The 72,089-nt window shown below is 45.4% G+C and overlaps 1 protein-coding gene across 2 annotated transcripts; it reads right to left on the reverse strand.

Annotated features, from left to right (window-relative positions):
- Positions 1-15,552: 15,552 nt before the first annotated feature.
- Positions 15,553-36,987, reverse strand: LOC119164725 (uncharacterized). Of its 2 annotated transcripts, none has more exons than XM_075884705.1 (6): positions 36,689-36,987; positions 32,623-32,765; positions 31,121-31,241; positions 29,591-29,760; positions 27,439-27,604; positions 15,553-26,720 (listed from the first exon to the last, which is right to left on the reverse strand). In XM_075884705.1, exons 1-6 carry the CDS (start codon positions 36,970-36,972, stop codon positions 26,486-26,488), a joined length of 1,119 nt encoding a protein of 372 aa, XP_075740820.1. In that variant the 5' UTR covers positions 36,973-36,987; the 3' UTR covers positions 15,553-26,485. The 2 variants fall into 2 exon arrangements, with proteins under 2 accessions (XP_075740820.1, XP_075740819.1); XM_075884704.1 differs by having other exon boundaries at positions 27,439-27,607.
- Positions 36,988-72,089: the final 35,102 nt, after the last annotated feature.

Here is a 72,089-nt window from a genome sequence, read left to right on the forward strand (position 1 = left end):
CGTCGTTGATTCCTTTCATTATGTTTTTTATCTTGCCTGCCTCATCCAGAGTCGGGTTGACGAGCTGGCAGAAAAAGAGCACATCTTCGATGTAGCTCGTGAAAGTCTCATCTGTTTTCTGTACTCTGCCACGCAAGTGCTGTTCAGCACGAAGGCGGCAGACAGCAGGACGTCCAAAGACTTCCGAGAGGGTTTTTGCCAATTCCGACCAGGTACTGAAATCACTTTGATGATTCCTGTACCATAGTTTCACCACGTCGGTCAGGTAAAAATTGACATTTGTGACTTATCGGCTGCGTTCCACTTATTGTACGCGCTCACCAGTTCATACTTGGCAATCCAGTTGTCCACATCTTGGTCCTCTGTGCCACCAAATATGGGGGGGGGGGTCACGCTGCCGGAGAGCGCCAGCGCAGAAGACAGGTATGGGTGGGAGACCTGGAGTGGCGGCCTGAGGCGGTCCCGGATCAGTCATCGCAGAAGGTGGTTGGAGTGTGTGGCTACAAAGTTCCAGGGTGATGACCAGATGTACCCAGCACCTCCACCACTTGAAACGGGGTGTTGAACCAGCAGGAATTGACTCGGCGAACGAAAGCTTTATTGAGCGCAAGGGCTAACTGAACGCAAGCCTGCGATTACAGCAAGAGTTCTTCCTTTTCTATATTCGAGCTCCATGCCCACTGCCCTCGTTACATTTTCATCAATCAACGACGTTTTGAAAAAAAAATTTATTGTTTAATCACGCACAGGAGAAGTCTCACCAGGCACTACCTTGGATGTAAACAATGGCTGCCACTGGGAATGAGAGACAGCAGAAGTCGGCTTTTAACACTTCTACTTCTACTAACGTTTCCTAATGGAACATGCCAATTGCTACTAATGGCGAATGAGAGACAGGAGCATTCGGCTTTTAGTAAACGCGCACGCCGCGAATTTTTCGTTGTTCAGCAAAGCACAGGAGAAATCTCCCACCGGCACCACCTTGCAGGTCCAAATGTAACACTCGTTACACACTACGACTACGACTACGAGGGACGAACGGGTGCCGCTTTAAGGAGCTTCGCCCCTAAAAAGAAAATGATATGCACGTGGAAGTTTCGTTTTGCGGCGTCTACTCGCTAGACTACGCATTGGAAGACTCGGTTTTGCTGCGCCTACTCGCTAGGCTGTGTTCTTGCGCTACCATCACATCTCGTAAGCTGCATTGCCGGGTGCCTATTGCAAATGTCACTTATATACTCTGCCAGCTGTTTGCACTCCAAGTCAAGTAGTCTTTCCAAAGGTCATTCGGAGTTGTTTTTCTTTCTTTTTCCTTGCGTAACTGAATGCGCAAGGACGAGCTTTTATTTTTATTCACTGCTTGAACTCTTCCCAGTGCTCTGCAATTTTAACTTCATCATCCCTTTTTCTTTCATTAATGCAGTTTATTACCTGATCTAAAAATATTCATCAGTGATCAAAGTGGAATTCATCTTCCACAGCTACCATGAAAAAGTTCCACCTTTTGTTATCTCTCCCATATCACGTTTAACTAAACAATGATCGCTGAAGCGTATTGGGTAGACGGCATATGTCTTACTCTGGGCTATTATTTCAAGCGACACGTAAATGCGATCAAGGCGTGCATGGCTATTCCGTTGAAATCTGTGAAACGCGCTTCCTGCGTTCCCTCCATACAGCTGCCCACGTCATCTAACTCGAATTCAGTAATTATGTCTGCTAGCATCCTACTACGTTTATCGTACATGGCGCGTCCGTTTGATCAATATCGCCCGTTGAGGACGCATTTAAAATCCTCAAGTAATACAGATTTCCTTCCCAAAGTGAAATGCTGTTTTAGATTTGAAAAAAAAGTGAACGTTCTTCGCAAATGGTTAGTGCATAAATACACACAGTACGGAAGGGCGAGAGAAGGTATCTTGCACTACCAGACCCGGTAACTTCTTAATGAACAAGACACAGCCTGCAGACGTGCCTATTGCTTGACTTAGAATAGCGTAGTAACGCGCTGTATACCTCAGCACCATGCCTCGGGTCTCTTCCTCACTGTAGTATCGTGCGGCGGACACGCCGCACGACACTACACTTGCCGTCTACGTTTGTTTCTTGTACGGCTAGTATACATCCACATCACAATCCACGAGCAGCCTGTATACGTGGCTCTGTTTCCGCTTGGCGGAAAGACCTCGAACATTTAACGTTGCCACTCTAAGTTTCGGTGCAAAAGCCATGTCTACACAGTGAAGAAGTTAGCCCGGGGCATGATGCTTACCTTCTTACGTCTTACGTCTAGCATAGAGCTAGACATTCTCGGAGCCTCTAGGTGGACCCATGCCACTGGAGCGCAATGGTGGCCAGTGTTTGTCCGATATAGGGTTGGGACGCAGAATTGTGCTACTGCGTCAAAACGAAGTCGCCTTCGAACATCACCTCTGCCAGATGGGAGGCGGCAATCCGCAGCTCGTCCTTGGCAGATCAGCTCTGGGCTGTCCACCAAGCCCGCGAGGCGGCTGAGGAGCTTGGCATCTCAGTCCCCACGTGGGAGCTGCCCGCAACACAGTTATCTGTGTTTTGGAGGACCAAATAAAAGTTTATCCAATCCAATCCAATCGCAGGTGGCCCCTTTTCATGCTTTTCACTGGACACCTCGCGCCATCCTGCAGACTGTTCATGCGGTCTTTTGCTTGGCGCCCCACCACTGGTACTCTCGGTCGACACTGGAAGTTGTTCGGTTAACTCCACCGGCTCGGGCTCCTTCGATGGGGTGCTTGTGTAGCCTTCCTCAGTTTGGCTGGCTGGCTTATAGTAACCTCCCCAGATGCTATGTCTGCTTGTACTGTTGGATCATCACCACCAGTCGGTGTGGCTGTACCTGTTGAAGCATCTAGGTTCACCACGTCACCTGCCCCTTTCTCCACGTTTTCAGCCTCGGTCGCGTCCATCACCAACTCTGCTGTGTCTTCACCTTCAGCTGATCTGATAGCCAATGCGTACGTACGTATGCACTCATCTTCGCTGTGGCCGAACCGCCGACAACGCGAGCATCGGGGTACTTTACACTCTCTTCTAACATGGCCGGTACCTTGGCAGCGCAAACGCTGCATTGGCCGACCAGGTGCAACCACAAGTGCCAGTTCACAAGCCACCCTGATTTGATGCGGGAGATCTTCAACCTTCACGCCACTCATGAGCTTAAGAAGCACAGACCATGTGGTTGACCCCTTGTCGCTGACTCCTCGAATGCGCCAAAGCTCCCGGGTGACTTGTACGACCTTCCCAAAAGCCGCCAACGCCGTTCGCACGTCTTCATTGTTGGCGCCATAAAGCAGCCAATGAAGGCACAGCTGCACCTGCTGATCCTGAGGTTCTACGATGATGCAGCGCCGCCCCTTGACTTTCAGCTCCTTCACGTCCAGCAAGCGTTCCGTAGCGTCGATGTTGTTCATGGTGACGGCCCAGACATAATTTATCTGTTAGGCCCTGTTAAGTTTGGCTTGGAAATTCATCTGGGTAGACGCCATGTTGCGTAAGCCGGTCCACTAGAGAGGCTCTCAATCCCTTCGGCACCCAGTCTGCCAGACGCTGTCGAAGATTTGAGTAATTACCCAGACCATGTGACAAGCGAAGGCGAGTTCCTGACTTTCAACTACGGACCCTTTTGTCGTCTCTTCGAGCAGAAGCGGTGACTGATGCCCTCGGCGACTCATCGGGCGACGTGGAAGCTGGTGTCACTGGCGCCAGAGCTGACGGGGGAGCGGCGCTCTTTTAATCCTCAATCAAGTAGCCGACCGGCCGACTGCCTATGCCCGCCAGGCATTGTCCCTGCTCGCCGGAGGATGAGACGTCGTGTCACCACGACATCGTAAACAGTTCCAGAGAGGACAACAAAGACAGCATCTTCCTTGGAAGAGACCGTGGCGGCCGCCGCAAATCGCCCCGCTAATTAACCGAACAAATCAGCGGACCCTTTGATGTATGCTGTCAGGATCGTGGGAACTCTCGACTAGCGGCACACACACGACGAGGAAGAGCCCTGCTGGCGCCACCTTGCAGTGCAATGTTCACGACTCAATATTGGACGTTCACGTGGACCGTGCATGCTCGTCCCCCTCACCTGTTGTGTGTGTGTGATTGGTGTTCCACTCAGAGAGGAGGAGCCCGACAGGGCCTAAAACGACGCCGCAGAGTGCTGGACGTCGCTCTGAACTATGTAACAGTTAAACCACCACGCTCTTGGTTTCTGGAACCACTAACCTTTCTTTTCTGTAAATATGTGTAAATAGTGCCATAAACATGTTTTGTTTTTCGTATCCTCTTCTTGTCCGCGTTCAGTTCCCTCCTGTGACCATTACAACTGGTGGCAGCGGTGGAATGCCATCAGCGACCTTCTTCCTCCAAACTTGACAACTGGTTGGCAGCGGTGAGATGAACTTCACGACATGGTGCTGTGCTGTGGTGAGTGCTTGATCTTTGCTATAACTTTCCAGGCTTCATTTCTTGAGAGTGCGTTGATTAGAAGCTGGATTGTGTGTGAGTTAGGGAGATCACCTATTTGTGTGTTAGAGGGATCCCCTACATTTGTGTGAGATGCAGGACCAAAGTACAACGGCAATCATGGAGGTGAAGACACTGCTAAAATATGGTCTTTTGTACATTTGTGAAGACCTTGGTATTAAGATTAAGGAAGGAATGGGCTGGTAAGAATTTTTATAGCTAATTTTGAAAAGCGCCAGTGAGGAATATATTGGGTACGCGTTAAAAGCTTTAAAAAGGTTGGAGGAACGAAATCAGGAGCGAGAGAGAGAACGGAAAAGAGAAGAACGGGAACGAGAGGAAGGGAAACGAGAGGAACACGAAAGAGAGGCACGGGAACGAGAACGAGAGGAACGGAAAAAAAACGAGAAAGAGAACGGAAAAGGGAGGAACGGGAGTGAGAGGAACGGAAACGAGAGGAACACGAAAGAGAGGCACGGGAACGAAAACGAGAGGAACGCGAAAGAGAGGCACGGGAAAGGGATAGAAAAGAGCGTGATCGAGCACGCGCCTTGGTGCTCGAACAATTGGAACAGAAAAGCGAGGCAATGAGGTGGAAGTTTCAGCCATTCGCAAGTGTAGCGGACGAGAAGTGCGAGGTGCAGCCCAGAGCTTTAGAGAAGGCTAGCACGTGTGAACATAGCAGCAGCTTCGAAGGCGAATCGAGTTTGAGTGCTGCGAATGATGCAGCGCTGAATAGAGAGGACGACGAAGACCAGAGCGAATGCGACGAGGTGCTGTGCCAGTTAACTGTTAGCGAAACAGCTAGAATAGCTGTAGACAATCTGGCACAGACCTCAACTGTGTTTGTCGCAACGATGGAACTTGCAAACAGTGGGAAGTACGCAAGGACACCGAAGAAAGCTCAGAAGCAGCGAAATTAGGTAGCGGGGATATCAGTGCAGTCGCAGACAGCTCTCAGCAATGCGGGCTAGAGTGTTTGAAGGAAAGCAGCTGCACTGTTCCTGAGAGCGTCAAGCTGTCCGCCAGTCTAGAGTGTGAAATAGGTGATTTTTTCGAAAATCATTCAGACGGCGCGGCGTCGACAGCTGACGGGTGCAGTGAGAGTGTTAGCAACCTTGAGCTGCGAGCGGTAGGTTCAGAGTCGAGTCGCAAGAAGCGGCACAAACGCAAGAGACGTGCGAAAACCGCGAGAGAGAAAAGAAGTACTACGCGGGTAAAAGAAGACGCAAAACCTTTTAGCGTAACAAGCACGACTAGGAGCTCCGAATCGGCGTTAAAGCCGTTTTGCATGCGTACAGGCCGCCGGACGAAAAGAAAAAGAACAGCAGGTTCTTCGCGAATAGAATCGCCTGGAAAGTGCCAGTCTTTCCGTTCTATCCACAGAACGTTTCAGGGCACACGTGAGTACAGCGTTAGCACAGGTGAATCGGCCGGACAAGGCGACAGAGCTAAGAAATCAAAGTGCCGAAGTACTAAGGCAGGTGGTGCAAAAGCACCCTTGAATTGTAATTCCACCGATGAAGCAACCCGTGGTCAATTTCTTAACGGTGCGGGAAAAGTCGTTCGCAAACGTCCCCGTCGAATAGTGAAGCGTACGCGCGCGAAAAAGGGAATGCAAAAAGGAGGAAGCAAGCATCGGGGAGACAGAAAAGAGAGTAGCTCATCGGCCAGTTCGACGAAAAAGCCTTTGTGGCATGAAGTAAGGCACTAGTGGCGAAAGGGTAGGCCACAGCGCGCCTCCGCGCGACGGAATGCATGCCGGAGATTTAAAGCTTGACGGGGACGGGAAAGTCAAAGGGATCCAAGGAAAAAGGCCACAATAGATAAGCACCGCACGGGAGCTAGCCCAAAGAGGGCATGGCTACTCTGTCCCACGCATTGCTCGTGTCCCCTTCGCCAGATTGACGAAAATCGGCCAAAATCGCAAATGTGGCATTACGCTGCAGTTCAGCTTGTAAGACGTGCACGTTGTGGTACCGGGCGTTCTCGAAATCTGCCAAGGCCTCGAACCCCGCGTGTACGACTGATGAGTGAGGGACAGCTGTAAGCTGGAGAGAGTGACACAGGAATTTACTTAGAAGCATGTTTGTTTGCTTATTTTTGGTTTTAAAGTAATATTCCTTTGTCATCTCCCCGGCTAGTTCGTGTAGCAGCAGGTTTTCCCTTCTAGATTTCGTAAAAGCATTGTGAGTGTTTTTAGTTTAGTTGTTATGTGGAAGCAGTGGCCCGCATCAGTCTGGCGACTGCGTGAAATTAGTTTTCTTCGAGATAAAAGTATGCAGGTTAGGAATGAAGATTTGGTACGCCCGCTAAATTTGAATGAGTGGTGGCTATAGGTTATCGCGATATGACCTATGATTAGGGGTGTGTTAGTATGCTAGCATTCTTTGAATGAGAGTATGATGTCATGCTAGGGCGCACGGCAAAGTCCTGTGCGTTCTTTAAAGACAGGGGCTGACATGAGGCTACATTCAGTTAACAAGCGTGCTAGTATGCGTGGATAATTTCATTTTGTTGTTTTTGTAATTGCTTAGGGATCATATGATCAGTTGAGCTGAGAGCAATGCGTTCACCAAACTTCGAGACTAGAGATACATTTCTAGGATTCATAAAACGCAGTTTGATCTGATGTGTGAGAGAGATTTGTAGGCGTCAGAGTGACATAAAAGTAGGTACTCTCGACTAAGCCTTTGAAGTGTGTAACGAGAGAATAAAGAATGCGCCCAGATAACTTGTGTATAGGGTCTGGCAGCATTCGTGTTAAACTTTTGTATTTGGTTGTTTCATGAAATTAGTCATGAAGTTAAATGTAAGTTACAGCTTAGTAGTGTGGGTAGTAGGAGAAAGCTAGTTTTCAAGAATGGGCTTACAGTTATATGGGGCCAAAAATTATGTGCCTTTGTGTGCTTTTCTCACACCGCAATTTTTTCCATCTTTGGAAAGCATCTCCACATCCATGATTGTTGTAACTTTGGCGGCACCAAATTGTCTCAAAATTTTAGCGTACAGGTTTTCCTTTTTGTGTTGAGAAGCCTGGAGGGTTTTAAGCGGGTCCAATGTGCTCCACTGCAGCATGGTATTGTGTTGTGTGGTTAGCCTTGCTGTTGTTGATCATTGCGAGCTGGTTTGGGAGTTGGTTTCGAGTTCGCAGCTGGAGGGAGAAAGCCCGGCCATCGTCCTCGTCACCAACCATTCTCTTCGTACCCAGTGGTTGGGAGCGCTGGCCAGCCGAGATTTTCCGGGCGGCGGAGGAGCTGTTAAGTTTGGCCTGGAAATTCATCTGGGCAGACGCCATGGTGCCTAAGCCGGTCCACTGGAGAGGCTCTCAATCCCTTCGGCACCCAGTCTGCCAGACGGTGTCGAAGTTTTGAGTAATTACCCAGACCATGTGACAAGCGAAGGCGAGTTCCTGACTTTCAACTACGGACCCTTTTGTCGTCTCTTCGAGCAGAAGCGGTGACTGATGCCCTCGGCGACTCATCGGGCGACGGGGAAACTGGCGTGACCGGCGCCAGAGCTGACGGGGGAGCGGCGCTCTTTTAATTCTCAATCAAGTAGCCGACCGGCCGACTGATATGCCCGCCAGGCATTGTCCCTGCTCGCCGGAGGATGAGACATTGTGTCGCCTCGACATCGTAAACAGTTCCAGAGAGGACAACAAAGACAGCATCTTCCTTGGAAGAGACCGTGGCGGCCGCCGCAAATCACCCCGCTAATTAAGCGAACAAATCGGCGGGCCCTTTGATGTATGCTGTCAAGATCGTGGGAACTCTCGACTAGCGGCACACACACGACGAGGAAGAGCCCTGCTGGCGCCACCTTGCAGTGCAGTGTTCACGACTCAATATTGGACGTTCACGTGGACCGTGCATGCTCGTCCCCCTCACCTGTTGTGTGTGTGTGATAGGTGTTCCACTCGGAGAGGAGGAGCCCGACAGGGCTTAAAACGACGCCGCAGAGTGCTGGACGTCGTTCTGAACTATGTAACAGTTCAACCACCACGCTCATGGTTTGTGAAACCCCTAACCTTTTTTTTCTGTAAATATGTGTAAATAGTGCCATTAACCTGTTTGTTTTTCGTATCCTCTTCTTGTCAGCGTTCGTTTCTTCCACCCGGTTACACCACGCTACCATAAGAGACCGGGTAGTCCCCCATCCTTTACAACTGGTGGCAGCGGTGGGATGCCATCAGCAACTTCCTCCTTCCGACCTTTAACAGCCCCCAGTGCCAACACATGCGGCAGCAGTCCTGTAGGGCCGAGTGCGTCTCGTAAATCTACTCGATACGGTCTGCCACGCACATCACCGAGTAAAAAAACTCCCAAGCATTTCCCCGAGGGCGAACATGGTTAAGTGCGAATGCACGGGCTGATGCTATGAGGGGTATTTATTAATTCGCACTATTATATTTATTAATGACACTATGGTGTCTTTATGGTGTAATGGTTCCTGGGAATCGCAATTTGATCACACGCGGGAGTTTACGTTAACTCACTGGCGAATGCCAACGGATTTTAACTTTACTCCCCCTCATAGCATCACCCCGTGCATTCGCACTTAACCATGTTCACCCTCGGGGAAATGCTTGGGAGTTATATTACTGATGATGATGATTAAAGTGTAATTAATGAATTTAGGTGTTGTTTGTCATGAAGCATTTGTACACAGATACATTATATACGAAGTATTATTTATTTACACTTTACGACGCGTCCGGACGAGCGAAGTCCAGGGCTCGCACCCTCTCCAGCGCGGCACGTTCACTGGCTGGAACGGCTTCGGGAACGTCCACTCGCCGTTGACGATTGCGAGCGGCGTCTTGACGCCGGCCTTCATCGCCCTTCTCCGCCTGACGCTTGCGTTGTCGTTCCGCTTCTTGGGCCGCGTTCGCGGCTCGATGCTGACGCCTCATCTCGGCCTCGCGAGCGCGCAGTTCACCATCCGCTGCACGCTTCGCCCGCTTGTCCTCGGCCTCGCGAGCGCGAAGTTCGGCATCCTCTGCACGCTTCGCCCGCTTGTCCTCGGCCTCGCGAGCGCGCAGTTCGGCATCCGCTGCACGCTTCGCCCGCTTAAGTTCGGTCTCCCGAGCCCTTCGCAGCGCCGCCTTGTCTTCCAACGTCGGCGAAACCACCGCGGTACCGTCACCTCCAACGACGGATGCAGTGCTGGCATTCGGTTGTACTGCATTCGTTGTTGATGATAGCGTTGCCTCCGGGACATCCATCGCACGACCCGCTCTCGACGGGAGACTGAGAAAGAAGGCGGGCGCGCGCGAGAGAGGGGTGCGCGCGCAGCTACAGCGAGCGAGGACAGCTGAGGAGCGAGCGAAGGGGGAGGAGACGCGCCCAGCGGCGTTTAAGATATAAGTGCCAACCACTGGCACGCGTACGCTCGCATCTACGCGTCAAAAGCGTCAAATGCGCCTCTCGGCGTCGACGTCGGAGGGGCATACGCGAGCAGGCGCGAAAAATCAAGCCGAGCTTGATATTTCGCCTCGCGTACGCTACGTCACCACGCGTACAGCAGCGCCAACCAACCAGAGGCCGCGATGAATCCGATTGCTGTGCCTAATGGCCGCCGCTTCGAAGGCACAGCCGAGTGCTGAAAGCAAGCATGAAAACTACTCCAAACGTTCCTGAATGACCGCTTCGCAATCTAGAACGACAACGAAACGACGAACGACTGCGAGTGCTACCAGCGTGACGCGGTTTCGTGCCGAGTTCGAGCGACGCCGACAAATCCAGCGAATGCCGGCCGGCTATGCTAGCGCCGCTCCCGTGTGCGATCTTCGGCCGAGAGAAAGGAGCATGTCGGTGTTCTTGCGCTTTGATCTGTGACTTTCTGTGCTAAAAACGAGTGTAAACAGACTTCGGAGGTTCGAAGGTTTGAGCGTGAGCCCTCGCTTACCGCGGAGGCAATTCAGATTGGTGTCATCTGCATCCAACGCAGGCCTCTACCATCTAGTTCGTATGAACCAACACATGCGAGGAACATCGGCTGAGAAAAATGTACAGTAGTTTCCGTCGCAACATAGACACCGTATACGACGCCCAAAACATTGCGTAGTGCATGCGGAGGAGTGTTTATCTACACTGTGTTTGTTTTCAACATCGGTATTCATCATCGCTGAAAGTAAACCTCGCACTAGCCAGCACATTTTGGTGATGTGAAATCGTACGTACTTATATAAGTGTATTCGCAAATTGTATGACGCTGAAACATTCGTTGGCTTCGGTGCAAATCGTTTTCGTGTGTTGTCAAGCTATTAACAAGCGTGCTCTGGTTGGTATCAGTGTGATGTGATTTCGTGACGGGTACCAGCGACGCTGACACATTCAGCTGTCAGCAGTCTCATGTCCATTCATACCCAAGATAGAAACTAGAGCGTGCATTGCTGTGGTGATCGAAAAAGAAACTTGCATGATTAAGTGCTGCTGGCATTGCCTGCTATTTCACTTCTCGCTTGTTCTGCTTCTCGGCCATGCTCAGTTGCACATACATTGTTTGGAGGCATTCTAACATACACATTCTTAATTTATAGTTCATTCTGATACTCATAGCTGTAGGCATACGATGGTGCTTCTCCGTTGTTTTACAGTTTACTATAATATAGCACGCATTTTGTTTACAGCTAGACAGATAACTGAAAACCTTGTGAGAAGCGCCTGATTTGAAATTAGCTGCACGATGACACAATAGTAGGAAGAGAAGGTCACCATATGTATGCACAGAAAGAATGAAGGTGCACTAGTACTGTACTGCACTTTGTATAGAAGAAATGCAAAAAGTACCTCATGTGACTTATGAGATCTTTCAGAACTGTGCATGTATTTATCTGTTCCTCTAGACTGTAATGAGCTGAAGATATATTTAGATGGTTTCAAACATTGAATCTTTGTATGTGTTTCCAAGGACTGCTTCATTTCTTTTCAGTTTTTTAGTATACACATTAACTTGGACTAAATATGTATGCACTTAAGCACATTCAGTTAGGCTATGGTAAGAACCTTGCCAAAACTTCTGTATGGTGCTCTGGTGCAATCCTATGACCGGTATCTGTCCGATCAAAAATTTTGGGCATGCTTTATTGCATTCTAGGGTATTTTGACTATTTATGACATGTGAAAGCTACAGTGCTTGGCTGCCATCTCAAAACCAATTTCTGTCTCATCAAGAAGTGTCAGATGCACTTTGTAGATGTTAAAAGATATTGAAACTAGCTGCAAAGTGCAGAAACCTCCAACAGAGCACTGATCTGCAATGACAGTCCAGCCTAGAAGTCATTTGTAGTGCTCTCCAACACGTTCAAATAAAGTTGTTGAACACTGGAATGATCTACTTGGCTTTGTTCGTGATACCAGTGTGTCTGACTTTTTGGAGGCACTTGTATCATATTAATGTTCTGTTTCTCTCATTTCTTATTGGGGTGCACTCAGGGGGTAGTGATATTTGTTTACATTGGCACACTTACTGTGATATCACTGTTTAAATGCTTTCATTTTGTATATATGTACACCACTTCTGCAGTAGCCTCACATTGGGCTGCCGTATTTGAAAATAAATAAATATACAATCTGAAAGTGTTCCACGCTGTGCTTGGTTCCAATCTGATCACTAATATGTTGCATCATGAAGTGTCAGGTGTGTTTTATTACATTGGAGAACATTTTGACTGCCTTCCATACAGGGTTCAGTTCCAGTATTATGACCGATATCTGTGACTTCATGAAGAGTTGAGTGCAGTTTGTCGTTTAACTGAATACTTTAACTATAGACAACATCCAGAAGTATTCCATACAGGGTTCAGTTGCAGTCCTATGACCGATATGTGTCTTATCATGAGGTTTCAGGTACAGTTAATTGCATTAAAGCATATTTTTACCACAAAAAATGCCAAAAGGCATTATATGTAATGCTTGGTTTCATTCCTATGACCAGTATCTGTTGTATCATTAAGAGCGAGGTGCGGTTTATTGCATTAGAGAATATTTCTGATACACTTATCATTCGAAAGCCCTCTGCACAGTGTACAATTAGTCTCATGACCTAAATCCGTCACATCATGAAGAGTAGGTGTGGGTTGTTGCATTGGAAAACATTTTGGTTGCAGACAACATTCGAAAGCCTTCTATACAGGGTTCAGTTCCAATATTATGACTGATATCTGTGACTTCATGAACAGTTGGGTGCGGCTTGTCACTTTAGAGAATACTTTGACTAAAGACAACGTCCAGAAGTCTTTTATACAGGGTTCAGTTCCAATATTATGACCTATATCTGTGACTTCATAAACAGGTGGGTGTCGTTTGTCGTTATAGAGAATACTTTGACTAAAGACAACGTCCAGAGGTCTTGCATTAAGGTTTCAGTTCTAATATTATGACCGATATCTGCGACTTAATAAACAGTTCGGTGTCATTTGTCGTTTTAGAGAATACTTTGATTATAGACAACGTCCAGAGGTCTTGCATTAATGTTTCAGTTCTAATATTATGACCGATATCTGCGACTTAATGAACAGTTCGGTGTCATTTGTCGTTTTAGAGAACACTTTGACTGAAGACAACGTCCAGAAGTCTTCTATACAGGGGTCAGTTGCAATATTATGACCGATATCTGTCACATCATGAAGTGTCAGGCACAGTTAGTTGCATTAGAGCACATTTCGACTATGGAAAATGCCCGAAGGCATTCTACGCAGTATTTGGTTCCTATTTTATGGCCAATATCAGTTGTATCAATAAGAAGCAGGTGTGCTTTGTTGCATTAGAAGGTATTTCGAACACGCACATCAGCCGAAAGCCTGCTACTCTGGCCTCAATTGTAGTCTTATGACTGACTTAATTCTGTCAGATCATGAAGTTGCAGGCGTGATTATTAAGTTGACTGATATAAAATATGTTGGTAAATATACTGAAGGTACCAGCATATGCAAGATATTGTTAGTAACTTTGGTAGTGCAGGTATAGAAACCCGGTGGTTTGTAAACCTGATCAGGAGGGCAGCCACGCCTCATTCACCACAGAGAGGAGGAGGGGCGGGGAGAGCTCAATGTCAACTCCATATATAACATAATAGGGAGGGGGTGCTAAGTCAGCCCTGGGGAGGGGCACTGGGACAAACTTTTGCCCCCCCCCCCCCCCCCCTCCTTCTTCCTTAAGGAGAACCCTGCACACGCCTATGATAGACGTACAGTATGATAGACGCGAATGTTCATTCGCGGGAGCGGCGCACGCACCGATGTTGATTCCTGGTGCATACCGCTGTAGTTACTTTGGGCACTGAAATGTCAATTACTTCTAAAATAGTCTAAACAGTGGTGTTTGAAGCCCTATCAACTTGTTAACGTGTTCTCATATCCTCTAAAACATACATTCCCGCTCCAGTTGAGAACGTGCCGTTCTGTGCTGAACTTGGACAGTTCTAAGCCAAAAGATCAAGCAACATTGTGCATCGGCCTTGGACGCGTGCGCGTCAACGCAGTCGACGCGTGCCAGTAGTTGCGCGCCCTTTTCCTCCACAGGCGCGACTAGACGCTTTTGACGCGTAGGCGCGTGCATACGCGTGCCAGTGGTTGGCACTTTATTCGGTAGAGGGTCGCGCTGCGGCCCGCCAAGTCCTCTTTCTTTTAAATATAGAGAGAAGACTGCGGACGCCGCCGACGGCGGTGGATGGTTTGGGGTCGCTTATAAAGTGTATTCACGCTTAAAACACAGTGTTTTGCGCGACGCATCCCTTGGGCAGTGGTCGCAAAATAATCTCCTATCCTGCGTCTTGACCTTCAGTCATCCTGAAATAAGCTGGTAGTAAGAGTTTCCAACTGGGACCAGCTTGCATCTGGTTCCCAAGGGGCTTGTTCCACAACTAAGTTCTAGTTCTTCCGACTAGAACTAGCTAGAAGCAGTTCAAATTTTTAACTGTGAAGCAGTTCAAGCTCGGCTTAAAAGGTCTGTCTAGACCAATTCATTATCAACCGGCACGCACTCACTTCTTACGCTTCAGCTGCACTTACAGACCACGTGCGCCAACATGTGCGATGATAGCAACAGGACGAGAGTATGGTAGATAGACACAAAAAAAAATAAATGAACAATAGAAAGAAAAAAGAAAGCACAAGGGAAGAGAATACATAATGAAGTAGCTGGATTGGAACCCATGAACCGAAGGCGTGCGTCTTATTTGCACGGCTATTCAGGTACGCTGACAGAACAAGTATAGCTTTGTATAGTAATGTTTAATAAAAGCATACGGAAAAGAAGTCGTGGTGAGGAGGAGAGGGACAAGAAGGAAAGAGAGTAAAGTGTACAGCATGTAAATAATGATAGAGAGCAATTAAAATAGAAGCAGTAGGAGAAAAAGGAGAATCAAAGAGAGGTAAAGAAGAAATAGAGGAAAAAGACCAAGGAAGCAAAGTAGAAGTAAAGAGAGAGAAATGCACTGAAAGGAAACAATAAAAAAGACAGAAAGAGAATGGGAGAGAAAGCAATAAAGAAAAGAAAAAAAGTAGAAAAAACAAGCTGAAGAAATATAGTGAAGAAAAAGAAACAGCAAACTAAAAAGAACAAAGAAGGCCACCCAACTCCCCACTGCCTCCAGAGTTGGCAACCCTCACGCGAAGCTGCCAATGAGCTGCGCTGTCTTTTTGGCATTGTGCATCCTGTGTATGCTAAGGAATGTTTTTTTTTTCACCTGAGCAGAATAAGTGTCATGCTAGTATCATTCGAAGGTATTTTTAGATGGGTTATAATATTGTCAATTTTCTGGTTGTAACCAGCAATCTTTTTTTGGAGAGGTGAGGAGGTATTTGACACCCTCTTCATGTATAGTCGTGCGTGACATAAATTCGAAACGATTGTGCATGACATAAACTCCAATTTTTGAGGGTGTTTTGAATCCTAGCTTTGTTCACACAAATCAATATGCATATACTCATTCTCCTCTACATCCAGAATGCATGCATTACTTTTTTAGCTGAAACACAGCTAGCTACGTTTTAATAAATGCTGAGGCATTTATCCCAAGCTCAATAACCAGAATCTGCACATGAGACGAGTCTAAAAATCTCAATACCTTTATTTCAACTGCAACAGTGTATGTACTTACAGAGTTTCAACGCGGTTAAACTCACTCTACAATTACACTGGTAACCGCATATGAGGAATGTGTTCAAGTCTTTTACAACCTAAAAAGTGGGCACAAAGAAATAAAGAGGACAAAAAAAAAGTCTACATATTTCCTTAGGTCACTCGTCACTCACACAGACAACAGAGTATGCAAGTCTTTGAGTGCACAAGTGCACTGGGCCGACCCTGGCCATCCGAGAGCTGCACATGCGCAACAAGCACAGCAACAAGTTCTTCGTCAAGACGCAGAGCAGACAGAGACATATCGCGGTTTTACAAAAATAGAAAAATACTCCGTCTCCCGCACCTTCTAAGGCACCTGCGTTGTCTTTTGCATAATCAGTATTTGAGACACACGCGATCGCATATACACAGCAGGCGTAGCTCAGTTGGCTGCTAGTGGCTGAAGCTGTCTTTCAACCTTTTTTTTTTTTGTCTTCATCGTGGTATTAGGAACACAAAACTGGATAATCAACTTCAACTTCCCCTTTCGTATCATTCCTTCTTTAGCAATTTTCTTGCTGAATCATGATAAAAGCACCTAGTTAATAATGATTACTGAATTTTAAACAACCCCTTTTAAATGACTAAGCAGGAATGAACAAGGTATACCAATTCGCCTCAAGAGTGAACAAAGTTTATATCTGTACTCAAATAGTAATAAATTGCCTCATTTGGTGCTTAGGTGTTATAATACCCACTAGATTTTAAATGTATCTATAGAAAAAGCATGGAAAAAAGGAGAACGAAATGGTACACGAGTGATTATTTTACAGTGAATAACTTTTTTCATACTACAAAAGTGTTTGTGAGAACTGTGCCGTGTTGACAATACGGGACCTATGCTATCGAAACATTGAAGTACATTCTTCTGCAGTTCCGCGAGAAGAAACGTTATGTCCAAGCTCAATTAACAATGTAGTCACAAAGCCTAATTACTTGAACCTAGCAATTTCTAGGAATACAAGTATGTGCAACCAATTCCACATATGCAGAAACTGTTGCACCCACACAAGCTCGTTTGCAGGCTGAATGACACTTTACCAATGACCCACATACCATTTCTGAGCTGCATAGCTTGCCCCGAGACATAAAAGCCCATTAATAAAAATATGTGTATTAACAAAGTTAGCTCTCTAATGCAGCCAGTGCAGTAATCAACCACTGCCAGCAACTGTGCCACGCCAAGTATTGTAATAGAACGTAAATAAGTACACTATAGCAACCTTGTACAATAGACACCACATGTACGAGACCCGCACCTCTTCTATGCAGCTGCACCAGCATTAGGTGGCAATTTGGAAATGAATGTTGAACACTAAAACTCTCATAATATTGGACACTTCTCGCAGCTTTAACTGTTTTTCTTCCTTTCTGAAGGCTAAGAAGCACACACTTAATCACAAGAGCCGGTTCTGTCTCAAAACATGAAAACATTCAGCATGGATATTCATTTTCCTCATTTGTGATCAATGAACAGGTAATGTCAGCCATGTTTGCATTGAGAGAATCTAAACATCTGCACTTTATTATGAAAGAGCTACGGCAGCTAACCGAGCTTCCTTCACATATTATGTATTGTGTACCAATGTGCTATAAAGAAATCAGTGGCTATCCCTCTACCTCATGAACATCTGCTGATAAATGATCTTCCTTGAAGCAAGTCGTACACTGTTTCTCTGCTCCTTGCTACCCTAAATTAGACATTGACTACCTGTTGGAAAATAACGTTTCTGGTCCCTTGAAGTTTAACAAGAGTCGCCTGCACAAGTGCAGCATGTAGGGTGAACTCCAGAGTGCTGCCATAATGGTGTACAGTATCAAACAGAACAACTTCGCATCACAGGTAGGCCACCATGTCGGCTTGCCTGCAGGGCGAATACACTCAAAAACCCGGATATAACGAAATATAGGCTATAACAAAATGAATCAAAAATAGTTTTGCAATAGATAGAGTGTTAGCAATAAGCCTTTTTTTCAAATTTTCAGATATAACGAACTTATTTTTGTGTAAGGTACAACATTGTTATAATGAGGTTTGAGTGCACTGCATATGGTTTTAAGGAAATTTGAAAGCTCAGCCGAATGAGAACCAAGCACATATCTTCAGGCAATCATGGCCAATTAAACAATGCTTAATTTTTAAAAATCAAACAGCTCACTAAAACAAATAGGCAGGCTTGCTGAGTTCTTGCCTTCAAAAATGTTTCACAAGAGCAGTTGTATTAGAAGAATTACTGATATCTTTATAGGATCAGATAGCACAGCTCTGCAGTAACACAGCATCGAAACATTGCAGAACAACACAATTTCAAGACCATAACTGTTGCTCCAATCACAGCAATGCAAGAAATGCTATAGTTATTACATCATGAAATTTACGAATATTCGGCAGTCACACTGAGGTGCAAAGCAAGCATACCACAACCTCTTTGAACACAAAATGTGGTCTAATATGCATAACTAAAGCACGCGATGCAATAACAAATAAAAATGTCAAAGAAAACTAGCTATGTTATTGTTTTTTGCCATAAAAGTGTAGTATTGTCACTGCGCATTCACAGATAGTGGCTGCATGAGTAACAAAATCCTGGGCACAAATGCACCTTCATAGCAAAAGCACCAGCATTCCTAACCTAAAACATTCTACAGAAGCAGCACTTTTACAAATCACTGCGACCTCAACGAAATAAAATAAAAAGGGGGGAAGTGTCCACGTTGCCAAAACCAATGCCAGTGCATAAATGCCGCAAGCATGAGGTGCGATTCTGTCAAGGTCTTGCAGCATTCGGCTGCATTACATGTGCAAGTTCACGGGCCTGCTTCGCGATATGACATTATACGCTATGTACAAACAGCCATGAGTAGTGGACAGATGACGCCACAGACTTGCAATCTATCACCACAGAGAACAGTTTTGTGTGAAGTACTTCTGGACACCCACTAAACAGTATAGCGGGCTAATTGAGAAGGCAGTGAAAGAAAAAGAAAACACGGAGCGACCACTGAGTTGAAGTGAAAGAGCATCACTCCTTCCGGCATTTCCCATCGTCAGAACCGTGACACAATGCCACCACTCTTCCTAGGCTAATGCAGCGCTACATTGGCAAAGGAAGTGTGGTATGATGGTGGATAGCATAACAGCTGCGCACCTTACCCACAATATTTACAAGCAAGCACCGAGAACAACCATATCACAAACGCACAGCTATTGTAGAAAGTCACTAAAGTGTTCAAAAGGCTGCCGCATTAATTAAGTCATAACGCACCGCATATGAAAAAAAAATGGAGGCAGACATTAGTTCCGTAACCTTGAGACACAGTGCGTGGTGCCGAACCCACATGAACGCAATCCCAAGGTGCTAACGAGATGAGTGTACTTCTAAATTATGGGCTACACTTTCAAAATAAATTGTGTTTCACATGCAATGCTAAATGTGATACCATGAGCTTGCAAAATCCTGAAGCAGGAATAAGAAAGAAAAAGCACTCTTTTGCAGTTGTCTACCAATGTAACCCGGTATTATGTGTCACCCTGAAAAAAAAAAAACATAACCAATAGGCAGTACAAGCTCAAAATACTCTGACTTCTCTTCATGTTTCTAAAACGTACTTTCAAAAGCAGCTTATGTACAGGTGCAGAGAAAACGTGAGAACGTTCCCGCGTGAATCACTGCTGTTGCAGAACAGACAACGTGTTTGAGCATTTGGAACAGTCTGCGTTGGACAATGTGAGCCCTATTACGTTCAGCTACGAGGAGCTGCAGTGCCAGAGTTGAAAGCGTCCTTGCATTTTTCAAACAAATTGTACATCCTCCACTCTCAACAGGGTGTCGTTCAGTGTCATCTAAAAGCTTCTGCATTGTGTATTGTGACTAATACCAAGCTTGCAAGTTTTCAGCAATAATGGCTGCGTAATGCTTCAAATGAGTCAGTGTGATCAGTGCAAAATGAGTACTTTGCTAATCAGGCATGCAAGTTCATTTCACTGGCAAAAGTACACTGTAGTACTAATTGCAGGAAGCATTAGCGGTTATCAGTAAAAATATTTACGCATTTCAAAGTTACAGTATCTAATTTTTTTTAATCAACAAGTACAAATGAAAATGAAGAAAGCTTTTATAATGAAATTTTTACTTTTGAGCACATATCTTTGCCTCGCTTTTGCATTGATGTCTCACAAGTCGACTGCTTTGCATAATGTTCCATCTAAGAAAAATTTGTTTATTGCTGTAGGAACGAACAAGCCTTGCATTAGGTCTGCTTGTTTCTTAGAAAAACTTCTGATCCCTTGTACTGATCTTCTTCTACTGCATTAGTTAGAGTGAAATCAATTATAAACTCTCTAAGTGGAAAAAAAATACATCTACATCGCTAGTAACCATTAAGAATGCCCAATGAGAATGCCCATTTCATATGCAATCTGAATCACCAAGAAGGGCATTCAATTACAAATGTTAGAGCGTGATGCAGTAGTGATGACATCCAGGAACGTCTGTTGATTTATTACTCTATGGTGCCGGTGTTTCATGTCACTAACTTATAACATTGTTGCATAAATCAAGATCATTCGCAAGCTTAATTCCTAGGACGCGTACGTGAATTGTATGTAGCACTTCAATAGTCATTTGTGATGAAACACAGAGAGCGAAAGTTGGGCGATACAAAGCAAACTTATGATCAATTGGTGCAACGCTGCCACAGAAACATGAAAAAGTAATCAGTACAAGTGCGATATACAAACAACACAGCTGCAGCCTTCTAAACCAATAGCCACAGCTTACTCAGGACAGCTTCGATGTTTGTGATTTTACAGAATTGCATAGCACTAGAGATAATTCCTACAGCGCACCAAATATAACGGGCTAATTCAAACGGCTAGTGTATGTTTTTCGTGTCCTGAATGTGCCCTGAATTTCCACGTATTCCTGGCAAACAGTGATGCAAATCCTATTGCATAATAGAAAATAGTGGCTGCTAAATTTAGTTATTGCTATACAGATTTGTAGTGGAAACCTTACTTTGCATATCAGCCGTCCCAAGTATATGTGAGCAATCCTGTTTAAAAAACATACTGGCATTGAAATTTTTTTCAAGACCAGTTTTTAATACTCGAGTACGGTCACATGTGAGCGTTTAGGTGCATCACTACCGATGGGTAAACCATATAGTGGCATGTCGCACCAGAGGCCTGATTTCTTTGAAATTTTTTAAGCATAATTCTATTCATTCTCCATTGCTAAGTAATTGTTTCTAAGTAAGTAAAAAACAGTGATTTTGGCTAGTTATTCGAAGTGCACTATTAAAGAATTTTTAAAACTGTTCAAAATATTTTAAAACATTTAAAAATCTGGTTAAAGTTCATTTTTAAAAGGGACGCAAAGCCACCCATGTGCGTCTTTTGCCTTCCCTTCCTAACTGCATCACCTTTCCTTCAGCACCTAAATGCTTATGCTACAAACTCTTAAGAAAGGCGCTAGGTAGTTGATCTCCAGGTGTTAAAGGGTGGAGTCACGACTCAGTGAATCCATTAGCAGGGTGCCGTAGCTTTGACTGTGACACAGAGATGATTGGCATTTAAAAAATTGTGACGTGATCCTCTGGAGAGCTCACATATTAGGAAAGTTTCAGTGTGCATTGGAAACTAAAGACAGATTGTGATCAGTTGTACAGGACATTTAGATTTTGCATGCAAATTACATATGAACTGGCAGCGATACATTTCATTTCAAAGAATACAGGTAAGAAATTGAAAAGCTGAGCTTTTTATCATTGATAGAAGATTTCTCAGTTTCTTCCTGCATTCCAGGTCAACAATTGGAAGGTAACCACTTCAGCTGCAAATCAGAAAGAAACTAGAACCAGCCAACATTCTACCAGTGATCGTGAGTATTTTTTATATCAGCTCAACCCAAACGTTATGGCGTTTATTCAGGCTGAAATTCTCAGTAGTGATCTTTCCCACATGCTGATTTATCTTTATACCAGTTAACCCTGATGGTTAAAATGCTTATTCACACTAAAGTGATGTGTTTTGTACAATTGTACAATGATGAAATGTTGAAATGACCTTGCTGGTCACATTTTAGTGTCAGCTGCCCAGCTTAGGGTGTCTGGTGCGACATAAAGGCAGTGTCTATGAATGTTATGTACAAAGTTAATATTACCAGAAAAGGCGCACGTAGCATCGAATTACAGTTTCTGTTGCAGCAACGTCTATTCTTTTGTCTAAACTGTGAGCAATAAGTCAGAACTTGTTTGTGTCGCGGACCGGCAGCCCATCGTGAACATATTGAGGACGGAAGACACTGAGGGGTAAAGAAAAAGAATAAGAACTATCAGACAAGGAATGTTAAACCGATAAGCAGGAGGCCTCAAACATTTGCCTCAAGAATTGTTGTCCAGTAGAAGTGAAAATGTAGGCTGACAAACGATGAAGAAAGTATCAGTCCTAGTGAGAAAAAGCAAATCCTACGGAAAAAAGTATGCATATCTTCTTGCAGAATGCTACAAAGTGCTCAAATGCAACTTAGCTCATGTGAAGATTCAAGATCATGTCGCTCTCACAGCAAAATGTTAGTTAATGTGCATCGGAAGCCTTTACAACAAGTACAAATCTCAGGATGATGTAATCTGTAATTGCGAGGCTGACTAAGGCTACTTTGCAGAACTAACACAGATGTTGCAGCCAGTAAGTCATCGTCCTCCAGCAAAAGTAGCAGCAGATTGTAAGGCGAGTAATTGGTTCGAGTAGATCTATACTCTGTGTGGTAAAAAAAAAACAATGTGCAAGGTCAGAAAGATGAGTATTTGCAAAACAGTGCTCTTGAAAGTGATATATAACCTTTGAAATTTGCCTGTCTGTTCAGGCCAAATTATTGCTGCAGTTATAGTAGAAAGCAGAAACATTACACTTTCTGCAGAAACAGCGACAATATTTCTTAAAATTCCTCACAATTTAGTAAGAAAAGAAAGGAAAGAACAAGGACCAAAAAAGCAACTTTATCAGTCTCCAAGCAATCACTGCATTTTTTTGTGAAAGCCTCACTGAAGAGGTCCAGTTTGGCAGATTAAAGAATAGTGCTTTTATGAAAGTATACATATTAAGACGGAACAAATGCTCGTTCCTCATGCTCACATTCAAATTTCATTGTATTCTGTACCTTGTTGCTTTGTGTGTTTCCATCTTCTGTATTCTAAGCTAAGTGCTGGAGTAAATGTATATGAATGCTTAACCGGTGTGTCGATTTGATATCGCAGCTGCTTGCAAATCAGACAAAAAAATGAATGATTTTCAAGACTGAATAACTGAAAGTACCACATTCGTATTTAGCATGACACAGTGCCCTCTAGAATGACGAACCAGGCAGCTTGTGATTGTTGAAAGTTTCACGTTCAGCAACTTTAAACATTCCTGCTTGCACTGTTGAACTACTACACGAGTGGCAACTGTGCACACAACGCTGTGCAGAGCATGCTGATGTGCATTGCTCAATATGGTAATGCGTCATTAATGTAACTTTCGTGAGCATGAGTTTAACTTTTAAAGGCTCGTTTAGAATTTTCTAAATGTGTTCTGAAATATTATTGGAATAAGAAAGTCCCAAGAAGGTGTGAAATGACACTAAAGTATGGCGACTATCTATGCAGCATTGAAAACTTGCATATTTTTTTTTTTTTGACAATCCCTGCAATAAACTCTAATTGGGACTAAAAGGATGTATTGAAGTAAAAATAAGGTTTATAAATATAAAACTTCCTCCAGCGGTTTGCATTATCAATTTCTTTGATTTCTTTGTGAATTCCTTGACGCTTCATCATGACTATGGGGTAGATTTTTTTATGAAGTTACGTGATTTTTTCCCAACATTGAGGGCTTTTGTAAAATTGATTAACCATGGTGAATGGTTTCATCTGTCATGTATGTTTACTTTTTTATATCACTGAAGCAAAAGCATGCTCTATAAAATTTGTGCATATTGAATAAATTGTAGAAATTAGTATATTACAGCTGAACAATATTTTTTTAGCTGTTATAGATTACAATGTGCCAACCTTCATGCATAAGTTGAACTATGAAAACAGCCATGGACATTTTGATTATTGATCTGTTATTAGTGGCGTGTAGTCAATTGCCAACAGCATTGCTCTGCAAATCTTTTTTTCGACAAGCTCACAATTTCAGTAGTGTGCTGCAATTCATTATGCAACAAATTTTAAAAAGACAAAGTTAAAATATGCAGAAAACCACACAGCAAAGCTACAAATAGATGGAATAATGATCATTCCTAAGTATTCTTTTAAAGCAGTAATAAAACTTAAATATTGGAATTGGTGTGGAATAAAAATTCATTATATTGATATTAAACCTTGACAACCTTTTTTCACTGATATGGATTTTTTAAAAATGTAAGATAAAACTCTTTCATCATAAAATGACTAAACCAACTGGTGATCACCAAACAAGAATTTCTGCAAGAATGCAACTGCGCAAAAACATTTCCAGCTGAGAGATGCCTGTTTGGTAATTCCTTAGACCCACCAATTTCTCAGAATTATAAACACTTGTATTAATTGAAAGGATTATTGCGGTGGTTGTATATGCAGTCTAGAAACATTGCAGCAAATCACTAAATTAACAATTTTTTTTCATTAGCACCTACCTTGAATCTTGGCTTAAGTAGTGAATAAATCGTACTTAGGAGAGTGACAAATCTGCTGTTGTGACTAACAGACTTGAGTTTGTTCAACTTTATGCATTCGGCCACAATGAATTCTGTTTAATGGCACATAAAATCAGTAGCTCAGCCTTGAAGCTGCTGCTAGACAGTAACTTTTCAGTTTGAAAAGGAAGTAACATTTAAAATTTTGCTTTTGCCACACACTGCACAATTAAGATTTACCAGCACTGACTGCAGCAGACCTAATTGCAAAGCCAAATGTGCACCATCTGAAAAGTATCGACTGCATAGAGCATTCAAGCGGTGAGTGGCTGATTTGGCTCTATTGGTAGCTTCTTGTGAAGATAATATTCCTGTCAAGCATGAAAATGGTGGAAGAAAGAGACACATGAAATGTCAACTGTTCAAGGAAAAAGACGCTAGTATTTTCCTGCTGGTTATTGCTGATACGGGGAACTTGGGCTGACTTGAGCCAGCATACAATTTTTTTTAGTAAATAATATCTGACCAAATAATATTCCTAGTTACTTCTTACAAAGGTAAATAGCTGTGGTTATGTTGACTTTATGAATGGTTAGGTGTTTTGACAGTAGAGAATGGAGTAGAACACAATCCAAGCATACCATAACGCTGAATGCAGCTGTGTGGTCAACTTAAAAACTGGTAATAACTTCCCAGTCATTCCGGCTAAGTCCGCAAGCCAAATGTGCGCTTGTTCAATAAGCGATGCTACAGCTGTTAGAACACCCGTAAGTTGAAGTTTTGATGCCCGTGCTGTTTTCTAATGTAAAATTTCAATGAGTTGTGACAGGGGTAGTTGATTTGCCTTCGCAAATGTTCATTCGCACTTGCCTGCCCAATCACTGTAATGTTGCAAAAGCAGTCTTTGCACACTGCTGTTGGCTGTGCACATTTTGGGTAAGAGAAAATCATGTGATGGAGAAAGACGCCTCCGCACAAGTCTAAAACAAACAAATCTTGGGCTGCATCTTGAGTCAATATACACATGTCAAAAAACGAGAATTGTAATAAAATATCAGAAATATTAAAAGGCATTTTTCTACATTTCAGCAGTTCTGACATCTACCTATTCTTGTTGACATGTCAGAACTCTCTGACTGTTATTCATTTTTATATGTGGCTAATACAAATGGTGTGTTAAGTATGCTATTATGGTCTTTGCATGCTCAATTATTATTGTGCTCTACATTTTTCACAGCCGAAACATATTTCAGTGTTTTTCGGTTGTCTCACTAGAAATTTATGTCACACTGTATAATAGGTATAATCATGTAGTATTCCATGTACGTTTTTTTTTCAAAAGATTATTGTGGATGTGCACCATATGTGATACAAGCATGATTAGCTTGAGCATGATGACCATATAACCAGTCACTTTTTTGAGCAGCTCAGTAACAAGCACATCGCCACCAGCATATTGAGAATTTTTTTAGGTTAGCTGTGATTTTATGCCCTCATAATTTCTTCCTCTACCATAACAAACAGCACCTAAAACAAGTTACGACAGAGGACATGCCTCCATCGGGCCAACTAAGCAATTTCTTATGCTTTAGAGCCAAATATGCAGCCTTTTTACGAGTCTTAAATCCTGCGATGGATAACATGCTCAACGTTTAGGATGCCAATATGTTCCTTACGTCAACATGTCCTTGCTAAGAGCCGAAAACAGTTCAGAATAATGTCAAGTTTTTGCAGTTGCCTATACACATCTGAATCACCCGGCTGAATGCAAAATCAGCCACAATACATACAACAATGAAAGATTTCATGACAGCAGTAGCAAGGCAAGATTTTGAAGCACATTCAACAAGTGAATTCCTGACAGGCCACTCTGGCGAACTTTCTGAGAGAGCTCCATGCAACGGCTTTTTAGCTGCCGTAGTTCCATCATTAACGACTCTCATCCATGGTCGGCTTGGTCCAGCCAGCAATGTCCAAAGTACTACGGTGCCGAAAGCATTATCATCTGGAACTTAATCATTTCCGGCTTCCCGCTGGAATGCCGTGCTTAAATTTGCGTGCACTGCTTCAAAAATACAATGAAAAAAAAGTGTTTTGCTTCTCAATATTTCCACTGAACAGCGTTTGAGACAGGCCCTCCAATCACCAGCATGGCAGGTGCCGTCTCCTGAACTCCATCTTCTCGAGATACGAGGCATGAAATCAGTGCTGCACAGCAAAGCAGGCTGAAACCAACGCCAGGAGGAGCATTATCGCTTGCGTCGACGTCAGGGTTGTCCCGGTCGAGCAGAGACTTGAGCCGTAGTAGTAGTTGTCGCAGTGGTGCCCGACAAACTCTAGCGCCTGCTGCAGGATGCTCTCAACTAGGGCATTGCGGTCTGTGCTGCACTTCACCTGGACGGCCGTGCGCACACAATGGGCAAACTCCCCAAAAGCGCTGCACAGTGACAGAAAAAAGAACACGTAAGGAAGCAAAAGAGAAACTTGGGTCTTCATGTGCAGTATGTATCTCTCGTGTACTCATTGATGGTGCACCACTGTTGTTGGCTCCAAAAATGAAGCAGTTTGAATTCTTTATTGCCTCTGTTACATTGCCAGGCATGCTGGCACCGAAAAATTTTTAGAAACGCTGCATAATATTGCTCAACATGTACAGGTGGAATAGTTGGTTAATGAGTGTAACATGGAAAAAGAATGAAACTAACTCAAAAATGCACACACAAGCCCTTAACTTCAGTGGAGTTGATGCCTAGCACTTTAGACAACGCAAAATGTGGCACACAGCTGCCCATTGTCTTTGTTATGAGATACAAAATGTTTTGTGTGGCCTATAAGCATTTCGTTATACTTAGTGTTAAAACATTATGTTAGATCATAACCTACTAAACAATAGTATGGTGAAAAAAGCCAACAAAGCAGATTCTTGTACATTCACTACTAATTCTTTTGCAACCAAGATTCATACAGCACCGCATTCTGTAAATATTATTTATTTCTGTCAAACGGAAATATAAGCTAATAGATCTGTTAAAAGAAGAGAGGAGTTTATTTTTTGTTTGGCATGCCTCAGCACTTACTAAATTGAAAGTGCATGTCTTCGCACATCTTCAAATATGTGCAATAGAACAGAAAATAGGGCAACTAGGAACACTGACCAGCAAAGCCTAGTCTTGTGCTCTTCGTCGGAGAGCTGTAGGCCCGTTGACTTGCGATTGGATGACTGCTTCCGGTAGCCAAGGCCGGCTGTAGCCTTCTGGTGTTTGTCCGTGCATCGTTGCAGGTCTCTGCTCACAAGACTAGTGCAGGTGGCCTGGTTGATTGCTGCTAAGGAAAAGGTCAGTATGGTGGTGCATTAGCCACTGCTATGTTGCTTTGTTTTGCGCACTCGCATCTCTCAAAACCATTATGCGGTGGACATAGTGAAGACCTAACACGATATATGTTGCAATTAAAACATTGAAAGTAATGTAGCCTATCAAACACAGGTTGAAAGCATAGATGCCTTCGATGTTCCAAAAAAAAGGGGACTTAGAAGTACTACCTGCACTAAGTGGGGTCCTATTGCAAGTGAGATTTCTGCTCAGGATCGGAACAGGCATTTTATGGTGACTGAGGATGAAAGCCCACTGCGATCAAGAAACCTAATCCAGCTTGGCCTCCATCCCAATTCAATGCGCCCTGTGTGACTAAACAGGACAAAAGTTCCAATAAGAGATGAAAGCGAAAGTGATCAAAAATTGGTAGACAGTCACGTTGCCAGATGCATGTTTCAACAAATGTATTTGCCTTCTTCAAGGCCACAGCTGTCTACCAATTAGCAGCCTGCTTATGCGTGCTTTGCTCTCTCTCCTTCTGAAGCTCAAAAAGAGGAGAAAAAGAAGAGAGGGCATGTGCCAAAAGGAAGGGAGGAGAAAGGAGGAGGAGGAAATTGGTGAGATAGAGTGCTTGGCTTCAAAGCAGGGTTGGGGTCCTATATTGTATTGTCAGGGAGGCAAGGAATAGGAAAGAAAGAAAAAACGAAGTTGGGAGAGAGCACTAGGCAGTGACAGAGAAAGGGTGCTTTAGGACCACTAATGCAACACCTGAGGAGGGCAGAACCACACCGTGTGTGTCAGTTTTTCTCACAGCCATATCCTTACTATTATTGCTTTACTCGCCACCACTCCACTAATGCATCATCACTTCCCAGACGTTTCAAAAAAGGGCATTTCAAATACATTACTTTATCATAGGACGTTTGTGTCTATGGCTTTAGATAAGAAACTTGAATGCCTTGGTAAACTCGGTGGGGGATTTTGATATTGCTGATGAAAAACATACTGTTTTAGATAGAAAAGAAAAACCCTTACCTGATAATATGCATAGTGAGAAACAGTGGCAATTAGTAGGATTTACTCAATTGTTATGGTGCATACCAGTTTATGATATCTCGTGACAGCTACATGACAGGATAAGAAGTTGAGATCTTCAGGTAATTCCCCCATAATAGGGATCATAAACTACCAAGTCTGTACACTGGTTTTGGTAATGTCAAATGAGAGAAAGGAGGCATTGGGCGAAACATAATTTCATAGGGGGTTACTTATTTGCCAGTACAATGTACTTATCTTTAAAAATGTGATTTATTGTCGGGATGAATCTGTGGCACTTGGGCTTTCCATCAGCCTATCGCCACGGGTATAACCAGCACTACTCTGCACTTGCAGCAACATTGTGCAATTCATCCTTTTTTTTTATTAAGATGAAAGCCCTAACGCTTGATCAACCACAAAAACTGACCGTCGGCGTCGGCATCAACACAAGTGATGCAAAACTCATCATGCCATGATGAGACATGCCGTCAAAATTTGGGACTTCGTCCCCATGATAACAAATGATGGTAAGCATGTTGAGTGGACTGTTGAGCATGTTGTGTTGAGCATGTTGAGTGGCGCGAACCGTCATGTATCGTCACGCCACATCTCGTGACGACATCACTCGACATCACGGCTTGGTGATTGGCCAGTCCTGGACACAGTGCAAAACCAAGTGAAGCGCAGAAAACCTGTAATGTCTCCAATTTTAGAGGCTGACAAAAGCACGCTAGATGCAGAAAATATTTAAAGAGGGAAGGAGCAGGATTAGCTCATGAAATCAGACGAAAAAGAAGACGTCTTTCACTCTCGAGTCACCTTAGGTGAATGCACAGGGACCCTGTGTTTTTTCTTTCACTGTTCTCTTCTGCCAGGGTAATATAGTAAACAAGCCACTCTCCCAACTTATTTATTCGACTCTCACAGTGATGAGCATTTTTTGAACAGTCCTCACCTGGAGTGGGTGCAGCTTCAATGCGCAGTGGCTGTCGGTAATCGTCGCTGCACATCCAGGACAGTGTTGGCTCCCGGTCGTACAGAAACAGGCCCAAGAACTCAATGCCCTCTTTGTTGCACACAAGGCTAGCGGCCCTCCGCATGCACCTCTGGTAATTCATGTACCGCCTGCAAGCAACCGAGACGTTTCATCTCTCCAGTCGCGGTTTTTTGTCATAATGATCAAGAATGTCACATTCACAAAGATAACCCCCGGTTCAGTTAGGATAAAATGTAACCTTTGCATCACTAAACCTCTCAACCGTTTGCGTTACTGAAGAAAATAATTTTATTTAAACAGGAGCACAAAGTAAATTTATCGTGCCTAAGGCATTTTTGACAAAGATAAGTTCTCTTATCGAAACGTCGGCCAGCCTGTCTGAGGCACTTCCACTGTTCACCCTGGTTATTCCACTACGTGTTTTCATTTGTTGGCTCCCAACTTTATTTTGGACTAGCAAGAAAATGTATTTCAAGCCACATCCTCTACAAACTCAAATAGGTTCACCATACTACTTTATGAAACTCCAAAGATATGTAAATGCTTTTGGCTACCCATACTCGTAATTCATGGGAAAATGTTAAGCATGCAAAATATGTCGCTTGGTATGCTGTGCGGTAAGTTGCGTCCTCGAAGAACAAAACTTCTTCGGCAGTTTATTATGGCTGTGCACTTCAGGAAAGCTACAGTTACGCTATAGTGATGCCATTGTGCGATGAGCACTGTATAAATTTTCTAGGTACCAGTAGATGCAAGGAAATGTGAATGGATGCACAAGCGCAAGCATAAAAAAGCATATCATTTTTCTGTGGTGCAGATTCTAGTTGGAGTTCTTGTAGCTTCTCTGTATATTAGTTATTTTTCTGTGATGTTCCTAGGCAGGAAGAAAATAATTGGAAGTACAACAAGAGACAATTTGCACCTAATATGGCAGCTCAATATTGAACCCTTATGGAGAGCTTACTCAGAAAATCTGATAAAATATATAAAAACCAAAGTGCAGCAAAGGAAAGACAAGGATGTAGTTATTTCATACCTGACAGTGTACATAAAAGATGTCAGCCAAGGAAGCACGAAAATAAGTTACGTTGTCCAGTAAACATTTTACAGATTTCTTTGCAAAATTTCCTAGAATGCCTTTTCACAAATAGGAGCAGCGTTATGCATTACTAATGTCGGGGTTTAAAATCACAATATATAATTATAAGGGCCACCATAGTGGAACGCTTCAGGAATTACGACAACCTAGTATTGTTAAATGTGTGGGCTTGCGTGCATGTCACAAAGCCTTTTCGCGCTCTGTATGATTTTGATCGAATAAGTGGGCCGGCTCAGTCATGAGGTCTTCTGTTCATATAGCATATATATTCGTTTCTTCAATAAAAATTTCAGTTGAAAATCAGTGCTGTATCATGTCCTTGTCTCTAGTCTATGTCGGGGTGTTTCGCGCTGTAAGCCACACAGATATGAATTTCACACAACACTTACCTGCACTGTTCTTCAGATGGGTACTTGCTATTGAGCTGATATTTCTTCATCTGAGCATCATAGTCGCCGTTGCAGCGCTGAACTTCGGGCTTCTGAAAGCATGCACCATCCTTCCAGTGCTCTGCATCGGGAAAAACAACAACGGTATGTATGAAACAGGTGTCCACACTTCTAGAATATGGAAGCCACCATTTTGTTAAGCTCTTCACCAACTCGCCCAACGGAAGATAAGGACTCTTATAGCTCGTCCAAAAAAGTTAAACTTTCACTGCAAAGACGAGTTAAAACCATAGCAACAGTTTGAAATGCTATACAAAGTAAAGCTATCATTTAGCTATTATTTATCATTTGATCTCGAGTAGTTCTATAAAGCTTTTGCATAATTAAGGGACTACGGTTGCGAGTGAAGCCATTTCAATACTGTGTGTTCCTTCAATGCGAAGTAAGTGATGAGCACAATACGTGCAATGGTATGAGCCGCCTACAGATGGCGCCCTTTTACCAGAGCTCACCGTTGCTTCCCAAGCGCTGCATCCCCCCTTTCCCGCCATCGATCACTCCTTCATGCTCATTAGCCCAACAAAGCTGGACGGCACGCTTTATTTCTGCTTCAGCCATGCCTGTTCGCAAACCTCTCAAGTTTTCACTCGCATAAAACACACAACGTGAAGGGCGATGTTGTCGATTTCAACTTTATATGAAACACGACAGCGATGGCATCGACAAAAATGTGCCACGAGAGTTCGTGTGATTCCTGTCGCAGCAGTGATGCGTACGCTATTGACCCGGTTGAAACGGGCGTCGACGCGGGAGCTGAAAGAACGGTTTTACGTAAAACTCGGTGTAGCCTTTACTCGAGTAAACGTTTCTTTGAAACGCAAAACACGGGGGGTGAGTTAAGTTCTGTGAAAGTTTTATCGCACATAAACGAGCTGGAAGAATGTTTCCACTCGACGTGCAGCTGAGCGTTGCTGGCGGTGGGGAAGGCGATGTGAGTGAGAAGTGAGTTGCGAGCGGGCGAAGGCACTGCACCACCTTCGTGTGTTGCGAGGAGCCGGCAGCTGCTGCGGGTGAGAGAGAGAGAGACGTCAACGCTCAGCAGCGACTTGACCTACTTGGCATCGTTCCAACAACTGCGGCGGAGGAACACGTTGTGGCGCGTTGGCATGGAGACACGGACGCACAGCGTTACACAGCCTAATCACAGAGCTGCTTCGCATCTTTAAAAAAATGTATAACAATGGTTTTAGAAGTGTGAACCATTGGGCTAGTTGGCGTGGCTTTCTATGATGAAGAATAGCAGCATAATGGTCAATGAATTTCACCCCAATTAAAGGGGCCCAAAGCTCTAGGTAAAGCCTTCGGGCGATTGATTGCAAGAAAATATATAAGCTATTAATAGTGTCCATTGATTTAGCGTACCTTTCGTAGCAGTTCAAGCTATTCCGCTAAAGGAATCACGGGTTACACGGCAAGCCCTACAGCTGCATACAGTCACTTGCCTTTGACGGCGTCCCGGTCTTCGCAGGTGGCATACGCATATTTACGCGCCGAGACGATGACCTGCGACTTTTCCTCTTTCTGCTCCAGAGGCAGGCACAGGGCAGTGTAGTTGAGCAGGCAGTTCAGGTTCTGCCGGATGTACCTGCACACAGTGATCGAGCATGACTTTCAGGATCCCATTAAATTGGCCTCTTCTTGAAAATCGTCGTCATGACTCAAGATTAACATTTCTCCATAGCATATACAATTATACACAACAGAGATTTTTCAGGCACTCAGCTATGTTTCTCAAAGACTGGATCATCAGCTTAAAGTACGTGAGATACATATTAAGGGTGACGCTTTCCGCTACTCTTACTTCGCACTTTACAAGGCTGGAACAACCTGTTACCGGAAACTACCTGTATGTATTCAAAGGACGTTTTTTTTTTCATGCTTTATGAATGTATTGTTATGTGCTTATTTATATGTAATGTACCCTCCCTGCTGTTGCACCTCTTGACGAAGCAAGTATTTTATAAATAAAAAGAATAAATAATGTGTGTCCGAGCCTTCTTTCCACCACTTTAGAATACAAATATTGATGACGTTGTGTTCGTCCATAACAGGTGTCTCAAACATGCAGCCCGCGGGCCTGTTTGCTGAAGCCGCCGCCTACACATGACTGTCTTTGTCCCACAATTTATTTTCTTAATAACTATGTTCGTGTAATACACAGCTAGGTGTAACTGCATGGTCTCAAGACTTTTTATTTGTGAGGCATCCTGTTGTGTACTACAAATGACATTTCCTATACCTTCCCAACTTGGTTGTAGTTATTGTTTCTAGAATGTATTTCTATAATTCCTCTTCATTACATTTCATATATGAGATACGAGAACAGCCTGTCACACGGCCACGTGAGAAAGCATGATGGCAAATATTCCCAGCACGCAAACCCAGGAAAAGAATCAGGCAGTGTAAAAAAGAGAGCTCTTTTATACTCTGCCTCATTTTTTCCTGTGTTCACGCGTTGTGAATATTTGCCATCATGAACCGAAACCGATTAGTCCAAGCTTCCACACTTATAAGTTCGCAAAATTTTTGTTAATTTTGTCTCCCCCCCCCCCCCTTCTTCCTCTAACCTTACCTGCCCCGCCTTGCCGGAGACTAAAATTTAGCAGCTGTGCCCGACAAGCTGATGCACGTCTTAGGCGACAGTTCTAGACCGTATCACATTTTTAAAAATGGTAAAGGACATCAAATACGCAGATGAACAAAAGCCACAGATGTAAACACATTAAAGATGTCTCAAACGTGACCATGATTGGCACCAGGCCACTTTCCTTATCATCATCATCAGACTTGGCCAATAAATACCTGCGGGCGCACAAAAGAATTGGACAGAATTAACCAAAATGTCAAATGGTGTTATACTTGCACGCTAAATTTTTTGGTATGGCTAATTTGTGGCTCGGACTATTATCAATCTCAGTTGAATGATCGAAACCCACCACAAAGGAAGCATTGTGTACTACGCCTTCAGCTGTTAAAAAAGATACATATCCGCTTTTTTTACTGCATTATTTTTTCTGTGATAGTTTAACACATATGTGAAGTCTTTATCACATTAAATATACTCTTATTTAAGTACTAGCTTAATGACTACACGGACAAAGCACTCCTGTTTCAACAGTTTTGGGGCTGTGTTTTGGCAGCAAAAAAAAAAATTAGTGGCTGTAGTGTATAAACAGGCTTCTATTGCCAACGGCAGTTAGTACACGCTAGAGTGAGGGTAATAATTCATGAGCAACCACGGTTCCATGAAAAGAAAAAAAATAATCTTGTTTCGTTATGTCATCTTGAACTGAAAAGTTGTTTACCGCATTAAGCGTGAAGTGCATTACAGAAGTTTGAGCAGTAAAGAACTTCCGCGATGCTAAAGCGAATACGCGGAGTGGATAAAGTAAACATTGAATTGAAGGAAGCAACGTAATTAGTTTGAAACGACAATTAATGTGCGTTAGCGAAAATGCGCTTGCAGTGCTATAGATCAAGCAACTGCGTTGCAAGTGGATTACATGTTCACCATTTAGTTATTTTTTGATGTCATTAATAAACGCGTGAACTGGCAACTTTTTAAAGCAATTATCGGCCGCTAACGAGCTCGACGCATCTCGAAGCTATCTCAAGGCTGCTCGCTACACCCGCGAACATACGTGCTTGCAAAAATACACGATCAAAAGAAATAAAGGTGCTGGCCTTCCTATTAATGCAGTACCAGAATGCATACACCACGTCACAGCAAAAAGGACAGAAAACAAAAAAGGGCGCAGAAAACAAAAGCATAATCCATCAGTATATAAAACTAACAGTGACACTTTATCAAGAGCCTCGATGCCCAAAGTAGTTTGCGATAGTTTTAAGTGTAAAAGCCAACTACAATAACAGAGCCTGCACAAAAGTCGGAATGAAATAAGGTGTACAGGGCTTGATGTCGTGTAAAATGCTTAGCTGTAAGAGTCTGAAAAGACAGGCCGCCTTCTCGAAAGTTGGTAGACAACACCACCGAGAGCCAGGGCCGGGTGGGTTTCTTCCCATTAGAAAAATGAAAGTGACAGATTCACCACCGCACTTCAAATCGAAACCAGTACCTGCGATGACGTTGGAGGCATAGATGCTCCCAATCACCACTTCGCACGATCACTCCGCGATCATTTCCATGGTCTTGCCAACACTGATTCCACACACACGGCAGCCAGTGCTCTGTATACCTAGTCATATTCCTAGCCACAGAAAGCTGCAAGAACAAATGTACAGGGGCGAACAATTTTTTTTTCAAAGCCTCCAGTAAAAGCAGCCTGTCTTCAACGCTTCCCCAGTTACCGCTATACGCACAGACCTATTTTGTGTCGAGAATAAGCGTGCGCAGACTCGAACTCCTTGCATACAATTTTGCCGCTATAACGCTTTATTCTCTAGAAAGATACGTAACAAACTAAATTTTTCTCTATTCTGACCATCACCACTTCAATACACTCGTGTTCAATCCTGACTAAATGTTCTTGCTCAATGGCTAAGTGATATTTTTGTTTTCATATTTTTATGTGTAAGACATCAAACTACCTAACTTTTGATCTTGATCTAATAGTCGAGTTGCCTCTGCAGTTCTTTTATCTAACCTTTTGATGTGGGTATGAAATTATGCGTATACAATATTTCATTTCACCCTATTTGATGTTCCGTAGTCATTACGTAAGATAATTTACTGTTGCGGTACATCTCGTACCTAATGCTTCTTACGAAGCCTGTGACAACTTTTTAAAAATAAATTATAAAAACGTATGTCTGATGGCGTTAAATGGTATGAACCGGTTCTCGCTAGAAACTATAGCAGCTCCCAGTCACAGACGATTGGTGCCAATCAGGTCCAATTACAAATAAACTGGACAGCACAATATTTTACCTGGGATTCAACTGCAACCACGGCTGTGATCACACTGTAACCGATTGGATCCTCAAAGCATTCCATCAACATGTTTCTAACCGGCGTAGCTTATGCAGTAGTGGTGTCATTTCGAATTAGTAATCAGTACGGTGAGAGTATCGGACACGTTGTGCGAAGGTCGCAGGTTCGATACCTGGCGGCGGCTGGTTGCCTTTTCGTCCACTTTAATTTCTCCCCGGTTACATATCTACGCTACAGTTAAACACAACAAATATGTGCCAAGTACTCCCCTTCGCTTCAATATCTGTCGGTTTCATTAGCTTGATTCTAACAATGAAAAATGAGTCATCGATTCATTTCTTTTTTTTTTGTACGAGGAGAAAGTACCTTATTCGTCCAATTTATTTTTTGCTATCCGATAATGCCACACTTCAGAGAAAAAAAATGCTAACCCCACCGCTATGCATCCCCCGATGACGATGGTTACCCCCTATACAGAAGGAACAGAAGTTCTATTGCGTCACCTAGTCGTACCCTCAGTGGTCGTACCATAGACTATATGGTATACCTATAGTGCTACGCCATTTCGGAGAAAACAGTTGCGTAAGCGAGGTCTCCGTGATCATGCATGCACTTACCGACAACGCGTAAGGAGTTCGGGGACAGTGGCCCTGGAGGCATCGTTCACTTGCTGTGCCAGCAACACGGTCTCGCACTGCTGCGCACGGCTTGCGCTGCAGTCGGCGAACTGGCCGCTGCCCGGCACTGCGAGATGAAAGACAAGCTCAGTGAATGAAGTGCACTCGAAATCAACACCGTCATACAAACACAAAGAGTGCGCAGGACCACACGTCAAACAGCAAAAGTTTGTGGTACACGGAAGTGTTCGAGAAAGCTTTAGTGTCGCTTTGACTCTGAACATAGCTTTCAAATAAATGATCGAGCCATTGCCTGGCATTTGCAGCCTATACAGCGACCAGAGGTATTAGAAACATTGCGCAACAATTGATAGAAATTCTCGTTTGTTGCAGAGCCAACGTCTCGCAAACGTTTTCTCCTGGGGACACAGTTATCTTAACAGTTGCACTTGTCAAGAAATATCCCGGGCACTTCAGGTGGGTTTTCATGATGGCCCGTCTTCGCCATCCTGTTGGGCAAATTGTGCAGGGCGGAATAATTTCGAATGAACGAAGTATAGAGCATCGCTACAAGTTGTTACAATATATGCTGAAAACATGTCATAGGCCACTACATTGCTGTTCTGCGCTACCTAAGTACAGTCGGTTTCAAAGTACAGAGAACAGTAGGTGTCAATATTTTGAAATATTTCCCTGCCATTTTGTGACTGTTTCCGATAGAACTGCACAGCCCATGTTTGTGCGTTGTCGAACAGGCCGTAAATCTAATTTCAAGGCTGTTTGCCAAGGCTGCAGGAATATTGAGCTTTCGTGAATCCTAAAAATTTAACAATGGTTGCGCATATGCTAAATGGGCAAATTTGCCCCGCCGCCGTGGTGTAGTGGCTAAGGCACTCGGCTGCTGACCCGCAGGTCGTGGTACATAATCCCGGCTGCGGCGGCTGCATTTTCGATGGAGGCGGAAATGTTGTAGGCCCGTGTGCTCAGATTTGGGTGCACATTAAAAACCCCAGGTGGTCTAAATTTCCGGAGCCATCTACTACGGCACCTCTCATATTCATATGGTGGTTTTGGGACGTTAGACCCCACATATCAATCAAATGGGCAAATTTCTAAGAAGCATGTTAAGAAGTGCACGACACATAGAACAAGTAATTGCTGAGCAAGCATCTGTTATACAAACCACGGATGCGCAGGTTTACGGCAAAACACTGGCATCTAATCCAATTGATTGATTTATATGTGGGGATTAGCGTCCAAAAACCACCATATGATTATGAGAGACGCCGTGAAACAACACATGACGTGAAAAGGCGACGTCACTGCACGGTGATGTTTTTCGTGGTTCGTGTTCGCGCCCCCACCGGTCACTTTTCGCATTTGTGCAGTCTTTTAAGGCGTTCATATACACCACCAAGTTAAGATAATACATCGGCATATGAGGAATTGTTAAAGCAACACTTTATGCACCTGTTACATGCCAAAAACCACGATATAGATGGTAGTGAGCAAGAAATAATGCACATATTAGAATGTCGAATATTTATCGCAAAAATTAGTGCCTTAGCGAAGATCTCACACCTAGCAAGGTTTAATTTCTTTATTCGTTTTCTATCATTCTCGCTCGAGTTGTTGCCGGAACAGCGTCACCACAGAAAATTTCGAGAATATTGCCATGGGTACTCTATTTCGGTTCGTAATTATCATGGAGTAACTATGATGCCATTCAATCATAGGTTGACCCTAGCACATAGATATGTGGGGTTTGACGTCTCAAAGCCAACATATGATTATGAGAGACACCGTAGTGGAGGGCTTCGGAAAATTTCACCGCCTGGAGATCTTTAACGTGCACCAAAATCTGAGCACACGGGCCTACATCATTTTAGGGGCAAAGCTCCCTAGGGCGTGGATCTGTACATCGTCTGACGTATCTAGTTGCAGTAGTAGCAGGTAGCCACCCGCGTACCAGTGGCACATCGCCGCCCTCGGGCGCATATCCGCATGTCCACATGTTACAAAAAACGTAGCCGACGTCATATTCACGTGATCGGTGTTAACAAAGCGCTGACAGCAGAAGCGTGGTACATACTCTCGTTTAGTCCTTGGATTGTCCGCTAGATGACGGTACTTGTAATGATGAATATGTGATTAAAAAAAAACGCCAGGCCTGCGCAGTAGGCGCAGCGCAGTCACAGCGAAAGCTAGAAGAGCGGCCTTTTAGAGACTTTTCAAAACACTTATTGGGTAACTACTGCAACTTTCTCATTTCGCACGATGTGGTTACGGACACCAGTGGCGGCGGCCGACAACAACTACGCATGACCCGAAAAGTGATCTCATAAAAGCTTTCGCTGTAAAAGAAGTGAAATCGCGGTAGTTTAGGTGCTTACTATATGGACGGACGGACGCACGGACGGACAGACAGACAAACACACGGACGCACGCACAGACGGACGCATGAACGGGTGCACGGACAGACGAACGCACGGACGGATTGACGGACGCTTCACTCCCCTCATCATCATTCATTCCGTGGATATGCTGCGATTTTTTTTTCGTCCATCAAAAATGCGGCCGCCACTGCTGGGATTCGATCCCGCGACCAGCGGGTCAGCAGCCAAGTACCTGAGCCACTATACCACCACGGCGGGGTAGGTTGACCGTAGTACATATCAGAGAGAATTACAAAAGGCTGACCATGTATTCCGTCTGCTGCGCAGCTTGCGAGATAATATCAGACAGAACCCACGAGCGGACATTCAGGCCCGAGGGAATCCATGTAGGCGAGTTCCGCGTATGCATGAGGGTCGTTCGACACGGCTAAACCTCGCGCAGGGCACGATACATTGTTGATGGTGACTAGGAAATGCGGATGGGCAATCTTCCTCGGGCGCGCTGCTGCATCACCATGTGCCTAGCCGTCGGCCTAGCCACAGAATTGTCAAACGTGCAAGCAAAAACGTCCACGTGCGCTTACACACACGCATGCGTTATACTGTATCAGCTGGCGGCCTGTGAGCACGCTCGCAATATTCTTCCGCCCGCCGCACCCTCACGTCGGCCGATGCACTTTCTGCTCACTTTGCCGTGCGCCGTTTCGTCCACAGCGACGACTGCGCCTTCATCATGTAAAACACTCTGATTACAGACTCACACCCCTCAGCGGCGCCCCCTCCAAATTGCAAAGGCCCAGGTCAGGCAACACCTAAGCGTGCGCCGGAGATAATCAAGACCACACTGCCACGGTGAAGGCAGTCCTCAGGAATTCAAATGCGATACTTCAGGACTGAGTGTTCGTATTTTTATTTGCATCGCCTTCAGCTCGTGTCCCATCAGCGTTAGTTCGACTCGATTGCATCAAAGTCCGGTTCATCTTTGTCGGCAAGTTTCGTACCAACAGGACGCCTTGGTCTCGAGTAACTGCGCGTACCGATCGTTACAACCGAAGTTTCGATGTAACGCTTCCATCCGTGAAGACTGTATACGCAGAGTGGATGTATGACGCGCCACACGGTAGTCAAAGCCTTGAGTCGCCAAGTCATCCAGAATATAGGTCTGCCGAGCGTGGCGACTTCATCGACAGAGACGTACGGACGCTTCACCTGCGGGTTGGTTCTGGTGATATCCTAAATCGCTCTCTTCTCCGTTCCTTTCTTCATCTACTCACTTCTATGCAGCCCCGCCGCGGTGGTCTAGTGGCTACGGTACTCGGCTGCTAACCCGCAGGTCGCGGGATCGAATCCCGGCTGCGGCGGCTGCATTTCCGATGGAGGCGGAAATGTTGTAGGCCCGTGTGCTCAGATGTGGGCGCACGTTAAAGAACCCCAGGTGGTCGAAATTTCCGGAGCCCTCCACTACGGAATCTCTTATAATCTAATGGGGGTTTTGAGACGTTAAACCCCACATATCAATCAATCACTTCTATGCAACCCGAAGCCGTTTTTTTTTTCTTTATAGTGTACTGCAGCCGCTGCTGTGATACGGCGGCTACTGTGGTCGGCTGTCGACCCAAAAGTCAAGGATTTGATCCCGGCCGCGGCGGTCTGTGTGAAGGAACACCCGATAGTGAAAATTTCCGGCTCTCTTCACTATGTCGTGTCTCATCACGATATCGTTGTTTTGGCGCGCGGAGCCCCGCAAATTATGATCAGTAACTACCGAGCTGTCGGCATCAGAAAGACGACGCCATGTCATGCTTTGTGATTGGCGTGAAATTCCCAGGTTGTGCTGCGCAGAAAGAAAGAAGCCCACGGTTTAGACTCGCTGCGCTAGGCGCGGCATAAAAAAAACAGCCTGCTCTGTCGATGTGCTCTTTAAAATAAAATTTTAATAATTACTTTGACAGTTAGGTTGCTCTTGCATTAGGTAAAGTTTTGTTTCGCTGTGTTATGTGTGCAGTATAACTCCTTATTTTAATAATAATAATAATAATAATAATAATAATAATAATAATAATAATAATAATAATAATAATAATAATAAGCCACAGCATTGCCGCAAAGGCGAAGCAATGAACACGATATCAACCAATTTGAAGGTCGCGCGCAGAATGGCAAGCAGATCGAAAAGTGCCCCGCGTTTGTGAGTGATTCTTGAGGGAGATAAAGGAAGAAAAAAGTAAGCCCCGTTATTGTCTGCTTCAGTGAGCGACACCGCCACAGTAGCTCACGAGGGATGGGGGTGAGGAGGGATAAAAAGGATAGGAGTAAAGGTGTAGAAAAGAGGAAGAAGAAGCAACAACTAACTGAGGGGATAGGAGAGACAGGAAAGATGGAAGCACGGTCACTGGAGTCCGAGGACGGGGCACACTTGCGAGAGCTCTTGTCAGCGTCTGTAGATGGCGTAGAGCAAGTCCAGTAAGTCAGAGCTACACTGTCGTCGAAGGTCATCGGCGTCAGGAGGTGACGTAGGGCGAGCACAGTCGGCCAGAGCTACGCTGACGCCGAAGATCGCGAGCGCGCGGGCGCACAACCGGTCGGCACGGTATCCAGCAAGCGACTCTCGTGCCCCGCGTTTCTTACGCACAAATGACAGACGAAACGTACTCACAGGTACAGATGCACGCGAATAAGGGTCTCACTTGTTACTTCGCTGTGTCTGAAAAGCGCGTCCTTTTTGCTGTGTCTGACCGTATAGCTGTGTCTGACCGTATAGCTGTGTGACCTGCTGTGTCTGACCGTATAGCTGAGTGAAGGCGCTCCTTTCGTTTTTATTTATTCACCCACTCCTTACCATTCTCTCTCTTTTTTTTTGCGGGGGTGGGGGGTGGGGAGGAGCTGAGAAAATAATAAACCGAAACATGCCGTATTTTACCCCTCCTCCTCCTTTTTTGCTACATTAAGACCGATCTCCGACTGAAATGTGGGATAAATAAGTTCTCGTTCTGTCCGTCCTTACTTCATAGCACATACACACACACCATACACACACACACACACACACATATATATATATATATATATATATATATATATATATATATATATATATATATATAGCATGAGAAACAGGGGCTTGGTTCAATCCCCTCACCCCTTGCCTGACGCCATATATACCAATAGTTTACGCGTATTACGTGTATTCGCGGCGAGATGGGGCGTTAGGTGCCAGCACCATCCCGCAAAAGCGTGGATAGGCGATCGGCGGCGTGTATACAAATACGCGCAGCGGCACTTCATTGTGTGTGTTCTGAGCCGATTGTCGGCGTATAAAATGCGTTGACTAAGTTTACTGTTAATATCTACGCTCTTCTGTACTGAATCGGTGCACGACGACTATGCAATGTTGACATTACCCACGAGGAAAGCGCATTCTGCCTTTCATAGGGATGCTCGCACTGGGTGACTCTCTTCACACTTTCGCACTAAATCACGCCTTTGCTCTGTTGGTTGTACGTGGTTAGCTTGTGTTCCGTCTGCTACGCACTGCCGTAGCGTGACTGAACTACTTATTTACATCTTTTGTAAAAGATTGCTGTGGAATGCGATGTTTAACCTTTTGTCATTTTTTTAATTTTACCTGTTGTTTTTCTTACTACTCTGTATACTCTAACCCACTTCCTTTTATAACACCTTGGGGTCCTGAAGGTTCTGTAATAAATAAAAAAATAAATAAATAAATAAATAAATAAATAAATACCTCCATAGTCACGCCCGCTTTTTCTCGCGCGTTGGTCGTTGTCTCTGCAGCGCTATACGACAAAGGCGCCCTCGGGGCGAAATTCAGGCCCCGCTTTATGCTGGAAACACAGTCGCACCTCTTGGAAGCTGCGCCGTTACGGCCGCCACACGTACGAAAACCCATAGTGCATTCACGGCACGTCCGCTGGCACCAAGGCTTTGTCAGCGGAGAGCTTTTTGCACTCGAGAACGATGCCATGCAGCGTGGAAGGCGCGAAATCCTTGGTGCCTGGAACATTAAGCCCATTTATGCGCGCGCGAACAACAGGCCCGTTAAGAGGCACCGTCGCCTCCGGACCAATGGCGCCATGCGCCATAGGGTGGTGATCTGCCCGAAAGCGATGCTTCGGCGACGACTCCGATGACTATAGTTTCGCCGAAAAGTTCAGATACAGTGTGCATCTTGACCGCCCGTAGCATTTTGTTTCGTGTTCGACCTCTTCTTCGAGTGACCATTACAAAAAAAAAGCCCCCCCCCCTTCTTTTTTTCCTGACGTCCGGAATGATCGGCATGGCCACTATAAATATAAAACAGCACTTAAGACACGAGCCAAGGGAAGAAGTGTCACATAGAGCGCTGAACTTGAAGTGCGTTCGTATATGCGTAATGGAAAACCCCCAACTCACCCAATCTGCCAGTCTTCTTCGTTGGCATGGCGTGCAGTATGCAAGAGCACGGAGAGGACCTCCTTATCGAGGTATGCGCTCACACTACCAAGCACCACGTCGGGGATATGCTCCTCTCCGCAATTCTACATGCAGTAGCCCCCTGTCCCAGTTTGGTCACTTTTGCACCTACACATGCGCATATTTCGCACATGTACATGTAACACGCATTCATGCAAACGCGAGCACGTATACATACAAAAAGTACAATAAAAGCGCCCCCCTCCCCCTTTTTTGATGTACTGCCCATTAGAGAAGCCATTGGGTGCCCGGTGTCATTGTGAATCGAACTTGATATATGTCACACTGGCAATGAACGCTCCATCACTTGACATGACCACCCCGCGAGGCGGACTGGTTATTCGAACTTCTGCACATCTTATCCGTTTTGTCACAGAAATTTTCATTTTCTTGACGATAAATGGCAGGCATACAATTCCCTACGCTCTCCTTCTTCATGCGGTCCAATGAGGGCCCGGACCTTCTCTTGAACATTGCTCATACGCGCACATGCTTTCCTCGCCAACTCACTGCTCGCCAACGGAAGCATTCTAATGTCAAACAACGCTACCTTCGAAGACGCGTGTTGCGAACAGAATTGATCTGTAGTGCTGGAAGCCTATTCGTCACCCTAGACGCTCTACGAATACGCGATGAAGACAACGACGACGACCCAACCTTCAAGGCGACCGATGTGTAATGGGAATGCTTTTGTACCATAATAATAGCCGGCATCCACTACGCTGCCACTGATAGCTGGGTACGTGATTTATACACCACAAAAAACTGCTTAGCCACGCGTACTGAACACTGAAGCGCGCGTGTGACAGCACATAGAACGTCACACCTAATCTGCGGGTCGTACCACCACCGGCACGTATAAGGAAAACTTAAATGAACAGCGAAGGTTCATTAAAATATCTTTTACGCTAAGCTACGGGTACTCCAGCATAAGCAAGACAGCCAGAAAACACGACGCCAGCTCGTTTCATTTGGCACGGGCGTAATTTAGGACGTGATTAAGTGCGCTAAAGCTTTCGTGTCGTCTTTTCCGACGTGCTTTTTTTCTTTTTTCGGTGTCGCAGTCATAGCAGCCAGTGGCGCGATGGCGGAGACAAAAGGCACCATGCTTAAAGAAGCACCTCGCCCATCCTCCTCGAACCTCTCATGACAAGCCGCCTTCCTCACACCCCGTAACACGCTGTGGAGTTAAGCGTGCAAACGTGCCGGTGCATTAGCGAATCCCCCCCGTTTCGGAACATACAGGAACAACGTCGGCATCTCCCGCCCCCTAGCGTGCAGTGAGTGAACCTCTTCCCGGCGAGGCTCGCGACTGCATACAGCACACGTGTGGGCGCTGTCCCAGGTTTCTACGGTAAATTTACCGGACCATTCATGCGACCGTTATTTTCCGAGGAAACGCGATGTGCAGTGGGCGCAACGAGACATTCGAAGCTTTTGTCCTGCATACGGTATGTCACAGAGTGTGCTCTGAAGTGGATATTACCAAGGCTGTGAAGTATGCTCGTGACTTTTGTAGTGACAAGCAATTTTAGCACGTTACGATACCTTCAACACGAAGTGTACATGTGTTATACATGAAAGAAAGAAGGAAAACTTTACGCACTCGTTTTTTTTTCTTGTTCAACACAACATTAATTACAACGAACAGTTTCTCTGGTTTTTGTGGTAGCGAGGAACACGTTAGAGCACATCTTCGGCGACTGCCCTCGCTATAATGCACAGAGAACATCTCTAGCAGCAACTCAATCTAGCATAGATGACAGACGAAGAGATCATGTTCCTTTCTTTTTGGTTCTTTGAGTTTCTTGTCTGCTAGGTCTAATAATGTGTCTTAGATAGTGGCAAGCGGAAAGATAAGAAACACTACAATCACGACTTGGAAGCCGGCATGTCATGTAGCATTCGAATTCGAAGTGCAGAGCACATTTGGAGCCCAGGCTGTCGGCGTCTCATGTGTCACGTCGTCACTCGCCATGCTACAAAACCCATGTATACCTTAGTCATGCGTAATATAAGTATAGCAATGTGGCGCGAAATAAGGAGGGACAAGGCAAAGGATAGAACATTCCTGTGTATTATAGTGTAACAAGGGACGAGAAAGGAAGTAAGGGTTGCGTGGGAAAGCAGGAGGGAATGCAAAGCACAGCATGGCCATGCGTTGCATAGTATAATAGCAAGGGATCGAAATGGGATGTAAGGTCAAGAACAAGAGAAATGAGGTAAGCGTGGTAAAGCGTAGCTTAGCCGTGTATTAAACGCGAGCAAAGTGAGGTGATGAGCAATTGATTTTTCATGACTGAAAAAAATTGCGCGACAGTTGCCGTGAAGAGCGAAGTTAGAGAGGAGACAAGAAATGTAGTGGACACTACAAGCGCAATTGCGTTTCTTGGGGACACTACAGCCAACGGACGACCTGCGGTGTCGTCCCCATGGACCCACCACGGGAAACAGCCGTTCACGCCAGCCACCACACTACAAAGACAGTCGCTCATGTCTCATGCGCCGCCCCCCAACCTTTCCACTAGGCGTCACTGCTGGCGCTACCACGCTATACCACGCTAATCATAATGATGATGATGATGGTAAATACGCACGAGCGCTTCGCCATCTACCGGTCAGCGGCTGTTAAACCTAAATGCGGCCTATCCGTGAAACATGAGGGCGACACGAGGCGCGAACGACTTTACAAGCGGTCACAGCACCCCCACAAAGATAAGATTAGATACCATGATTGCTACTACTTAGTAGTCAGCAACACGCATTTTATCGCATCGCAATATCATGCGCCGACGTATCTTTAAATGCTGGCTAGAGTTGGCTGGGGCACCCCATCAGAGAGAGAGAGTGTGTGTGTTCCTTTCTTCTCAGTATTGCATGCAGAAATAACATAGAATGGAATGGAAGAACTATTTTTGTCGGACAGCCCAAACGAAAGCCGCGCCATCAAAGTGCACGTTGGGAGAGTCGCCGGGAGATGGCAGCGCCACACCGTTTTCTTTAGAAAGCTGGTGTTGCTGCTACGGAATGGAGGGGTGGTGTCGGCGGGGCGCCGGAGCCGCCATTATAAGATTTGTTTTCCGCCTTCCTTGCCCTGCTTATAGAGGGAACATATTCAAAACCCAATGCATAGGTACCCAGCCTCCAATAATCGCACCCACTTTTTCACGCTGAGTTTAAACCTCGTATATGTGTTTTTTTTTTCAATTCTATGCTTTCATAGAAAGCTAAACGAAGGTTTTCTTCTGTCTGTAGGTCAGTTTATATGTTCAGAATATTGTCACTTCTGCATTGTCACCACGGATGCCCTTGTCTGATCAACTCAGGCTTGCATTCACTGTGGAATAGTAGGAACGAATCGTGTGGTTAAAAAAAAAAGTTCGGACCAGACAAACTTTTCTTCTCTTTTCAACCAGCCGCAAGGTGGATGATTTCATTGGCTACGCCTAAGTATAACGCAAGTTCAATCACAACATGCCTTTACTAGAACAAGCAGCTGCAGCGGTAAACATGCACGGATGCCTGACCAAGGGCGCTGCGCAGAACTTGCGAACCTCACAAAAAAAAAAGGTTACTCATGATTAGCTCATTCTATGCAAAGCGCACCGTTACCAGCGAACAACAAGAACAATCCCGCGGGACTCGAACAAGAACAGTGAAGAAGCCATTTACACACTACGGGCATCCCACGCAGAAATAAAATAGACTGAGTATTCAGGCATCTTAACCGAGATTACCAGGAAGCATGCATAAACTTAAGTAGCCGCTATGACGAGAAAGCAAGCCGCTTCAGCGCCGCGCACTAGCGACAAGGAACGCCTCGGCACTCGGACTAAATATGTACATGTGGGAATCCCGAAATAGTATCTCGTTTGCAGAAAGTGGGGGCATTTTCTCGACGCAACGCGGCAAAAGGAAGGTATACCAGAATGGGGCCCTTTGGGTAATGACGCGGCGAAAAGCAACGGGTGAAGAGAAAGAAAGAGTAAATGGTGCTCCCAAGCTGTGTGCGGCTTTGCACGCAGACCGAAGTGTCCTCGATGGCGCAGCAACATAGAGAAGTGCATGGTAAAAAAAGACAGTGTCGGCAATTTGCGAGAGGCAGCGCGACTGTCGAGGCACTGTGCGAACGTCGTTGGACTCCAGTCGAGTGCGACAACCTTGCCCAGCCAAGGAGTCTCACCCGAGTCGTTGCTTGTCGAGTTACTTCTTCCGAGGAAAGAAAACGAACTTACGCCTCAAACCTCCCGTGGGTCTCGCCAGAATATGTGCACTTCACGCATATTTTTACCGCCAAAACGCGACACCTCATTCTGCCGTTAAAGGGATACTGAAGTAAAACGATAAATTTGTTCGCACTGATATATACTACAAAAATTCTAGTGGAATTGGTTGCGCCACCTCCGCTTCAGTGATAGATGATTAACCCAACGTCGAGAGTTTCCATTTTAGATATCCCGCCAAAATATTCCATGGTAACATCACGGATATAAGAACACCTTTAATTATTGGCTATTTTCATATTTTTGGCTCCATCAGTCCAAGAGTTTTTTTTAAGACATGGTATGTAAAGTCTCTGACTTCCCTAGAACACGTCGTAAAGTCTCTAACTTCTTTAGAAGGTGGAACCAAGAAATTAGTAGACACCATCGAGATCTGTGACGCTTTCTTTAAAAGTGTTTCTCCCCCTCATTAGTGTCCTGTTGAGGAGGCCGCTTGCTTAGGGCGTGGTATCAGAAACGTTTTTTTCGTTGGTTCGAGTATTATCCACAAAGCGTGGTCAGCTTGGCAATTTGGACCGGCAATTCATCCACCTGTTCATTGCAATTTTACAGTATTTACGAATTCATTACTGAATGTCTGTTACTTTAGCGTCTTCTACATGCATCTAGTAGGAGTTAAACATCTCGCTGTCATTTCGACTTTTTCTTAACGTTCCGCGCCTGATATTGGTATCTGTATCATAGTATGCGGATGTGAGGGTATGAATGTAACGAAGCACGCTTCCAAACACTTGTCAATAAGCGCTCCGTAAAGCAGGCTTGTCCACAGTAGTAGTATACTTGCCAAGAAGCCTGATTTACGTTCCCATCAGCTATGTACACGCAGGAGGGTGTATTGCGCACTCGTAAACCCGTTGAAGTGAAAAACGGTACCAAAATCCAAGTAATCACACTTTCAGCTGGCTGAGAAAGAGCAGAAGAAAAAATAATAAAATGAACGACAAACACAGGAAAGAAAACAAACACAAGCGCAGCTTTTACAGCGGAGATATAGGAGCTCGGTAGGTTTCTAATGACGTCATGTGAGATTTTCGTGAAGCTAAATATAGCATCCCGCAGCATCTCGAGGCAGACAAGAGGACAGAGGCGCAGCGAGGAGGGTCGATATATATATGATCGTAACAAAGTCACACACATAAGACATAAAAAAGAAAATTACTGTAGGGATAACGGATACGACGGTGTATGGAGTATTCGGCGCACGCACCGGGAGCCATTTCGGTAGAAAGACCTTGTTCCGGACATCGGCACCGGCTCTAACGGCGTCTCTACGCGTCCGTCTTTGCACATGCAGTGTGTTTTCCACGTTGAATAACATGTACGAGGGATGCCGCCTGCTGTCTGAGCCGCAATTGGCTGCAATCGCGTCTTTCACAGAACTTCGCACAGCGCAGTCAAAGTGTAATGTTGTTTGTAAAAAAAAAAAAAAAAAACGAGCGCCGAGTTGTAGGTTTCACGAGTTTTGGTCGCTCTAAAAGATATTCCAAGGGCGGGCGATGAAAGTTTATGCTGCACGTTACTCTTTAGCTTAGTTGAGTTAGTTTATAATTTGTTCATAATGCCAAGGTTGGTGGTTATGAGTACGCAGACAAGGATCCCAAAGTCAAGTGATTACGGATTTGCGTGGAGTACGTAGTGTATGTAAAATATGGCGGGTGTTCCAGGCGCCCGCTTCGACCTGAGTTATAGGCGTCGCTGTTGATTAAATGATTGACTTCGTTCGCAGCAAATGACTGCGTCAAATGGCTACGCTTGACTTCGGACGCTTTTGACGACCAAGTGTGACGCATAACGTCAGAGAGTTTTTAACATCGCTTTAAATTTCGGACGTTCCTAGGCCTATGAAGATCCGTGTGAACGCACCTGCAACATATTATTTTTCAATTTTGCTACGTGATTCATATTCATTTACTCCATAATCAATAGGACAAAAATGGTGATATTGCTGCATGCAGAGATTTACACGAGCATTTTCCCCCCCTCTCTCTCTTTTTACTTTTCATTTTCTTATAAGCGCTTTGATTCTCCGCTTTATGGCGCCATTGTCACAGCTTCGGCACGTACGTAGCCGCTACCCCGCTATATATACTAAAAGGCGCCGTCTACAACGAAAGTTTGCGACACAGTAACGCTATTTCCTTAACACCCGCTATACACATTAACGCTAAACTAGTATAGCTGTCTATTGTTAGGGTCACTTTGGCGCTATTTTTTCTCCTTTCCCCTACTGTCACGAGCAGGTAGTTTGTCACGCCCTACTGCATGACTCACTATTATTTCCTCCTATTGTGCCGCCAGCGAAACCGAGATGGCGCCTCGGGCTTCTTGTCACCGTTTCCTTGGCCTTCCTCACGAACCCCCGAACCGAGCCGCAGTCGGCGGGCATCGGTTCTACGTCCGTTGTCCACAAGAGAAGGCAACCACTTCTTCAATGCGACCCTAATGACGCATGGGGCCCCAGGTAAGGGGCCCTAGGCACAACAATACAAGTAGTCGTCTGCTGTGTTCTCTCTCTGCCCTCCTCTCCTCCTCTCTCTCTCCCGCTGCTTCTCATTGTCACTCCCAAGCACGTGCGCCAGTGGCGGCAATTTCGGCCTCAGCCAGCAAACCAACAAGTTCTCCAGTCTTGCCCAACGTGACTCCTTCTTACTCTTGCCTAGTTGTGTACGCCTTATATCCGCACAGGCTGATTCGCTCTCTTCTCGTCGTCTCGTACGAATGTCACGAACACGAAGGGCTGGTGCAGAGGAATCGCTGGTTTCGGTTCGCCCATCACTGTGTACACGGTTGAAGAGACACCATTGGGTAATTTCAAGATCGTAGGTAAACCAAGCCAAACATATAATACGATTGATTGATTGATCGATCGATCAATCATTCGGTCGCTTAAGTGATTCGTCGACCGACTAAGAGAGTGTGTGAGAAAGCCAGCGAGCGAACGAGCGTTAGTTGTCTTGCAGCTACATATAGCTATCATCCCATTACAGCTAACGTACACCTAATAATTAAAAGTTTCTTTTAGGTCTCTCATATATAGATCGATTGTGTTATTCGGCTGTCCATGTACAAAGTGGTATAGGTATATGCGACGCAACGCCTTTTCAACGTAAACGTCTTTCAACTTAAACTTTTCAGCTTTAACTGGTTTTTTTTTAAATCGACTTCAGTGACAATAGATGAAGCAAGTTCAAAGCCATCAGATTTCTTCAAAAGCAGTTCAGCTTCTACAATACACCCACGGCATCGTCAGCAGTCAGTCCCATTTGCATAAGCCTCATAGCATACATCTATCCAGTAGGCAGCTACTAGGCAAGCTTACACGGCCTACAGTGAATTCCAGGCGCCATCCCCTGGAACACAAGTTAAGGCTTACACTGAGCTCTACACGTATCCCCAGAATTAACTATGCAACAGCTTAAACGAGTGCTGAGACTTATCTTCGAAGCCGAGTTTAGCTTAGCATTCAAATTTCCTGTATACACCCGGCTATATGCAATAGTAGGTAGATTATTATGTGGGTTTTACCGTCCCAAAACCACCATATGATTATGAGAGACACCGTAGTGGAGCGCTCCGTGAATTTCTACCACCTGGGGTTCTTTAACGTGCACCCACATCTGAGCACACGAGCCTACAGTACCCTCGCCTCCATCAAAAATGCAGCCGCCGCACCCGGCATTAAGTGTAGGCACATTAACAAGTATAGCATTCAAGAAATCCAAAGAAAAAATATAAGGAACGGTGTTTGCATGAACTATGACTATGTTGTAATTGGGAAGGAAGTAAAGTAGGAAAGTTGGTAATTTTGTCTGCATTACTTTGCTTTTATTGACAACACAATTACTACAAAATTCTTCATGTTTTCCTCCGCTTTCTTGCATGCTAGTTTATGTTAACGTCGAGTTCAGTCAATGAAAAACGAGCCCTTAACATTCCCAGTCCCAGAAAGTTTGAAACTCTGTAAATGCAGTTATTTTATTTGGACAATAAAGAAGTCAATGTACGCGTAGCGAACCTGCTGACGTCGACACAAGCGTGACGTCAGGCTGCAATATCAATTCTGGTGATTTCACGCCCAATCACGGCTGTTTGTGATGACGTCGGGTACTAAAACGTACAGAACGGCCGTTTCTACGTCAGTAATGGAGCCAAGGAGCGATGCAGTCATCAAAACGTCACGAAAACCAGCGTGCGCCAGTGACGGGAAACTCCATGCCGTGTCGCGTGACGCCAGAGCACAGTGGGAAACACCATCGTTTGAAAACATGTTATAATTTGTTGCTGTTAATTTTTCGGGGCGCATTTACACATGCAAGTACACTTTCTTTGCGTGGGCTGGGCTTTTTGTTTGACGCAATAAAAGAAAAAAAATACCCCTGTAAGAAGCACGCTGCAAGTACCGTTTTCGCTTCATTGTAACGCAACCCAATTGTAATGCGAGGGATGACTTTTCGTTGCGTCCAGGAAGAAAAAAAATGTAATTATCATATTTCGGTATTCACTTGTAACGCGAGGGTCGTCTATAGGTTGAAAAAAAAATCTGAAAAAATACTCTAACTACATTCGAGTAAATACAGTACTTTAACACTGCATGTTACAATTCGGTGTTATGCCTTTCATCTGCCGTGTAGAAACAGCTTCTCCTTCGACATTATGTGCACAGACAAGTAATCATTCCCTTAAGTTGTGCAGCTTCTGGTATACATAGAGAGTGCGCTTTGTAAAAAAAAGATAGAAATAGCGAAGCGCTGGGACACACGAGATGGAAGCGTCACACAAACACACGTCCAACGTGGCAGCCCCGGATGTGTACTGGCCCGACTTCCGGCGTCCAATTACAAGCCCGAGCTCTCGCGGAAACTAACTTACAAACAGTCCGGTCACGTCCAGAGAATTGCATCGGGAGAGAAGGGACACTCGCGAACAAAGCTTCTCGGCTTTTGCGGGATTATTAGCAGCGCAACAAGCCGTAAGCTCTCGCTGAAAGAACGTCCTCCAAATTCTTTCTAATCCGCTCTCCTGCGCTCCCATTTGCGGTTCATCACTTCGACGTGAGATGTACCGAAGTATGAGAGAACAAGTTCAATCATCACCCTTCTAGCTCTCGGGAATTACTGCTGTTCTACGATATTGAGTTGTATATACGATAGAAAGTTGCGCAGAAGTGAGGCAAGGCGATGTGCTTTTTTAACGTTCGTTGTTTGTGAGCATTACACTGAGAAAACAACAGAGTGTAATAACACCAAAACTTAGAATGCCGTATTTGTCGGCAATGAAAAAAACAAACAAAAAAAACAACTACAGTAGCCACACGTGGAAGCTTAAGCAGCGCATCACCTCCTATTGGGTATTCCGCATCACATATTTCACATCAGTCTGAATTTTATGTAATAATCATGCAAAGAGGGCCACGGTACGGTTTTCTGACCTTGAGATGAGATCCTCTTCTTTATATACTTAACGATGTAGTAACCATAGTATGCAAAATAAAGATCTCATCCGATTGATTGAATGATTGATTGATTGATTGATTGATATAAGGCGACACCGGTGCTTGCATGCACCTCACGGTGCTTCATACTTTTTGGTTCTGAATGTGCAGTCCAACGTCGCCAATGATAATCATTCAGTTGTGCGGAATTGGCTGAGCAACTGTATACTGTAATTAGGTTTCCCAAGCCTTTCTCCCACGAGTTTCATGAAATTCTTCCGGTTCCACAATCACTTCCGTCGAATGCAGTCTGCCAAATGCGAAGCCTGTGGTATGGCGCATCTCTAATTCAGGAGCCAGAGAAGCTGGTATACGTTTTGTTCCCGTGATCGGCTGCTGACCCTGAGGCCGAAGGTTCGATTGCAGTAGCGGTGTCCCATATGTGAAATGCTAGAGAGGCAGGCCCATGTATGGTACGATGTCAGTGCCCCTTAAAGAACAAAAGTTGGTTTACATTGCCGAAGCCTTACACTGCGGCGTCCCACATTACCATATCGTCTTTTCGTGACGTAAAATCCCGTGACGTAAAATCCCGAGAAGCTGGTACGTGAATTTCTACAAAGCCTGTTAGCCGAGAGTCTTCAATTCGGGAGATTCGATGGCATTCGGTATAAACTGTCGACTTGCAATATAAGGTGGAGGGGGGGGGGGGACAAAAAGAACAGCGAGTAGACAAAGACAAACGCCAATCTTTCTATGCACTCTTTTTTTCCTGTCATGCTATGCGCGTAGAATAAAAGCACAGTTAATGAAACCTAGCTGAGGCTATAAACCGACCATCTACAACCGGAAATGTTGGCACACGTTCTGTAGAAGATGGTGACGCGCCTAATAGCCGAAGTCCACAACCATGGGCGCCTGCTTAAATGCGCCCCTTCCGACACGGCATTTATTGTCACAGTTCTGCCCATAGTGCTCCGGCTCCGGTAAATCGCGGCTAATGAACGCGCTAGACATTACGGTCACCAAAAAGAGAGTCGTATAGGACAACAGTAAGTGCCGACGCACGTTGCGCTAGCACCGTGGCGTAACACGCGAGAAAACGGCGTCGGCAATCAGATAAACGGCTTCCGCCGGAAATTAACCAGACTGGATACGTTCAACGGAGGTAACGAGGAGATTATTTAGACGTGGTCTTGTCGGTGGTGGGAAGACTTAGCGGTGATTCACAAGCAGAGACTTATACAAACGGGACACGCGAGAACCCGGCAGGAGAAGAGCTGCGCTCCCTTTGGGTGTGTAGAGAGTGCGCGTTCAATTATGGCTGGCGATGTGTCAAAAGGACACTCAAGCGGAAAACAAGTACAATATCGCAATTTTGAAAACGTCAGTTTTACCGCGAGACGGCGCTCGGTAAGCGATAAAACGCGCGAAAAGAAAGTGCGGGCGGAGACGCCACTTTGAGATTCCCACCTCAAACACCATGACGTCATAGATTCAGAAGGCGTCTACTATAGTTTCTACGCAGTTCCTAATGGGTAAAAATGAAGTACATTGTCATCTGTGGCCGCAATAGACGTAACATCCAAAGTTTCAAAAAATCTAATCAATCGCGTGTGGCGAAAACATCCTTTGTGATGTCGCACGCCGGACTTTCGGCGCGAGATTAAAAAAATGAAATTTCAACTTTCATTTTTCTCCCCTAACGATGAACTTATGATAGTGAAACCTGTGACATAAGAGTTCTCAGAGAGCAGTTTAATAATATGAGACAAGCCATTGTTGCACTTTAGTGCCCCTTCAAGATACTGGGACAGCACACTGACAGCGGCGTAACTAAGCAATAGCTTATTATAGGCGGCACAGGGCTACCCTTCAAGGTAGGGGGGAGGTGCGAATGCATCACACCCCCTCACCCCCCCCCCCCACACACACCTACACCGTTAAGTTAGGGCAGATTTTACACCCCCTTTCCTCCTCCTAAGACTCGCAGCACTTGGTTAACCTCCCTGCCTTCCCTCTCTATTTCTCTCCGACAAAACATAACTGTCAAAACAACATATTCAACAACCTAATATATGTATAATCACGGTTATTTTCATTGTAACTTCCGAAACAGTTGATTATTCCTTATCTTAAATGAACTTATGCTCCGATAGATTTTTTTCACGTAATGATCGAAGTTCACCTTTAACCACAATGATTTATTTCGTACCTGTTTTATTTGTTACAGGACTCCTTTACTAATATTGGAAAAACCGGAAGCGCTTGCGATTGCCTGTAACGCTCGAGCAGAAATGCTCGGAAGAAAAAAAAAGCACTGGTACCACTAATAAATCTACCACCAACGTATCAGAGAGAACGTGATCGGATCAACAGCAAGCAATGAAGAGTCGCACAAACCTATGACTGTAGTAGACAATCTAAGAGCAACCATTCTAACAGACACAGCAATAGAAACAGAGGAAATTGCATTCACAAAACATTGAGACGCTGATAGTGTCTTACTGAGCCAACAAAATGTGCAATAGCTTCCGTCAAGGTCCTGGGAACAAGAAGACAAAACCTACACACGTTACAGAAAAAGTACGCAGTATGCGGTTAAGACGACAGCTTTCGAAAAAAAAAAAGAACACTCTCAGAAGAAGAAACCTGAGGTTTACCCTTTGCGGTGAGCACAGACGACCCGCTTGTACGAAATTCATTACAGGGACCCTGCAGCACTTTTCCAAGTAGCCAGTGAATGGCTAAACAATCGAACTAATATTGTATGGATAATTTTGACGTCCCAAAACCGCGATACGATTATGAGAGACGCCGTAGTGGATGGCTCCGAGAATTTCGACCATTTGGTCTTCTTTAACTTGCACTGACATCACACAGAACACCGGCCTCTACCATTTCGCCTCCATCAAATGCGACCGCCAAAGCCGGTATCGAACCCGCGACCTTCGGGTCAGCAGCCAAGCCACTGTAACTACAGCTCCACCGAGGTGGACCAGCGGTTGGCTTAATTAAAGGAGTTTATTACCTCACGAATCGACCAACGCACACTTGAAGCTTTAAAAGCCATCGAGTACGAGCGGAGTTAGGTCTGTCGCACGCTGTAGTGGCTATTTCTCATCTCTCATCTCGACGAGAGCGCTGAAAGCTAAGCAGGGAGGGTTGGAGGCATGTGGTACGGGAGAAGGAAGTTACGTCATACACAGGGTCATGGAATTTAAATGAGATACGTTGACATCCTTCTCGCTTTCGCGACTCTTCAACGACAGTGTCATTATTTCACGGCAGAGTTAACGTGCCTCCTTGAAAAAGCCACAGCTTTGCCGCAAAAGGCGAAGCGATGAAGGCGGTGAAGCTCACGCGCAGAATGGCCAGCAGATCAAAACGTGCACCGCGTTTCTAACGCACTAATGACGCACGAAACGTACTCACAGGTACAGATGAACGCGAATAAGCGTCTCAGTTGATACTTCGCTGTGCCTGAAAAGCGCGCTCTTTTCGCAAACGGAGACGGCACAACGATTTCAGTGACCTTTGTGCGCCCGGTAACTAAAACGGAATCGTTTCGGTAAAAGCCGAAGACCAGCCAAGGCATATGATCCTCCCCACCGTGAAATAAGGGCGTGCGAGTGAGCGCCGACCCCCTGCTCCTCGCGCGGCAAAGTGCGCGTGGGAGATGAGAGCACGCCCCATGTGCACCACGTCGTGACGATCTTGCTACGCGCGCTCATTGCGCCATCTCTGGTAATGCTGAAAAAACGACATTCCCCCCCCCCCCCCTCCCGAGATGCCCGTCAGCAGCGGTAATCAGTAGATATAGATAGTTCGCCGTTTGAACGTTGCGAGACGTGCCGGTGGCTCAGTGGTTAACGCCTACCACTAACAATTCAGACGATGCAAACTCGATTCCACGCGCCGGGTTCTTTTTCTGGATTTTTTTCTTTCTAGGATTTTCATGTATAGAGACACGTATATATACGATGAGTGACGGCGACACCGACGCCGGCAGCAATTTCCAGCCGAGAGTGTCCATATAATTGCTATCGCAATAAAAAGTAATAAAATTGAGGTCCATAGACTGAGCACTAACAAAAAAGTAGATGAACTTTTTTTTATCCAGAGTGAATAAAAAAAAATCTCGGGGTTTCTGATCAGAACCTTAGCTCGATTAGAATGCGCAGTTAAACTGCAGGTTCCGAAAACTCACTGCGTGCGCTGTAGCAAAACAAAAAAAAAGAAAAACAGCGACTTTGCAATGTCCGCATTTTTGAAACATTTATATTTTTCTAGCAGTGTTGTGAGGTGTTCGCGCAAAAACAGGCAGGAGAAACAAAAAAGAGCAACCAAGCTGTAGCGATGAAGATACGCATTTTGAATGATGCATTAGTGCCGTGATCCTGCTCCGTGAGAAGCTAACTACACGTCACCGTTCAAAAAAAATAATTGATATGGCAGAGGCACAACGGGTCGCTAAGGACTTTTTTGAGACACGAACTTGCCCACAGTTTACTTGTTCTTTATGTACCCCCCCCCCCCCCCCCTTTTTTTACGTAAGACGATGAACAAAAAAGATGAAACGTTCTGTAGAAGAGCCCGAAATTGGATTGCTTCCCCAAAAAGCAGCTATTGGGAGCTGTTTCAGCGAGTGAAAATGTCTTCGTTGAACGCGATTAAAGGACACCTAAAACGTAGAGTTTCTTAGAATATTTACTAGAGGGACAACTGGCGCTAGTGTCTATAGAAGCTGGATCGCCTGTCACTTGTCGAAGAATCGAAATGATGGGTAGTGCACGGATTTGTCTAATCTTTGTTCTTTTGGCTCTGTTTGGCCGTGACCTGCGGCCTCTTTGTGGTAAGGCGAAGTACAGCGAACCTTTAGCAGCAACACTTAACCACCTGTTTAAGGCTCCAAATACAGACCTGCAGGCTACGAAGTTCACAAAGATCCTTTCTTTTATCAGAAACAAACAATAAGGAACTTATATTTAAAGAAGTCACAAGTGCGTTCGAAGCTGCAAGGGGGGAGATTAGGCAAATCCGTGTATCACACCTCGGTGGGCTGAACGATGGCAGCGCTGGCGTTCCCCCTATAATATAGGGAGCCTTGTGGCCTAAATATGACCCCTGAAAATACAGAAAGCGAGCTCGTTAGTCTCGTCTGGCGTTTCCAGTCGTTTCGATAAACTTCGTCACGCCGTGTGTCTTATCTGATTGATTGCATGCGGGGCTTAACGTCCCAAAACCACTATATGATTATGAGAGATGCCGTAGTGAAGGGCTCCGGAAATTTCCACCACCAGGAGGGGCTCTTTAACGTGCGCCCGAATCCGAGCCCACAGGTTTACAGCATGTCTGCTTTCATCGAAAATGCAGCCGCCACAGCCGAGATTTGACCCCGCGACCTGTGGGTCAGCAGCCGAGTACCTTAGCCACTAGACCACCGGGGGGGGGGGGGGGGGGTCACGGCAGCAGCCTGTTCACGCAGCGTCATAAGGAAACAGTCTGTACATATATCTTCCTCATGTACAAGATATAAGGCCCAAAGACAACCCTAAGCGTTCAAACCTACAGAGCTTTCGTAACACTTGCGCGGCCTTCGAGATTAAATGCCAATATTCGTTCACACGCGAGGTGATATCGGGAGACATCGGTTGTGACCTGTCTCCTAGACTATTCTGAAGTACAGTCGCGGCATGTTCTGCCTAGCGTGCACGATGGAACTGATTTCGCATCGTTCTGTGCGTTTTCGACTATACAAACGGAGGTAACAGGGCGTCGTCGCTTACTGCTGACATTGTATGTACGCACGCAAACACGTTTTATAAAGACCTAAATGGCGAGGAAGGAATAGCGCGATTGTTACTTTTTCCTCCTCCAAATCGCCGACAGCGGACGAGTTTTGGGCACAGATCCACAAGTACTACAAGTAGGACTATGCATACAAATACACAACGAAACGTCAACGGCGATTACAGAACCAGGCTGTCGACTCAAAACCTTGGTGGTAGGAATTGTTTCGTGATTACAAAGTCTCTATCAGCGTAGCCGATCCCACCGTCAGCGTTGAGAGCACTTCGTATCGTGTATACCCACAACGTAACTCCGATAGTATGCTCTCGACAACTACAGTGCCTCGTTCGCCCTCTCGTCCCATCGTAATGAATACATTCCATAGATGGCACCACTAAAAGAGGCGTGATCCACCCATATATACGCATGTGCCAGCACGGCATTCTATATAATCAACCGGAAACGTGCCGGAAGACAAAAGGTTCGCGAGAGAACGCCAGATCATATCTGGCAGAAGGATCGCCGGAAATGAGCAGACGACAAATGAAGGTCGTGAAAGGCACCGCGTCGTCTGCTTCCGCACTACTATCCGGCAATGGGCAAAAGAAAAAAAAAGACGTGACGTCAAAGAAACGTCAAGGGCAGACAAATTGGGCCAAGAAAGGAAAGGGCGGATCAATCGGCGGAGGCATCTCTCTCTTTATTGTTTTTTTATGTACAATGATGAGTAAGCAGCAGCATCGGCGCCAATCGACCGAGAAAAATGCACGGCGAGGACTCGAGGTTCAGGCCATGGTGGCTCAACGCAGCAGACGACGACCACGACGAGAGGAGGAATGAAAAATTGCGGTAATGACCGGCGCCGCGCCAGCGCTGTCCATCAGCGTTTAAATGACGTCTTCGGATGACGGTCGAGTCGGCGACAACGGTGGGCAGTTATATCGTGTCAGTGGTTGGGCACCGCGTAAACGGTCTTGCAGACAAAACAAGAAAAGACGACGGAACAAGAAAAAGAAATATATAAGCGGAAAAGGCTGCAAGTAACGGATCTCAATCTGTAACGGTTCCGGGGATCTTAGAGGCAAGTGGAAGGAGGGTATCATTCACTAATGGACGATGGACATCGCCGAGCTTGCTTCCGAAAGCCCCCCTTCTCCTCCTATCACCGTACTCGGCCGAAACCATTCCTTACCACTCTCTGTCTTCCTGGCTGAATTCGTTCGGGCTGGCTTGCTGCCCGGACCATGCTCTGTTATTGGGGAAACCAGGGAGAATGAGGGAGGCCGATAAAATGGGGTCCCCTTCTCCTTGTATGGCCGACTGCCGAGTGCGTAGGAGGATGGTGATGACGCTGTCATGGCCGCCGTAACGGTTGCTTTGTGCTCTGCTCAATCGCGACAGCGGGGACGGAAGAATGACGTCGTCGTCTGATTCTGCTTTCTGCGGCAAGATGCACTACAAATCAGACAAAGGGTTTCGAAACAGACGACGCCCAACACTCACGAAGGAAAGACAACCCTGAACGACCAAGCAAAGACCGGAATAACATGGCGTCCAATAAAAGAAAAAAAAAACTTGCCACGCATTCCAACGCTTCCAGCTTTTCAAGTGCACCAGAAAGCACACGCATCAAGTGCTCCGTATATACTCCCTTGATCGAGTGGGAGCTATCAACATTTCCTATTCCCTCACTTTTTTATCGTTTATCCATCGCTCCAGCAGTTGCGCTAACCGTACTTGCACTTTCTTTCACCTAATGTTTATGGTTCCTTGTTGTTAAGGTGAAACCCCTTATACGCCTCATCAAACGCGAAATTTAACTGTCGGCGTGTCGCGGTATCGCGGATGAGTTATGAAAAAAAAAAAACATGATCGCGAGATGACGTCCCCGATAACGTCACGATGACGTTAGAGATCGCCAACGTTGAGACGTCACAATAATGAAGCGGTATATGACGACGTCATTCCATCGGATCGTAGCTCTATGGTGACTAGCTCGGTCAAAGGTGGTACTGTAAAGACAGGTGAGGTGGGAATATAAAGACAGGCGAGGTGGCGGGGTATCCTTAGTACAACGGCTGAGAAGAAAAAGATGTGTTTCACCTGCAGGTCGTCATAAGTCGTCATAAGGAACACTGCCCGTTTTTTTTTTTTTTTTCAATTTTTTCGGTGCTCCTAACTTCCGTTTTCTTTGACCCCGTTTCCTTAAAAGCCACTTTCCTGTCATTTTTTTCTACTTTTTTGTCTTCAGATTCGGCAATTTGTAGTTCACTCGGCGCAAGTGATCGCACTCCAGTTCGCAAACTCCGTGCGTCGCCCTTATAAGAGCAAGTGAGGAACCCCACGCTGTCAGCCTCTCAATGGGATATTTCCGAATAAAAAAAAAAGGCGGACCAGGATAAAAAAGCAAGAAATAAAACTTGTCTTATCGAAGATTATTTCCACGCTTCACAAAGAGAGCGAGAAAAAAACATTATTAAGTAAAGGTTGTGAAGCTGGGAGAGGCGAAAAAAAAAAAAAGAAAACCGAACACAGCGAGAAGAACGAAGAAGACTGAGTGCTATTGCCTATCGAGGGAACTTCTTCCCTACTATTCTTTTTTGTGTTTTTTTTTCTACACGCGGAACCAGCTTGAGAGTTCAGAAAAGTATTTCGCAAACACGTTCAACTTCTGGTGTCATGTGAGAAAAAAAGAAAACCCAGATTCATGAGCGGCAAAGGGCCAGCAGGCGCAAGAGCAGAATCTTACTGTTGATTCGGTTCTTCGGCTTCTTAATTTATTTCTCTTGCATTTTTTTTGTATTTCCTACCTGGTCAACAGCTTCTGAAATGTGACGACCAGACAAATATTTCGAATATTTCTGTCGACTTGAAGAACTTGGAGGATCTAATGTCCGCTGGTTACTAGCAAAACTTTCCAGAAATTTACCTACTCCGCGCTGCGATATAGAAGATCCCAGAGTCGTTTTTCTCAGTGACTTCGTCCCTCACCCACTCACTGACACTCACAAACTCACTCTCTCACTCACTTCCGCACTTACTTCCGCACTTACTTCCGCACTCACTTTCGCACTCATTAGAAATTTCATCAGACTCTTGTTCTTTCGTATCTTGCGACATGCCTTTGTAGATAGTCCCTTCCCCGCCACTCATGTAATGCACCGAAGGCACCCTTAAGCGTGAAATATATTACGATGATGATTATTATTACGATGATGACGATGATGAACAAGCGAACATTAAAATGACGCTTAGAATTCCACTTAGCCCTTTCTCTTATCTCGGAGTAGCATATCGAATCAATATACAATGTGAAGCCGAAAAAAAAAAAGACAGAGCTGTTGCGTACAAATTCAGTCAATCATCGCAATATATAACGCTGCAACATGGGAAAAGCACATTGCTGTGAAAGGTGTTTCGCTAGAAGCGGCTAAATACTTGGACATTCAAAATTTCGCACCACGCGTGCACTAAAAGCAACTAACGTACACTGGCTGGTGTACTTTAGCGTGTCCTTAAAGAGGCCCTGCCGCACTTTTTGAGCATGGCCAGAAAACGCTGCCGATCGGTAGTAGAGGCTCCCGACAACACGCCAGCTAAATATTACAGCTCAGCACGCGGCCTGGAATTCACAATATATTATAAAGATCAGCTGAAGATTGCTCTCTATCCTCTCGACAAATGACACAATAAGCTCGAAAATGACTCGTCGCAAGTCCATCTATAAGCCATTGGTCTTATTTAAACATGGCGCACTCGGTAGTTACAGAAATCGCCGTGAGAGGCCGCAGCTTGCCCGTGCGTGCGCGCGGAAACACACTGAAAAAGCCGCGCACTAGAAGAAAAAAAAAGTACTCAAGGTCTCGAAGCCCAAGTGACGTATTTTATTTGCCCATGCCATCCCCCCCCTGGTTAACTTCCAGCGCTTTCGTCGGGATGAGATAAGGGAGAATGCGATTGCAGCCTGTGACAAGTCATTGTAACTCCACTCGTACTGGGCGGGTTATTAAAATTTTTGCTGCGTTGAAACCGTGAGGAAATAAACTCTTTTATTGGATTCGTTGCATGTTTACTTGAAAAAGTTTTCCAGTGCCCCTTCAAGTCGAAACACACGATACGAATTGAAGAAACCGAAATATAGTCAATACAATACAATCTCCGCGACTGCTGCGTTTGCATTGTGACGTCAGTTAGTTCTCATTATATTGCGTCGAACAAGAAAAAATGTGTCCTTATAATTACCTTTCTTTCCTTTATTGTGAATCATTATAGTTGACAAACGAGCCATAAACGTTTTCTTTCCATTTATAGCCCTGGTAGATGAACAAAAGAAGCTGGCGTTTTTTTTTTTTTTTGAAATTCTCGCTATGTGATACAACCGCAAGCTTTTATTCTAGACACGCAACTCAAACCACATTACGCCGGGGAGCGTCGATCGAGTGGTACTACGGCGGTGAACATCCAGAAAACAGACACCACAATCTCAAGATCGTCGCAGGCGTGAAATTAGATTGAGGCGTCAACGAAGGGTAGCAACCATGGATGTAGTACACGGTCCACGGAGCGGCAGTAAGCCTGTAGTCGGTGTAACGCTTCGCACTGGCCATTACATATAAGTATTAATGAATCCAATGGAGACTTCTGAACACGCACGAAGTGTTATATTATGGAGAGGCCGCGGCAGCTGTGTCGACGGACCATCATCGAAGACGCGTTCAATCTCCGGGTAAGAGGGCAGAAGAACGGCGCTATACGGACCATCGAAAAGCATCTCACGGTTTAGTTTTACTTTTGTTTGTTTAAGTCTCTAGCTAATTTTCATTCGTCACATTCTACTCAAGAAGCGACTTCAAGAAAAACAGCACCACGATGATCAGCGGTTCGCTGTTTCGTTATATATTGGTGGTTTCCATATTTGATACAATTGAGGCTGCAACATACGTGACACCAACTGTACACACAATAAGGCCAAGGGGAGTTTAGGGGAAGTTATTAGGCCGTTTGTAATGTAAATGTGAAGAAAGAAAAGTGGGTGAAGAGATAACTTACCGTGGGGGGCAAGATCAAGTTTTCTCTGCTCTTCACCCACTTTTCTTTCTTCACATTTACATTACGATTGGCTTAATAACTTCCCATAAATTTTCCTTGGCATTGTTGGCTGTTAGATCTGATTAATATTGTGTCTAAACACAAAAAAAATGAGCCCTCAAGTACACGTTTGTTAACCTTATATATATATATATATATATATATATATATATATATATATATATATATATATATATATATATATATATATATATATATATATATATATATGAAATTTATTCTTTTATTTACATAACCCCGGAAATTTTCACCACCTGGGGTTCTTTAATAAGCACCTAAATCTAAGTACACGCGCCTCAAGCATTTTTATTTTCACCTCCATCGAAAATACGGCCGCCACGGCCAGGATTCAATCCCGCAACCTGCGGGTCAGCAGCCGAGTGCCTTAGCCACTAGACCACCATGGCGGGTAACTTTCATGAAAGCGTCCTCACCGAACGTTTACAGCTTGTGGGCCAGCCGTCGTCACAGCCAGCCTCCATCATTACTCTGACGTTCAATCAATCCAGTATAAACACAAAGTGCACGTGCACGAACAATACAAAGGCAAAAAGTTACGTTTAGTTTCCACGTTTGGTACGTTTTTTTCTTGTCAAAAGTGAAGAATGGTTCTCGGTGGAAACGATGCGAATAAATGTTTGCATGTATGTGGGGGGGGGGGGGGACACATAAAAGCAGCGTGTTTTATTCTATAAAAACATCGCGCACAAAATGATTGATTGATTGATATGTGGGGTTCAACGTCCAAAAACCACCATATGATTATGAGACGCCGTAGTGGAGGGCTCCGGAAATTTCGACCACCTGGGGTTCTTTAACGTGCACCCAAATCTGAGCACACGAGCCTACACCATTTCCGCCTCCATCGTAAATGCAGCCATCGCAGCCGGGATTCGAACCCGCGCCCTGCGGGTCAGCAACCGAGTACCTTAGCCACTAGACCACCGCGGCGGAATCACGCACGAAAGCGCTTTTTTTTTTTTGTACCACAATACTAATGGTTATCTCGCTAGCTTGCCTTGCCCGTTTTTGAAAGCTCGGAGCTCCTAACTTTGCTACCAGTACTGGTATATTTGTAACGCTGACAGCACACACAGGCATTCGTGGCATCGAAGTGGAGAGCGTACTGCGATAACATGAAGCCCAAACTCCATACGCGCGAAAATGCACGCGACAGCGACGAGCGACGCTATGAGCGACGAAACAGGGCGTTCGCGCGACGTGTCGCGTGCTCGTTTTCGCGCGATCGCTCGGTTCTCCAGATTTGGAAACCGTCGCTCATCGCCCGGAAGTGCTGGGCTCAAGCAGCCAATAGCGAAAAACCGGAAAAGACAAAGACTACATAGGTGCACGTGACCCTGCCCGAGTCACGTATGCGCAACAAGAAATAACGCAATGTTTATTACGCATGCGCATATAAAAAATGCTTCAAGGCAATAATAAACACTTTCCGTTCCATTACACAACAATATATCTTATTTTTAAATTGGAAACCGCTCGCTACGCGGTTTTCTTGGTGCGAGTTGACGGCCTCATGCCAGCAACAGGGGAATTCGCTCGCCGAAGCCGTCGCGTGAATGGAGTTTGCCTGCGCGAGCGACTGATCGCGCGACGCCGATCTACGTCGCGTCGCTCGTCGCTGTCGCGTGCATTTTCGCGCTTATGGAGTTTGGGCTTAACGAAACTTATGCGACCTGGATGAGGAGTATTCTTGTGGAACAGAAACATAATGATATCTGGGGAACGACTTGATAAAATCCCGATTCATTACGAGGTACGCCGTAGCGGAGGGCTGATAAAATTTCGACCACCCGTGAACGGTATAGCTTCGGGTTAACAGCCGAGAGCACCGTAATCGCTACACCAGCGCGGCGGGCGGTGTAGAAAGACACCATCCTAACGCGTTCCCCGGCACTGTACTGAAATGAACAAGTTGTAAACAGAGGATAAAGAAGAGCCGTATTAAATCAAAAATGAACGAATCGCACGGTCCGCATCGTTATCGCACAACAAATATTCATTTTGACGCATTATAAACAAAAATTTGAACATTTCTATTGTCCGTGGTATTCTGGATTCATTTCAGTTTTAACTTATGCAGCATTCCGGTAGTGGGTCCTAAAGTCAATGATAGCGAGTGATACTCCCGTTCAAATATATAAAAAAAACATTTGAAGCACGTGCGACTAGTAAAGGCCTGCACCTCGACGGGGTAGACCTGAGCTCGAATCACTAAATTGCTGGAAGCTCAACAACAATTTTCGCCAACGAAATCAATTGCCAGAAAAACAGTTAAAAAGAAAGCCCTTCAATGCACCTGAGCCTGGCTGAGTAATGTATGGATAACGAGCCGGTTAAAGTGTTCGCGCAAGCGGCCCGAGATATACAGTGTTCTGTGCAAATAAACACGACAAGGGCGAGCCCGCACTTTGTCTGGCAGCCCCAACGGATCCCTCAGCTGCACGCGCTTCCGTGAGGAAATCAAGAGCAGAGGTGGTGTCACTTGTTGCAGTCTCACTTGCCGTTCGTGCATGCAACGTGCACCGAGCACGCGCAAAATCCCCAATCATGCGACACATCATACGGACAGCATCGCGTGTCGGCGCAAGCTAAGTAGACGGAACGGAACGCAGGGGTTTAAGGGCCCGTATACACGCACAATATAAGGGGTGTAAGGGTCCTCTAAGTACACGCGCAATCCGCAGAGGCGCTATTCCACGTGCCTCGACACCTGCTGTACGTAAGTGGACGGGCAAGGAGCGAATCGGCGACGCTCTTTCACCCTCCGCTTGGGTGCGGCAGGCGTCCTAGCACGTGCGTCGCGGCTGGGCGGATAGCGCGTGTACAGGCCCTAAGTGTAGTATGCGCAGGCGCACCACACGTGGCTGGACACCTGCCACGCGCAAGCGGAGGCCGCAAGACTATCGCCGATCACTCGCCCTCAGCTTGCGTGCGGGAAGTGTCGCTCCACGAGCAGTGCACCTGTGCGGGTATCGCGCGTGTGGGCCCTAAGGGTCGTTCCGTGCGCTAGCTGCACAGCCGCAACGCACGTGACGGCACACCTGCCGCACCCAAGTGGAGGGTGAAAGAGCGTCGCCGATTCGCTCATTTGTCCCTGTTACAAGCTGCCACTCTAGCGTCGCCAGCGCGAAGTCGGCGACGGGAATGACAGCAGGTTGGTTCGTTCCGTACGCAAGCAGAGACAGTGAAGAGATCAGAGACGTGAGAAAACAAAACAACTTTACTCTAGTAATATTGCAGCACACGGAATCTAATACAACACTTCAATACAACTAACAAAATACATCAACACTTGATACAACTAAAGAAATATATAACAGAAACAATAGATCAGCTTACGGGAGAGAACTATGACAAACTACACAAACTAACACGAATAGAACGACGGAGGAGAAAGTTCGAAGATATAAACAGGTGGAGGCATACGTGTGATGACCGGCAGCGTTGCGTCCCCGACGATCGGAAGCGAGAAGTCGAAGAGAGTTCTGGCACGACTGCGATGTCGGCGGTGTTGCAACGCTGGTGGCTCCGGGAGGCTAGTGCTTGCAGGTGACTTCGAGCAGGTTGAGCTAACTCGAGGCGAAGTCCCGATGTCTACGTTGCCGACGTTAATATCGCGTCACAACTAGACGAACGGCTAAGTTTAGGTGGCCAGCCGATACAGAGCCACACTAAAAACTTCTAGAAGAGATGCTTGTTGATCAGTTTCTACACCATCTTGGTCAGCGACTAGTCTGCCTAGCAGGGCAAATTCCTGCGCTTAAATCCCCCTCGTGTGTCCTCGCTGTCTTCCTTGGGGACAAGAGACCTCTACCTGGGTCCCATCATGCGCGTTTAATTGAGGGGAAACTCCGCCCCAAAAATATTTTGACCCCACCCCTTTTTAATAGGGAGAGGGCCCGCAACTAGCGAGAGTAACAACCTGTCGGGTTGTTGTCATACGGCTTGGCCACCAGAGCGTTTCCCACGCTTTTCTCCGTGGGAACGGTCAACCACTTAGCTCTCAGCCGGGCGTCTTATAGTCTAATCCTTGTACGGGGTATACCGCGGCCTTCTACGACCTTGCAGACGTCGCCACGGTTACAAAAGGATTAACTGTCGGCGGCGACGTTCTAAGGAGAGCACCCCCATTTTGCACTTATCGGTTCCCTTTCATGTGCCGCCGTTTCTCACGGTCAGTCGGGGAGTACGGCGCCCGTTAATTGCCGTGACGCGGTGTCGCCGAAAATAGCCGTCCGTGACAGTCCCCCGCTTGGGTGCGGCTGGTGTCCGGGCACGTATACGATGCGGGCAGCTAGCACGTGGAACGGCCCTAAAGCCCTAACCTTAACACGTACGCGTTACAATGCGTCAGCGCGTACTGGCACGACTCGGCGTCGCGCTCTTTCTCTATGGTGGGAGAGGGCGTTACGCATAAGGCCAGTTCTTATGCTTAAGAATAATGCTGTGTTCACACTACGGTCGTAACGTGCGTAACAGCTCGTTCGGCGTATCGAACGCAACGGCTATAAAAAGCGTTACCGCAGTTATGCCGATACCTTTGTTCACATTTACAGCTACGTACATTACGATTTTTACGATAGGCCAATCATATTTGTCGCTGTAGAATCGACGTCACTAGCAAGCGAATCCATTGCGCACACTTTTCACTTCCCAGAAATGTCCAACGACTAAACCCCACCAAATGAAGACAGTACGGCAGACAGCGCGGAACAACTTTTTACGCACTTTGCGAGCAAACAAAGCCAACCCAATCGTCACCGCGGAATGGCGAAGTAGCACTTCCCGCGCCGGCAGCTACCGCCATCGCCTCCGCGATGCTGCTGCAGCCGGGAGGACGGAAGTCCCGTCAGGTCTCGTGACCGGTTGTTGAAAACCGAAAGCTGATCGGTCATTGGCTGTGTCGTAACGGTCGTAGTATCACAGTCGTAAAAGTTACCTAGCCTTTAACACTCTCACCCACGATTTATGCGTTCGTTGCGAACGTTGGTACCTTTACGTTCACAGTCTGAACTAGACGCATACGCTTGTTGTGCTTCCGCTTACGCGTGTTATGAAAAATCGACGCCTTACGACCGTAGTGTGACCATAGCTTAACGATCATCGAATGAAACGCCCCATCAGGACCTTAGGTACAACAGATGATATGCGTCACTGATTGACACAAACACGTCGTGTTGGAACAAATACGACCTCTAAAGATGATGTCAGCTTTAACGTGAGCATCAGAGCCTACATGCAACATCAAACTGAAGATAGCGGAATCAAAAGTGGCTGCATTTTCTTACGCATTGAACTGGTTGGTTCATGATGACTAGTCAGCATCATCTTCAGCCTGACTACATCCACGGCAGGACAAAGGCCTCTCCCGCGATCCTCCAGTCAACTCGGTCCTGTGCTTGCTGCTGCCACTTTTTACCCGCGAAATTCCTGATCTCATCTTCCCACCTACTTTTCTGTCTCGGCTTGAACCCGCTTGCCTTCTTTGGGAATCCAGACAGTTACTCTTAATGACAAGTGCTTATCCTGCCTACGCGCTACATGCCGGGCGCATGTCCATTTCTTCCGCTTGATTTTAATTATGATATCCTTAACCATGGCTTGTGCCCTGATCCACTTTGCTGTCTTCTTGTCTCTTAAGGTTACACATATTATTTTCCTTTCCATCGCTCGCCACATCGTCCATTCAAGCTGAACCCTCTTCGTAAGCCTCCAGGTTTTCGCTCCGTAAGTAAATACCGACAAGATGCCGCTGTTATATACCTTCCTTTTGAGGGATAGTGGTAATCTACCAGTCATGATTCGAGAGTGCTTGCCGAATGTGCTCCACCCCATTTTTATTCTTCTAGGTATACTTCTGATGACTAGTAAAGCAAATAAAAAAAAAACACTGCTAAAAAGGCCGGGACAAGAAAGGACACAGGCCACGGTACTGTGACTGACTATCAATAAAATGTGTAAGATATCCCTCTGTTTTGCGGCCCTTATTATGCTGGTCAAACGTAGGTGCCAAGGAGCGTATACGCGAAAGCATTCGAACAAAGTTAAAAACTAGCCAGAGATTCTCAATCATGTTTTGATCGCGATTATTGAAGTGACCGGTCATCTATCATAAATTCAACATTCCTATGAAGATACCACGAAAAACACGCGCGTCTCATTTCAGCAGTTTATTACCCACTCAAGAGCGGCGATCAGTAGCCTCCCCTCTATTTCATTTCTTACGAAGCATGGAGAATACTTGTCCCATTGATAATCTTTATGCCCACTGAGCAGGCTCTCATTTTTTTCCTGTATTTTTTGTTCTTCTATGCGATAGTTGTGCAGGATATATACGCTGATTCGAAGAATAAACATGTGTGGTTTTTAGTCGGCTTCGTGGCTTGCGTCCTTTCTTGTCCCGTCTTTTCAGTCACAGAGTTTTAAAAAATTAGCTACAGGAGACTCTGGCGCTGCGATCGTTCAGCGACATAATGGGAATGACGGCTAGTACACGGATTTGCTTCTTCGCGCTTGCGGGCTTCCAACGCACTTGTGGCTTTGTTTATTGCTGTATTTTGGTTTTGTTTCAAAATGAACAAGCGGTTGTCAACTTCGTGAACCAATTTGAAACGATGAGCCTAAAGGGCTAAGGTAGTGAAGCGCAGCTCCCGAACATATGCTGATTTTTGTTTCATGACAAAGCAGCTCTAAGCCGCGCGAAGCCAAACGGAGCAAGAAGAACGAGGATTAGAAAAACTCCACGTACTACCCATCATTCCCACGCTCTCTGAAGCACCCTGCGTTGCAACTCGCACGGAAAGAACGTCCGAGTTCCCTCTAGTGTAATTATAGGGAACATTATGTTTTTAGCGATGGTTTTCCTGACGTGCATTACTCCGTTTTTTTTTTTCACCTACGCTATGACACCAAAGCTGTACTTGGTTAGGCTGTAGAAAAATTTTGCGGCCTGTGAGTGCGTAATGTACATAATAAAAATTTAAGGACACTTCAAATTCTAAAGTGTGTTCGGCGAAAGCCCCATACACCGCATTCATGTGATATGTTATTACGCTTCTCCATTTCGTTGATTCTGCGCCTCTTCTACAGCAGATTTATGCAACATCGTGTGGCGCTGCTCTAACCAACCTGTCCCCCCTTTCTTCAAACGCCCCATTTTTAGTGAGGAGCAGTGGAAGGCTGCCTTGCACAGCTCGAGGACGGAGATTCAGAAGGACATACCAGAATGGGCTGAAAGGGCTGCTTCAAGTAATTCCTCCCCAACATATCTTCTGTCCTGTTGTCATTCATTCATTCATTCATTCATTCATTGTGGCTATTCGATTGACTATGTCGTGTTAATACTTTTACTGTGCATGTTTAGCCCTTGGTACAGCGTTCAGCTGCGGGAAATCAACATTCCTGGGGCGCTTCTCCGAACCGATTGCCCTGGCCGGCGCAGCTGCCGTTCTCTTGTGAAAAACAGTCGCACTACCCGGTTTCCGCTGCAACCACAAGTGCTGTTTTTCGGCGATTATGAGTACTTCACACATTGTTATTTAAAGGTTCACGAATACCGTTGTAGTTATCACCTTTGGCTGAGCAATGACGTGAAAATACCAAATTAAATTTACCAGGACGTTCAGGTTTACAAAGTCAAAGCAGTGACACCATTATGGGTTTGCATCATGTCATGACTGCACAAAGCTGCACATTTACAGCGCAGGGTAAGACGGTTTATTGTAGGAGGCCAGCTCTCCCTTCCTGTTGAGCTTAGCTGGACGGCTCAGTGCTCTCCAATAGTTGAGTATGAAGTACTCGAAATCGTTAAACATTTTTTTCTAAACAGCTTTAGCTCCCATGGTGGCGTACCAAGTACTCGAAATCGCTAACCACTTTTCCGAAAAGCATTCCTG

This window comes from Rhipicephalus microplus, unplaced genomic scaffold, assembly GCF_043290135.1.
Source record: "Rhipicephalus microplus isolate Deutch F79 unplaced genomic scaffold, USDA_Rmic scaffold_45, whole genome shotgun sequence".
NCBI classification, from domain to species: domain Eukaryota; kingdom Metazoa; phylum Arthropoda; class Arachnida; order Ixodida; family Ixodidae; genus Rhipicephalus; species Rhipicephalus microplus.

Coding starts and splice junctions, on each gene's coding strand:
- LOC119164725 (XM_075884704.1), bottom strand. CDS start 36,972: ATGTTCAGAGTCAAAGCGACACTAAAGCTTTCTCGAACACTTCCGTGT. Junction 32,766..36,688: donor GAACTCCTTACGCGTTGTCG/GTAAGTGCATGC, acceptor CACTGTGTGCAG/GTACATCCGGCAGAACCTGA. Junction 27,608..29,590: donor TGAAGCTGCACCCACTCCAG/GTGAGGACTGTT, acceptor CCTTTTCCTTAG/CAGCAATCAACCAGGCCACC.